This window comes from Calidris pugnax, unplaced genomic scaffold (assembly GCF_001431845.1).
Source record: "Calidris pugnax isolate Ruff unplaced genomic scaffold, ASM143184v1 scaffold806, whole genome shotgun sequence".
In the NCBI taxonomy this organism is placed as follows: domain Eukaryota; kingdom Metazoa; phylum Chordata; class Aves; order Charadriiformes; family Scolopacidae; genus Calidris; species Calidris pugnax.
In genome coordinates this window covers 176,097-248,185 of record NW_015092240.1, presented here as the reverse complement: position 1 = coordinate 248,185, position 72,089 = coordinate 176,097, and positions in this window count along the sequence as shown.

The window sequence follows — 72,089 nt, the reverse complement described above, 5'->3', positions numbered from 1 at the left end:
TGGTTTTGCCATTGAATTCCCTATTAAAAATCTTCTTTTTGGTATGAGACTGTAATATATATAAGTGCTATAGATTCTAATAATGTATTATTTCTTTATCTTTGTTCATGGTCTCCTACGAAGGAAATAACTGTTTCTAAGTTCAAAGCTTCCTGACTACTTTTGAAGTCATGACAGTACTGCTCCTAGGGAGGGCTGTGATCTAGGCAGCTGTCCCCCAGGAATAAAAGTAAATTAATGAAAAAAAAAAAATCATAGAGATATAAAACGGTGCTTTCATCAATAGTGCTTTTCAGTTTTGCTTTATGATATGTCATCTGGTGTGGGAGGGGAAGTAAAGTAACTTGTACTTTGAAGTAGTAGCATGTTCTGAAGCAGTCATTAATGTAGTTCATACCTCGTCTTAGGTACCTGAATCAGAGTCCCTGATTCATTGAGGTGCACTGTGCAGCCAGGATACCTTGCAAAACCCAGCCCTGTGTAAGCAGCCCAGAGGGCAAAACTCTGACAAAGAAAACTATTAACTGGAGAGCTTTGGGGGTTTAAAATACAAAATATTTTCCAGTTAAGATGTTATAATTTTCCAGTCCTTTACAAAGACCTTACAGCTAGCCTAGATTTCAGAAAAGTATCTTACATTAAATTATTTACAACTAGGAAAAGTAGTTTTCTCTTTAGCATCCTTTAATTTCAAGTTGAAAAGTTAGATCATAGGTTTCAGTCTTCTTTCTTCACATTTAAATTATTAAGACATAAAATCTTTTCACATTATGTTACAAATACATGAGCACATCCCTATAATTTTCTTCAGTTTGCACACAGTTTCATAATGTGTTAACGCCTGTCGCATACATTTATATCTAATCTTACCAGGGAATTTTAATGTCTCCTTCCATGGCATACGCATCCCCTTAGTCAGTTCACACCTAATTAGAGGAGTTGCTCTTGTGAGATATAAATCAGTTATTTCCCCTACTACCATCATATCATGCAGCATGTATTACATTTCCTTTCCTTGACAGGTCGAAGAAAGTAGAGGACAATATATGACTGCTAATTCTTATGATAGATTGTCCCTAATTAGTTAATTATATAGGTTGATATATATGGTAGTCATTGTATTGCATTATTTTAGCTGATAATGGAAAACATAATTCAGCTGAAATGTAAAACTACATGGAAATGAGCTCAGTATCTCCATATTTTGTACCCTCTGCAAGGCCAGTTTTTAGCTCAGACCTACTGAAGAGAATCTAAAGACCTAAGGATCTTAAATGGTCTGAGCTTTGCTTGAATGTTCTCTCTGACATATTCTGCTTTGAACTAGATCCCATTTAGGATTGGCTGTAACAGGTCAGAGCAATGCCCACTTAGGCATCCTTTGGGAATGCTCAAAGAGAGAGTATCAGAACAGGGGATACAAGTAGATGAACTTTTCCAGATGTTCTTCCTGTGGTTTCTGGTAATTTGTGGTTTAGGGGATTTCTTAAAGGGTGATATCTTTGTATTTAATAATCTTCCATGTCTTTGTCCAGTGACTTTTGTCATCTGTCATTTTGTCATCTACTCGAAATCTACAGCCTCCTGTGGCAGGGATGTCTACAGCTTAGATACAAGTCACAGGGCTAATCCCTCCCTTTCTTTACATTACAAATTGTCTTTTAGTTTCATTTAGTGCTCTTTTAGTCTTTTATTGGAGGAGACAGTGAACATCTGATCAGATTTGCTCTTCACTATTTATTCTTATACGCTATGCACTCTCTTCAAATTACTTGATGATGTGCGGAATTGTCTTAACCCTTCCGTCATATTTACTTCTTTTCCAGGATGTTTCCTGCTCTATAAATATACTTCTCATACCTAAGCCATTTCATAACTTTAAATATCCTTGATGCCCTTTGCTGCAAATTTTCCAATTCTACTAATTTGGTACATTACATAGAAAGCAAATATTAAACTGGAATTTCTGACATTGCTGCAGTAAAACATTGAAGACTGGAGAGTATAACATGAATTTGTTATGTTACAGTTAGCTTCACATTTGCTTCTGAAGACACATTTCACCCTCCATTATATGAAGGGGAAAGTAATATGCTACTTTAATTTTTTTTTAATTATACTTTTTAAGGCATTCAAACTACTGAATACTGAAAAGGTCAGAGTACTATAGTTCACCACTGTAATTTATGGTATGTCTTATACATGCTAAACAACGGCACACATTGGGGGAAAAATGTAAACTCCATGAAAAAAAAATCAATTTAAACCAAGGATGATGTCCAGAAAAACTAACAGAGTTGTCAATTTCCTATTGCCTTTAAGTTACATTTAGATTGCAAAACTAAAGCTGTCATTAAAATGCTTTATAAATACCGATTCATCCATACCTTAGTTAATGAAGTATTATTATGAGAAAACAAGGAGTAGGGTGATGTTCCAGTCAGAGCAGATATTCTTACCTATATTCAGTAGTTCACTCTCACTGATGAAGGAGACATAATTAGGAGGAATTAGAATCCAGTACTTCTTGGGTGCCACAGTTTTCTTTCTATGATACAAATGTGTGTGTATTACACCATATTTTTGGTGTGAAACAAGCCTCAGACTTTTGATACTTCTAGATTCAAAACATTATTGTAGTCCTGCTGAAGCTGCCATTCAAGCTGCTCAGAAACTAAGTCAAGGCCAAAATGATGCTTTCTGTCATTAAGTGAAGCTGCATTTTGGCAATGCAATAAACTAGTATTTACAGAAGCCAGTTAGACTGCAGGTGCAATTTCTGATTTGAATCCGTTGTGTTGAATGACTCAAGACCTGGCTACCTGAGATAACACCTCTTCCTCAGGGACATGCTAGTATGGATGAGTGTAATTGAACAGCTTGAGCCAGGGGCTTTCTCATATAGAAATATATATTTATGAGCTGCTCGAGTTGTACTCTGCAAGGGACACTTCAATTCTTATCTCACTCCTTTTAATCAGCTGTAATCCAGAAAAGACTTTTCATGTACTCCATTGTCCTGGTTGAGAATAGACTAAGAAATTTTGGGGGAAAAAAAAAAAAGGTAACAGGAGATATATTAACCTAATACATTACAGAATTAACTCATGCGTATGAATCTGTTCTATCAACTTAAAAACAATTAAAATAATTCTTTATATATCTGAAATTCTTTTTTTCTTATGTAACACAGGTAAGGTGTTTTTAGATGGAAAAAGAGTAAAATATGTCATTCCATTTGAGCAGGAATGGAATGCATCATGTGTTGCATTTTTTTAATGGTTTTAGAATTCCAAATACAGTTTGCAATGAAATGGTATCTGTAAATGTAATCACAGAATCAACAGCAGTGGACTATTTTGTACCCCTGTGTATCCAGTGGAAAATGGAATTTCTATTATTACGCTTGGCATCTTATTAAACTTTTCTATTCTAATACATTTTTCCTCAACTTTCCTGCCCTAATACTTACAAGAGAAACTTTTTCTCCCTGCCATTTATTTATTCCCAACAGGATGGAATTCGCTTATAATTTCTTATACCACTAGCGGTGTGAACTGCCTTCTCATTCTAAGCTCAAAACATGTATTTAGGTGAAAGAGTTCATATCCTTTAGAGATATTTTTGTGATACTTTATATTTGATTGGCAGTGTAGCACAATAGTGGTTGAGTGACATAAGTTAACAATAACAATAAATTTCAGTAAATCTGAGTCTCAGTAGTAGCAAAGGGGTACTATTGCAGGCTGATAATCAACACAACTGATTCATTTAGTCATTCTGGGTTTTGGACACTTTGATATGTATTTTCAATCAAATCTCAGTCAAGGTATGCTGCAGACAGAAAATCTTCTCTCTCATGGATACTGTCTGTATAGTAAGACCCCCTAATAGAGTACTTGTGAATGCATGTTTAGGAAGACAGACAAAAGTTTTAAAAGACAGAATTATGTCTGAAATGCTGCTGTACTGACTCACCAAATAGGACTCCAAAGCATCCTTCAAACGTCATTCATTCTCTGTTTCCATGTATCTGGAAATAGTGAAATTAAGAGCACCAAAGAAATAAAATACCTAAACAGTTGTATTTTGCTATAACTAACAGTCTCAGAGCCCTATGTGTGAAACTGCTGATAAACAGAGACCATTCACCATGTGGTACCCTCACAGGAACCGATTTGAACTACTCTGCAGACATCTTTCTGATTGTTTCTCTTACTCTCTGGCAGGGTGTTTTTGACAGAACCAGGATTTATGGAAGTGGGAGACAGGCCTCCCATATAAGAACACCCCAAAAGAGAGAGAAAAAGCACAAGTTCTCACCTCCTAAAGGACCAAAGACCTGTCAAAATAACTAGAATAACAATGACAACCAAGGTAAACCCTTGTCATTTGTACTTGGGCTGAATCTCAGGTAGTGTCTTTGCAGGACAACTTGCAGCTGCTTCACCTGGTATGGCAGAGTGGGATGGACTTAAAAAGAGTATTTTTAGGTCTGTCTGTAGGTCAAAATATCCTCTGTGTCCTGGAGTCTGAAGGGTAGTAGTGAAGTTCCAGCTGCCTTTAAATAGTCAGTAGCATCAACACCATTTAAAATATTTCTTCAAGCAAGAAAACACATTGTTTTCAGCCAAGTTATTCTGTTAACTGCAGTTTAATAGCCTTTATGAGGAGATTTGGAAGGGGAGCAAGGCATGGCAGTTTTCTACATCTTTTTCATTATTCTATAGAAAAATTTTTGTCACCAACCTTACGGTGAAAAACATAGTAACCAGGTGCTCAAAGCTTGTCTGTAGTAAAATATGAGTTCACTATTGAAGTTGAAAAAAATTCTTGGAAAGGCCAGAACTGAAAATTGATCTCTCTGTCTTTTGTATTGAAGAATTCTCCTACACACTTAAAGCCCTTCCACTACACAGTTATGTGTATGCTGTGAAAAAAGAATCCTCATGTTTTTGATTGTTTTAACAGTAGCAAGACCTGAAACAGAAAAGAAATATTTCACCACCAATCAATTTTCTCCAAAATTAAAGTAAGAATCAAAAAATAATCTCCAAAACTAAAGTAATAATCAAAGACTTCTAATTTTTAAGATTTTATTTTATTTTATCAAATTCTGTACACAGCAAAAGGCAGCAAAAGGCGCATCACCCTACTGAAACATTAAATAATTTTCTGTAGTCTCCAGAACACTGGAGAGTACAGCAGAAAACATTGGCTAAATAGCATGAATGGTTTATTTTAATTTTAGCTTTAATATATCTGTCTTGCATATGAATTTTGACTAGGAATAAGACCCTTCACATGCTTGCTTAGGTATGTACTATGTTATCAGAAGGAGGAAATAGTACACAGAAAATTGAAAGTTATAGAACCCTATAATATGATAAAGTTAAGCTCATGTGTTATGCTTTGAATAAGCAGTAACAGAGAATTTGCCCTACACCTTCAATAGCACTAGCTACCACGCAGGACTGTCAGTGTTCCCATTTTGACCTCATAGATACATTCAGGCAGCAAATTATCTGTTATTAACACACCCACTTTCTGTCCCTGGCTTCCCAAACAAATTTGGCTTAGTGTGAATGTAGGATGGGGTAATTTGACTTTCGCAATCACAGCAGACAGCTGTGAGCGATACATGACATGAAAATGAATTATCCCCGCCCTTGCTCATTGAGAACAGATAGCACTGTGCTGCTATTATGCTGTGTTGTAGTTTGTGTTTGACAGGTATGGGGTATGCGAAGACACAATAAGCCTTTATTCCTAGTTTTATTAATTATTCCTATACATACAGAAAAAGAACTTTAGGCAAACACTCCATTCCTTAATTTCCTTTCTGTCTCTGCCCTCTCTCCACTCTTCATCACTGTGAGACAACTCCACTGTGCTCCCAGTCACTCAGGCTTAGTAGGAGAGTGTTAAATTAGACTCCCCTTTTCCCTTTCCACCCACTGCTAAAGTGTTGTTGAATTTCTTCGGTTATTACTCGGTAAGATGAACAAGCTATATAATTTCCTTTCTATTTCAACTGTTACAGTTCTGATAATTTATCAAAACTGTCTTATCATCTCTTCCCCTCACCTAATTCAGTTTTCTTCTCTTCCTCTGAGGCTTTACATTACAAGCCTTCTGTCCTGCTTATCTGAGCTTTACCTTCTGCCTTCTGCACTTTGGCTCTCGCTTTTTCTTGGGCTAGTCTCATTGTCCTCCTTCCCGTTCTGAGCTCGCGCTTCACTGATTTGGAAACTCTCTGTGTCTTCTCTGTGAGCAACAACTTCCCCATAAGAACTTGTCACTTCTACATATTCTGCCGAAGATGCCAATTGTTGCTTGGAGTTCAGTTCCTTCTGCTCCCTGGCAGCTCCATCTTCTCTCTGTTCTGTCTTTTTCTCATAGGAAGCAACTACAATTTTGCAATTCAGCATATTCTCAGTTTCCTTTATTTCCTCTTCTCTGAGTCCTTCAAGCTTCGAGCCTTGGCTCTGTTACACCAGAAATATATTTATTATTTTCTGATGCAATTTACTTATTCTGAATGCAGTTTGAACTGTGTCTCAGGGGTACAGATTTGAGCAGAGTTTGTGAGATTTGCCCTTCATCATGAACTCAAAATATGAATAAGGGTAAGCAAGAGTGGTTTGGGGGACTTGTGTGCTAGCATCTGAGTCACTGAGCCAAGCTCAGCACCTCTAGTTTGAATAAATCATTTGAATTACAGGATAATGAGAGCAGAGAGGATTTTTTGAAGAGGGGAGGAGGGAGATGATTTTTGACGCTAATTTTGAAAAAAAGTCAACAGCTTGCATAATGTAGGAAATATGATAAATGGGTCCTTATAAACACACGCATTTCAAATCTGGGTGACTACAGTTAGGCTCCCAAAATTTCATGTAGACGGTTACATATAGGACCTACTCTGAAAGGCTGAGCAGCCCCATCTCGCAGTGACTGCAGTGGCCAACCTGCCTGATTTCCCTTTGAGTGCACCCCAATGAGCCTCTGTGACCCACCAGCCTTCCTGACCAGTCCATGCTGCCATCTGCATCTGCTCCTGAGCAGTCCCTGGAAAGTATCTGACTTCCAACCAAGCCTGCTGGTCACATCCTGCACTGACAGAGGCTTTTCCCTTAGCAAGCGCATGTGGGAGCCCATGCTCTAGTTTTATGTCTTGCTCTCTTGTGTGGGGTCCTATTTGTGTCTCTAGAAATTCAGCCACATGGGAAGTGTTGTGGTGTGACCAGCTCTGTACAGGTCAACAGAGGGCAAGTGAGGCCGAAGGCTTTGTCTCCCCTGAATTTCTTCTGGTTTGTTTCCTGGACCACAAAGATGTTGCTTCTAGCTTATTTTCCCGCCTCCCAAGCTTTCTCTTTCCCTCATGTGTATCCTCCTACATGTGTACAACCTCACACCCTCCAGAGGGTACTGCAGGGTATCTGCTGGTGACACGCCATGGGCAGTGCAGGAGGAAGGCACCAGTCAAACTGAAGTAATTTTTTTGCTTTCTCACAAGGCAAACAAATGACAGATCTAGCTGTGCCTAACACTTCCCCAGCACCAGAGACTCTCTCTCCCTCCAGGGAACCTCGGGTTAATGAGATGGAAAATGCAGTCAGCAGATTCCGTGCCATCAGAAACCACCAAACTTGCACAAACTGCCCCCGTACCTCTGAACTGTGCCTTATTTCTAAAGCTAAAGGATTATTAATACCAGATTCTTAGTTCGGTCCTGATATGATTTTTAATATCTTCCCTCTGCCCTTCATACTAATATTTTAAAAAGGAAAAGTGAAGGAGGCTGCCTCACAGATACGGAAGTCTCTACAGTAATTTTCAGGCAGAAAATCAAATTGCCTGTGGGCTGTAGATTTTCATAGTGTGCATGCCTAGCAGAGGTCACCTTTAACATTAAGGGCATGAATCTCGTTTTCCCTCCATCATTTGAGCTTTGGTGTAACATCATTAATAAGTTGAGCAGATTCGTACTGGCTGATCTGTGGGGTAACTAAGACCATTAGTTTGGCCCAGACCTTGTATTTAAAATGTAACTAATTGCAACAAAAACTCTTAACTATGCTTTAGAGAGAAAATATAATAATGAAAAGCTGCTGACAGCTTAATAGGAATAGTATCAGACTGCTGCTTAATTTTATACAAAACTCTCCATTACTAGCTACCACCATTTTTTTTCTTTTACAAAGCAAATTAACCCATTACCCCCATTTTGCAGACAGAAGTGAGGTTCTGAGAGATAAAAGAACTATCAAAAATAATTCAGAGGGCAAAATTACAGGGTGGGTTTTTTTATCCCCTTACAGTCCACTGGATCCTGTAAAGGAGAGAAGTCAGGACAGCAGTTGTACAAGACATCTGGAGAGGGAACAGAATGGAGTCTGGCTTTTGAGCTTGTTTTGAGTTTTGCACTGGAAAGGCAACACACTTAGCAAGTTTGCTCTGCAAAAAAACCTGTTTAGCTTTCTAGCTACTTGCCTGCTTACAGAGTTCCTAAAATCCCAAAATATTAGTACTTTGGGGTGAAGGAACTGTCATGGAATGAAGCTGTAACATGAAACAGACAGAAACCAAAAATTCCTGGGACAAATATGAAGATAAGGATGTCAAATGTAACAACCATTGGAGTGATAGACTCAACATGTGTCCAGAGCAGTAGCCCTTGACACAGAGGCTTCGCGTTGTGCTGAACGGCTGTGAGCACCACCGTGACACCTCGTGTACAGTCATACAGCCCTGGAGCCTGCTGGAGTGCTCTGAGTTGACTCTACCGCTGCTGGTAGAGGCTTTCTGTTAGCATATTTGCTTGTAAATAAAAAGAGCTATTCCAAAAATAATCGCAGCAATGAGTCATTCCTAAATTATGACCCATTTTCTGTGATTAACACTTCTAGGGTCTAAATGAGCCAGCTGTGATATGCAATGTGTTAGTTCAGTGTGCTCTATAACAAATCAGGTGGGTTTTTTTTTTCAAAATGAGTAGCTGTCCAATACCAAAAGCTAGTATCTCCTGTTTAATTCAGATTTATCTGTACTGACCTTACCCTCATACACACTGTCCTTGAGTGACTGTGCCAGTGTTTTTCCTCTGTCTCAAAAACTCCCAATTAAGGCAGTCAGAAATGGTAGTGCCTGAATTAAATTTATTTCAGATTCCACAGTTACTTGCTTCCACAGATTAGAGAAACCATTTCTTAGCAGCCTTCCGGAGTGTCACATCTTTAATACATCAGATATCTCAATTTGGCTGCATCCTTTATAGAGTACAAGCCGCCACCTGTATGGTTGGATCCTGTACATCATTACCCTGCCTGCAGTTCTTGAGACTTTTTGGCTCCTAAAAAGACTTTCTGCACTACTCAAAGATGCTTGCTTTTCTTGGTTCCTTTCATGGATGCCTTTCAAAGCCGTACAGTGACTTACAAGGATCTAGAGGCCGGGGTTAGAATCACCAAGCTAATTATCTGTGTGTAGCACTAGGGTACCTGGGTGCCCGAGGTACGGAGAGCAAAGCATGCAAATCTGACAGCTTGGTTAATGGATTTTTATCACAAGTCATCACTCTCTTAGCCAAGGCAATAAAAATGAATTGAAGTGATATTTATGGTTGTTGTGATACAGCAATGCATCCGTGTGAAGTAAATTTTGGGTGTGTATAAAGCACTGGACTATGATGCATGATCATGTTCCCATTTGTGTTAGTTGCTGTGACGGGCACAACCTATTACTAACGGTTACCCATCCTCCTCTTTAGGCTGGTGGTAAGTCTGATTTTGAGTAATGAAAGTTCCTGACTTTCACCCTTTGCACCCAATAAATCATATTGCACAATATGCTTATACAATGGCACAGAAATCTACTTTTATAAACATTAAATTTAATCTAATTCTTACTGAATTTTCCAACAGTAGTGTTGTTTTTTGGCAGCTCACCTTTAGATCAAAGTCTGTACATTATGGCTTTGTCCATTTATAGCTTTGGATTTTTTCTTGGAATAAATTGCTTATTAGTGCACTAAAATTCAGGAAAAAATTATGCAAAAGTGTATGAGAACAATTAAGAACATGGCTGTGATCAGTTAAGTATTAATTGGTGCTGGTTTTGAGCTACAGGGTAGACAGGTTTTTCAGAAGCTATTTTCACACAAACTATTTAAACAAATAGCATACACTTCATAATTCTGAATTTATATCTAACTAAATTATCTGAGTACAGACAAGTTACAATTGTATAGCTTCTGATTCTAAGGTTTACTGTGATTCAGATCATCACTTCTGTGACTAATAATTTTCTGCAAAAACATAGTATGTTCTTTATGGTTTTTTTGATTGTTCAGACTGTATTTGAGATTTATAAACGTGTGCTATGTATTTATATATTTTTCAAGAGTAATGTTTTCCCTGCATTAAAGGTTATTAAAAAAAAACCCCAACCAACCAATAAAAAACCCCAAAACCCAAACCACCAGAAAATATTGAAAGAAACAAAAAATATGCAGAGCTTTTATATTCTCATAGACATTTTAACCTTTACCATATTTCACTTCGTACTTTTTTTTTTCCCCAAAGTAATACCAGAATGGGGTTAGAGTTAACTAGAACTTAATTTACTGTTTCAGGTGAATGTGCATATCTATTAATCTTGTCAAAACACATTTTGTTTTACATGCTTTTAATGACAGACCTTAAAGATTTCTGCAAGGCACACATTTCATCAGCATTCATCCTCAGAAGAACATTAGCTTAAACAGAGGTAGGTGAGAATTTCCATTTTAATTTCATGTGATTTAGGCACCTGTTTTTGCTCAAAAGCAAAAATTTTAATATTTCCCAGAACAAGAAATTACTGAAGGAACATTTGGTCAGTCAGTAATGTTTGTTATTATGAAGTTGAAACAATTTTACTGAATTTTTAATCTGAAGTGCATTTTGAAAGGCTCCATTTTATAGAATGTTTGGGAAACATTCCAAAATGGAAACATGCAGTTTTACACCATCAAAAAAAAGCTTTTGCAGTTAGAACATGATGTCTTAGTGAGTGCTCCCCTGTTATTTCAATGATAACATTCTGCTAAGAGCTTCCTGACCAAACTGATTTATTGGGAGGGGAACCACATGAGGCCCTCCCCACCCACAGGAGTCTTCTAAAAGTAGTTCAGGTTAAGTAAAGGCTGTGCAGGTATGAAAACTGCATAAAGAAATCAGTTTTTTACCTCTCATCTTCTGGCTCCGTTACTCTATTGCCCGTCTGGATTTGCCAAGAATGTTGATTTACACCTCTGATGATATCCCTGACTCCATTCTCTTCTCAGCTTTCCTTGCTGGGTAACCTAACTTTTCTACTTCCTCTTTATAAATGATTGAAGCAATTGCTACGGAATATTGATTCTTTCTGGTTGATCTTGAAGATAAACAGTACTATTCAGTCTATACTACTGTTTGAAATGCGTTTTACTTTCGCCAGTATTGCTAGCAGTCTATATACTGTCCTACAGGTATAATGGGCACTCCATTCAGTTCAGTTCAGTTCAGGTTCAGTGCTCTGTTTATTGAAGAGTAGTCTCAAATATATGATAATGCCTTAATAAAATATATAATTTTTGCCCATTTTACCAGAAATGCTTGTCTGTGTTGCTATTTCTTTGTAAATCCTGGCAAAAATAGTCCTAAACAACTATATAAATTGTGTGAAAAAAAGATTTGGAGTAGTCCCATCAGGAACTCACTATCTTTCAATTGCAAAAGTTAATCTGATAATGTCAGACATTTTTACAGCCTAAACAAGACTACATAGAAAGTCAAGGAAAACAAAGGTAAATTCACTATTAGATAAACATTTTGTTTTGCTTAATGGTCTTTTCTTCTGTCCACAGAAAGAGAAGTTTCTTCCTCTTTTTGTCAATTTCTTTTCCTCCATCATTACACTGTGTTAGGGAATTAAACTGCAAATTCAGCTTAGAGTTTGATCTAGTGCCTGCTGTAGTTTTGCACTGATTACTGTAAATGTCTCTGAAATAAATGGTGACCATGAGGACAGAAGCAGGTAAAAAAAACCTGGGACGTGAACATTTGGATAAAATGCACTCCCAGTTCCTTTCAGTGGAGAACTGAATCACAAGTCACAGAATCACAGGATGGTAGGGGTTGGGAGACACCTCCAGCAAGCATCTAGTCCAATCCCGCTGCCAAAACAGGTCCACCCAGAGCAGGTTTCACAAGATCACATCCAGGTGGGTTCTGAATATCTCTGGAGAAGGAGGCTACACAACCTCTCTGAGGTTTTCATCCTGAAGCACAATCCCGTTTCTAACCCAGTGTTGGTTGGATTTCAAGCTCTCCTTTGGGAGACTATGCTTGATGTCAGGGCTGGCATTAAATCCACAGCAACACCATCTTTTACACAGTGGGAGTAAGGCAACAGATGTCTGTCCCATAAAGGACATTCCAGAACATGCTCCAAAGCAGGTCCCATGTTAACCACAGAACAGCATCTCCTGGGCTACTTCTCACATGTTTGCATCAGCCTGCTTCTGGTCTTGAGCCACATAGCCCTGTGGTGGTCTGAAAATAAGTCCCTGGATAAAAAAGGAGGTTTAAATCTTCACAGTTGTCGATCAACACTAAATTACAGGAAGAAAAGGGAATTCATCTTAGGATAATGAAACCAGACTTAGTTCAGACATAATTTAGGGATTAACAGCAGCTGAACCTGAGGCCATCATCTTCTCTCTTTTGATTGCTAATCATCAGGAAGTGCCCTCACTTGATCATTATTGCTCAGTTAAATCAAAAATATGCTAAAGGCATAAAATGATAACATTCAACCACTATCTCATGAAGTTTTGGTTAAATAATTACTTATGCCCAGGAATCTTTATTTTCTGTAAGACCTTGTGTGAGCTATGGAGAATAGTAACTTACACTGTGTATTTGCTGTACTCAGTTTTTTCCATAAATTTACAGTTTCTTTAAATTTTATAAAATGTCAGGTAACATAAACATACAGAGTGTAGACTTCACAGAAGAACACTTTTCATTAGACATCTGCCTTTCCTAAACTGTCCTTGTTATTGAAAATAAATTTACACTGCTTGTGTTGAAAGACAACTTTCTTTAGACAATGGAAGTGTTTCTCTTTTCAAGAACTCTTATGAATTACATTGCACTTCATTTGTTCATCTTATGCTGCTTGTTTACATACTCCTTCCATTGCACCAAATAGCAAAGATAAACTGGTCATTTCTTTCTCAAAGAAAATATGAACCTTAAAACAAAACCTAGTATTGGCAAATTTTGCATATTTAAATGGACTAATTTCCTGAATTGCTTTAAAATGTATTGGATGGATTAGTTTTTAGCTTTTTATGGGAAAATCTAAGAGTTTTAGCATAGCTTTCAGAGACAAACGTACCCTTAAACAGGGGGAAAATCCTTTCTAGCAGATTGTAATTATAAGTGAAGTGGGATCACTTAAAGTTAAGAAACAACTAGCAAAGACTATCTTCAATCTTCTCTATAATGCTCCTTTTCCCTGGAAAATGTAAGATTTCAGAGGGCATGGTTAAAGTTGATGACAAAATAAGGCAGTATGAAAGAAAAGCAGATCAGTTGGAAAAAGGACTCAAAAGAAACAAGCCACATTTTTGTTTACTGCCTGGCTGCTATCGGTGATCTCACCTTAAGTTATCAGGCGAGAAACTAATATGCAACAAAAGAGAAAGGTCACTCACCACAATAAGTCAGCAAATGTTTAGAAAGGTTACACATTAAGATGACAATTGTGAACACCATACTTATTCCATGGATGAGCAGTGAGGCAGTGAAGTTTCATTAAAAGCAGAGTGATGTTATTAAAGTTTTATAATTTGACTGGGATACGTGCAGCGGCATTTTTCATAAGCTCAAGCCTGTGCAACGTGCGGTGAGGGAAACCAATAAGTAGTGAATTACAATAATCAATATGTGAAATGACAAAAGCATTAATCAACATTGCAGCAGTGTCCTGACCTAGGAAGAAATTAGTTTTATATAGAGCACATAGAAACTAGATAAATTACATACTGGGCCAAATGAATGGCTCATGTAACTCAATTGCTGATATATGCAGCTGGTGACACATTTGGATCCAGTGATGAATTTGGATGATTACATTTTGACATGATATCATACTGAGTCAGGCAATTAGCATAACAACATTTTCACAAGGACTTGTTTTGATCTAAAATTTATGTAGACTCAGCTGTGCTCATGCATATTGCTCCACAAGAAAAATTCACTGAGTTTTACTGCCATGGGTACTCACAGATGAATAAGCTTAGGTGTGCATATTCTGTTATGGAAACAGGAAAATTATGGTTTGGTTTTTTTTGGGGTTTTTTTTGTTTGTTTTTTTTTTTTAATTGAAAGGGAAATTCCTTAATGCAGATCCCTGAATCAAAAGTGATCCGAAGTTATTAATATACCAGGCAGGGGACCATTTGCAAGAGCTCAGTGTCTTTGAAGCACAGTGAGAGAAAATTAACGTTAAAATTTGTGTTGTAATTGTCCTTTCAGAAACCCTTTTTGTTCAAGCTTTTTGATAGAGGTGATGCGAAGGTAACAGAGAGAGTGTTTCTTGCCTCACTATCTATAGTTTCATTCCAACTACTTAGAAATATGTACATGTTTATTACAATTATTTATATGCAATCTATAAAAAGTAAAGGACATGTTGGGAAACATTGTTACAGAAATGTTTTAAGGACACATTTAAATGAAAGCAATCTTTAGTATATCTCTTCAGTAAATATAGTATAGAATAGCACAAGTGATAACTGTACATATATAGCCATTCCAATTTTCTTAGCTCACCATTGGGATGGATGATAAGATTGTTTCAAGTGTAAACATTCTCCTTCAAGAGATATGAACAGGTCCACTTGCTATCCTCCAGGGTTAAGATAAATGACTCAGCACATACACTGTTAGTGTGAACTTCTTACATAAATGAAACAAGGGGGTGAAAATGAATAGCAGCACGGCTGCTTTCCCTAGGTGTCAGGAAGCACAAGAATTTTTGGAAGGGAAAGAAAAGTACAAACATAAAGAATAGGCAAGAGAAGATTTTTTTGGCTAATAAACAGAAATAGCTGATACAACTGAGAGAGACTTCCTTAGAATACATCTGTTTTTACTAACCAGAAGAAAAGCTCTGCATGAAGACCCAAGGGAATTTTCCAGGAACTTAAGAAGTATTGAGAAAGAATAGGTAAAAGGGTGAGTTTGAAACATCTTTAATATACCTTTATTAAATCCTCAACATTTCTGTGTTCTGTATATAAAAAAAGTGTATGAAAACTAAATGAAAATGGCAGGTTGTAGGCACTCTGCTGGCTGACGTAGTGGTGATATGTATTGATCCTGCCAATGTCTCAGAGATGTTCACTTGCAATGATTGCTTTTTTGACTGCTCACTCAATTATTGTTAACAAAAAAAAATCAGAGTGAGATCCATTAGTCTCCTCAATTGCTAGTGACTGTCAATGAAGAGTTTGCTTTCACTTGGGCTAACTCTAGCTTTGGTAGATGGTAAGAATATCCATGAAGTCACTGGATACTTCAGGAATGACTCAAAGTCTGACCAAAAGCATTAAACTGAATTTATTCAACAATTCAGAGAGAGCCATAATAACAAAACTTGATTTAATAGTCAAGGAAGGGATTGAAAGAGCAATGTTTTCCCAAGAAATCTGTATTCCAGAGGTAGACTGAGCAGCATCTTTTATTTTGTCTCTGACCAGAAAAATTCTCACTTGAAAAGAAGAAAACATGAGATGGACAATAATACTGACTTAAAGGAAAAAGCATACGAATAAACAAAAAACCATTGTCTTCCAAACACAGTAGCAGAACTCTGTTTTGAGAGAACTAGGGCATGTTATTTCAGTGTCTATTCTTTATTCATGCAACTTTTCCTGTGCTTACTAACATACCGGAAGAACTTCACGTTAGAAGCAGTAGTTAGACTTCTGTGTAAATGAAGATTGCTTTTCTTTTCATAACTAATATTGAAATAAAATGCCATGTTTTTAAAAAATAAAATGCATAATGATCCACAAGTAGAAGACCTTGGTAGAAAGTCCAGGCCATGGGGAAGAAAAAATAAACCTTTGAATTAAAGAACTAGTAGGTCAATTGAGTCACAGTGAGCACTTCCAGATTCATCTGTTTTCTGTTTCCACCATTGTGATCTTTATGAACACTGAAGTGTTAAAAAAATGAAACAGTGCTAGCTGAGAACAGATTGGGACTCATTTCAGATAAGATGTGCAGACATACATAACAAAGGACAAAATCAGTCCCAAACCACCAACAATTAAAGCTGCAGCACTAAGTTTCTCTAGAATTTTATATATATGATTATTAAAGAACTATTGATTGAAAATCTGTAATTATTCCAATATAATTGAGTTACTTTGCCCAGTTTCTCCAAGTCACTGCAAAATACATCAGGAGCTATAATCTTGAGTGAAACACACTTTTTAAGTATTGGAAAAGGTATTGTAGGCAAAATTCTATAATATTGCCAAAAAGACTGTACTTTGGGGAAATTCTAAATGCATACTCCTTGCTTTTTGCCTGAGTGAGTACAGTTTGTATGCTGGGCATTAGCACGAAGCCTGTCATTATAAATAACATTTCCAGGCAACAAGGAAAATGAATTTTGGCCCATCTTTATTGTTAGTTACTCCATAGTTGCTTGTTGTATTTCATCAGAAAATATTATGTGCCTATCATTTCTAGAAAAATATAGTTGTTCTATTATCTCAGCCTAAAAGCTAAAAGCAGTAAAATATAACATGCTTTGACATTGCGATTTATTGTACAAAAGTGCAAACAGGGGAAAATGGATATGAAACGAACCTAGCAAAATTAATGTGTGCTTTGGCAGCTCTTGGTTTATGAGAAGGTTACACTAAGCAGTTTGCTGGTCTGGAAAAATTTCCTTATTTTTCAGCCCTCTAAAACTTTTCCAAAGAGTTTATAGGTTCAGTCCATCACCAATATGTATGTCAAAAAAATTCACTGTACTACTGAGAAGTGGAAATAGTTTTTTTGACAAGTTCATGCATGAACTACTGAAAGATCAACATTGTCACATAAATAACTGCTTCAGAAAGTAAACCAAATGAAGTCTGAGAGGTTTTAGCTTTTGTGTTCCAGGATTTCTCATTCACTAATCCTTAAATGATGGTGAAAATTTGCATTTTGCGCTTTTGAAGATAACTTTACAAAAAGTAGAAAATGGCAAAATTGCTTAAAGTCCAAAATAAAAGTGTTCTTATTGGATGGGGCTGTACATCTCAGTTGTGGAGGGCTTATTTTTCTTTTGAACTGAGTAACTCCATAACTCTGCTTTAGAATAAACTTCTTCGTGCGATAAGAAGAGCTGTGCTATTTAATTCGATTTATAGAACAGGTTCAGAATCTTTGTATTTTGTTCACTCTAAGAGCTGATTGAAGATCTCACAATGGGACCTTCCAGGCTCCTGCACTCCCATGCACTCCCTCAAATCCCCCTCTCCCATTGACTTGGGTAAGATGTGAATACAAGAATAATTTCTGAGGATGTACACCATATCTTGAAAGTTCAGTTCTGTTGTTGCATTTAAATTGCTATAATCTGCTACTAAGGCTTTGTTCTGTCTTTGCCACCAGAGTTGTTTGTTTGTGGGGGTTGTTTGTGGTTTTTATTGTTTGTTCATTATATTGGTTCTCAGCCTTGAAGCACTTCATAGGAGGAAGCATGACAGCTTTTATTACTAGAAGACAGGAATCGGCATTATGGTGCAGCCTGTGAATAGTATTTCTCTACACTTAAAGAATGCTGATGTCATTTACAAAGTACATTACTTTGCTTCCCAGTCTGAGAGGAATACATTAATATTTTTGAAAATGACATTTCATGATTAGCTAAGCACGACACCTACACAGTCATTTCAAATAAGATTGCCTGTTCTCAAAATTGTTTTACTATGTCAAAGGAAACAATAGTCTTTCTTGCAAGTCTGTTTAAAACTGAAAAACAATTATTTAAATTCACTTTGACTCACAGGCCCGACTTTTCAGTAAAGAAATAAGCTCATTTCTATATTTTCTTTTCTAACATTCTGTAGTATATCTTATTTTCCACTTTCAACAAGCTGTGGATTTGGGAAGCAATTTTCATTACTATAAGCATCAATTTTTCTAGTGAAAAATGATTTAAGAACATTGGAAAGCTAATTGACCAAAGATTCATAGGAAATATTTTTCCTTTTGTATTAAATATGAGTAGAATTTCAATGAATGAATGCAGGCTGAAAAGAGACACCTTTTCAAGGTCTCATCTGTGATCTTGTGACATTTAAAACAGAAATAAATGAAGAGAGGGGCATTTCCAGGGCAGGCCAACATTTACAGTATGTACAGAAAGTGGTATCTAAAGCAGTATGTCAAAAATGAAAGGAAAATGCCCTGAGATGTGGTGAGTTAGAAGTTCAACAGTGTCCAAAATGTAGAAGCTCATTGGTACTGTACTTGGGTAACAACAGCTACAGGCCTGGCAAAGAGTGGTTGGAAATCTGCTCAGTGAAAAAAGACCTGGGGGTGTTGATCCACAGCCAGCTGAATAAGAGCCTGCAGTATGTCCAGGTGGCCAAGAAGATGAGGGGTCTGGAGCACAAGTCTTATGAGAGGCAGCTGAGGCAGCTGGCGTTGTTCAGTTTAAAGAAAAGGAGGCTGAGGGGAGACCTTATTGCTCTCTACAGCTACCTGAAAGGAGCTTGTAGTGAGGTGGCGGTTGATCTCTTCTCCCAAGTGACAGGCGATAAGACAAGAGGAAATGTTGCACCAGAGGAGGTTTAGATTGGGTATTGGGAATTGGGAAAAATTTCTACATGGAAAGTGCTGTCAAGCATTGTAATGGGCTGCCCAGGGAAGTGGTGGAGACACCACCCCTGGAGGTACTTAAAAGATGCATGGACATAGCACTGAGGGACATGGTTTAGTAGTAACATGGCAGTGCCAAGTTAATGGTTGGACCTGGTGTTCTTAAAGTTCTCTTCCAACCATAACGATTCCATGATTCACCTATCTGCCTGAGCCCTCAAGTAAATCAGGGTATCTCCACCAGGTTTAGTGAACTGCGTGATTATAGTGGGCTGTTTCCCTCAGCTCTAGCACATATTCAGCTATACCTATTTCATCACTTGGACTCCATCATTTTGTCTGCATAACAGTAGATGTGATGCCAATTAGAGGTTCTCATTTCAGACACCTGGCTTATGATAATGATGGACCCTACCATGTGCACTACAGCAGCCCAACATGAGAATATTCTAAATAATGTAAATTAGCTCCCTAGTAGGCTGGACTAACCTCTTTTGCACATGCATACACTAGTTTACCGTCACCATGTCTGAATTATACATAAGGATCTAAAGGCAAGAAATGCAGAGATCTGCACTTCCTAAAAGGCAACGAATCTGGGAACATACAACTGAAACACATCACCACAAGTGTGCAAGTTTCCAGACACTTGTATGTAGAAGGACAATCTTTCAGTAGTTTTGTCCACCCAGCTTTCAAGATTATTTGCCAGAACACACACTGAGGTCAGTAAATGCATCAAATACCTACATTTGTGTGTTCATCTATGATCAAGATACCAGCGTAATATTTTTTTGCTTTGTGCAAAATATACAGCAGCAACTGGACTGAGTTCTGTGTTTGTTTGTAATACCTAATTCTGTCATATGAGACATTTAAAAAAAGGAGATGAAGAAGAAAAAGAAACAGAAAACCCATTAAGCATGCTCCAATGACTGTAGAAAGGATTTCAAAGATACACTGTTCAGTCTTCAATGTCAGAAATTCATTTGTTTCTGAGTTTCATCCTTCAGAGACCTTTGATCTGATTCCCATTTCCCATCTTGCATCTTCAACATGTATAATGTTGCTTCATTATTTTCTGACATCTTGCCTTGTGGTAAGCAGGTGTAACTTGAAAATAGTATATAAAAGCAATCTCTATTGCTGTTTCCAACCCCTGAAAAGTCATCTATGCCTGAACAACTCATTTGAATGAAAAACCCTCTCTTAGGTTCTTGAAGTTTGAAACAACTTTCCAATATGAGGGAAGGGAAAACAAAAGGGAAGGGAAGGGAAGGGAAGGGAAGGGAAGGGAGAAAGGAAGAGAGAAAGAAGGAAATCTGTTTGAAACTAGGTCACGCATCAGCGACAATAGAGTTGCTTCTCTGAAGTCATGGCTTCTGAAGTTGAAAACATTTTGACAACTTTAATGTAGCTGATCTAAAGTATTGAAGCACTCCAAGATTATTAACCTCCAAATAAACTGCATCTTCTTTTCAAGAGGAGTCTTTGATCAAAGCACTCCTTTGTTTATTTTTTTTTTCTAAGTCATATCAGCAATATATGAAATATTTTGACCATCATTTTGCAGATGATAATTAAGAACTGATGATAGGGATTTGGGAATCAGGGGGATGATAGGTTTGCTTCATTTACTACACTTTGAGCCCAAGAGATATAAAGGAAGGTAATGCTAGACTCTTTAGGAACATTAGCAGCATACTTAAAACATTATTTATTTATTTATTTTAAATTTGGAAACTGAACTGATTCCCCCAAATTGTAAATGTAGCGATTCATTCTGATCTGGCATCCTGCCTGTAGTGCTTTCTGACCCTGCTAAAATGACTGCTTTCCTGGAGCCAGAACATGTGAAAGGAAAAATGATGCTTAACATCATGTAGATACTATTGGCATACACAAAACATCTACATGCATTACACTGTAATCTGTAAGATACTAACATTACAAATATACTTTTAATTTAGATTTAGCTTTAGTCAAATTGTGAACAGAAAAGGCTGAACTGTAATGTTTTACTTATGTATTTTTTTAAAAATTTCTTCCTGTTAAGTCTTTATGCTTTTGAAGCTGAATGAATTCTCTGCAAGTATAAGGCAGAAATTCACTTGTATTTACAAACATATTTTCAATGTTTGTGTTGATAGCCTTCCATGTGTTCATTCTGCACCAACATTTTCTCATGCTGGAAATATTTGCCAAATCTGAAAATAACCTTGCATAATGTGCATGTGAAAGTTAGTCAAATTGAATTTCAAAGTTAATGATCAGCTTCCTCATAGCATTAACACAGCTTTATGTATCATACTCTGTGCAAAACAGTTTCTCCATTTTTTTTCTGTTCTAGTGAAAATGAGGAAAAGTGGGGTTTGAAAATTAATGTTGTGGTTTAACTCCAGCCAGCAACTAGGGCCATGCAGCTGTTCACTCACTTCCCCCAGTCCCCTTCCCAGTACAGCAGGGATAAAAGGGAGAAAAAAAGAGGAAAAATAATTGCAGGTTAAGACAAAGATAGCTTAGTAGCACAGTAATGGAAGATGAAATAATAATAATAACAACAACAACAATAATAATAATAATAATAAATAATAATGATAAAAGAACATACAGAATAAAGTGATGCAATGCAATTGGTCTTACCACCTGATGTCACAGCCCATCTTGAGCAGCAATCATGGATTCCTGCCCCCAGCCAACCCCCATTTATACACTGAGAATGATGTATATGACACAGAATATTCCTTTGGTCACCTTATCCTGTTTATGTTCCCTCTCAGCTTCTGAAGTCCTCGACTTAATATAAACATTACTTAACAACAAGTAAAACAATTCATGCTATCAACATTATACTCACACTGAATCCAGAATGCAGCAGCCACAAGGAAAAAAACAAACTCTGTCATGGCTGAAACCAGGACAATGAGAAAGACTCTTAATATAACATAACCAACTGATGTAATAAGCATCTTTCAGCAATAGAACAGTTAATTATTCAGAAGAATCTGGGCTTTTAAAAAAGTGTTAGCTACAGTATATGGAGAAGTAGCAGGTCATGAAACGTGAAGACAACGTGGTTGCAGTAGATGCGGTCAAAAAATCTCTCAAATACTTCATTTACTGAATGTTTCCTTGTTTGTTTCTTGAAGTTAGTTTACAGTAACCTGGTAGTAACCAGAAAGGGCTTAAATTGAAATGAAAGGTAATTTAATCTGCTTCATAAGTTAATTAAACAGTATTCAACAAATAAGTTATTTTGTGATTTTTATGGTTCCACAGTTATATTCCAAGGATGTTATTTGACTAAAAGGAAATATTATATTAAAACTTTTATTGCAGTTCAACAAGCACAGACAGAAGGCCAGTTCTCAGAACTCATTACGAGTATTTCAAAAGAAACACGAATATTTTCTGCAGAATTAACAGTCTTTAAATTCCTATTAAAAATGTTTGAATTGAGCATTTCAAAGAATATTTTAATATTTCAGAAGTGAAGTAAATAATTTCTGATTAGGGTAACATAGCCTTCTTACCAGAGACATTTGGTATAAGTTAATTTTATTTAAAGAAAAACCTTTGACAAAATCAAAGCTTTTGCATGAAAGAAACCAATATTGATTAAAATAACCCTCATAAATAAATAAATAAACACCATGAATTTAGTAATCCAATTTGTTATGTAACTTAAAAGGGATCTTGTTGTTAATTATTTTTGCTATATAGAGATGTGGAGTTTCCATATAAAGGGTGATCTTTCTGCTGTGCTCTATGCAGAACTGATGGTCAAAGTAAACAAGGCAGCCTAAAGATGGGGTGGGAAAGAGGCATGTGGCCATGTCTGAACTGCAGCAGGCTGGCACCTGTGAAGAAAAGCATGTCCCAGTGCTGGTCTACATAATGCATGTTTGAACACAGCATTTTCAGAAGAAAAAAACAAGCAAAGCATTAGGTTAGACAAGAACCACCCATTCTAGAAGTGATACATACACGTGCTTGTATCTCATCTAGTTGAAGACTATTAAAGAGAAAATTTCACTTAAGGACAATGATTTGTACTTGCCGAGGAGGCAATCTCTCACATTTTCCCTGAAGTCATTTGGTACGAGCCACTGTCAAAAGACAAGGCAGAAGTCTAAACGGGCAACTGGACTAATCAAGTACGAACCATGTCTCTATGGTTATAACCACTACTCTAAGCACTTCTCTAGAAAATCTGAGAATTTAATAAATGCTGCCCGAACAGCCGGAAACTCGTCTAAATCAGCGGGTATTATAACCACCTGCAAAGTAAGTTTGAGAATCTGATTTTCTACATATAGGGCAGCTATTTGAAAGGCCTAATTACACTAATTATAATAAGCGTTTCGTAATGTTTCATCAAAAACACTGACCCGCTCTGCATAGCAGGTGCTCATTAAATGTGGCAGATCTGCTATTAATAATCATTTACCCCTTGTGGAAACTGTGTACTGTATATAATAAAGATAAAATTTAACTTCCCCCGAAAGCTACCCAAGAAAATAATATTTCAATGAAACTGCGTTGAAACTCCTTGTTATTTCATCACATTCAATGAACTGAATAAAGAATAGAGTGACCCTGCAATCTCTTGATTGCTCAGAAAAAAAATTACTATTTCTCAGTAACATATGTTAGTATTAAACTACGTACCGCAAATACAAAAGCCAATGGATACTCTGCTGTAATCTACGTGTGCTTTCAGTACTTGTCCTACTGTGTCCAGTTCTGGAGCTCCCAATATAGGAAAGACATGGACCTATTGAAGCAAGTCCAGAGGACAGCCACAAAGATGATGAGAGGGCTGGAGCACCTCTCCTGTGAGGACACGCTGAGAGAGCTGGGGTTGTTCAGCCTGGAGAAGAAAAGGCTCTGGGGAGACCTCATTGTGGCCTTCCAGCCTAAAGAGGCCCTACAGAAGAGATGAGGTGGGGTTCTTTATCAGGGAGTGTAGCGATAAGACAAGGAGTAATGGTTTTAAACTGAAAGAGGGTAGATTTAGATTAAATATTAGGAAGAAATTCTTTACTTTAAAGGTGGTGAGACACTGGAACAGGTTGTCCAGAGAAGCTGTGGATGCCCTGTCCCTGGAAGTGCTCAAGGACAGGTTGGATCGGTCTTTGAACAACCTGCTCTGGTGGGAGGTGTCCCAGCCCATGGCAGGGGGATCGGAACTAGACAGTCTTCAAGGTCCCTTCCAACTCTAACCATCCTATACTTTTCTTCATGCAGCATGAAGGGAGGGGCTGTAAACTGATCATAGATTTCAGACCACAGAGAACTTCCCCAGGCTATAGTGGTGAAATGTCAGCACTCTTCATCATCCAAAAATGACAAAATGACATCATGTGTAAGATGGGACTGGACTTATTCCAGTATTTTTAAGTTAAATGTTCTAGTCAACAATAGCCAAAGAATATTGTTAAGACCTAAATTTACACAGGACTCTGGTATATATAGATTCTCCTCTAGCCTGCTTCCTACCTTCTCTTTCATATGTGCCTCTGTCTGTTCATTGTCAAATGTGGCTCTTCTTAGTTTACCAAGTTTCTACTCTACAGTAAAATTCCCATCAAACTATGACTCTCCTTCTTTGCTTTACAAGAGAGTCTCTTTCCACAGCTGTAGGAAATAAAATAAAATCAAGCTTTCCTGTAGGAAGATTTTTACTTATGCATTATCTTTCAATAGTTTTTGCATTTTAACATTTGGAAACATAACACTTGCAGAAGAAACAGACACAATTGTGAATACTGGTGAGCACAGTGCAGTCATATAGAATACTACAGATCTCTTAAATAGGGACCATTCAATCAAAATTAGTTTGTTTTAATGCATACACTTAGGGACAAAGGACACAAGTCATGCATACTCACATGTATCCTATACCCTGGACAGGAATGACCTTGAGAGAGAGATAAGCAATTAACAAGATTCCATAGCTGTAACTTCCAATCAGAAAAGGTCAAATTAAAAAGAGCCTTTTCTCTTCGTAACGGTGACTAACTCTTTGGAAGAAATCAACAAAGAAAGTGGCAAATTCTTCACCCCTTTTTGTCTTAAAATCAAGATAGCATGTTTTATGAAAATATTGACTCAGACGCACTCTGTTGTACTCGATACATGGCTTATGGACCGTATTATACAGGTCAGAGTGGATGATCTGATGATCCTGTTTGTTTTTAAAAATCTATGAATCTACAAGAAAAGTCACTACAAATACTTAATTGATTTCATCCCCTTCTACCTGCTATAGGTATGATTAAGTTAGAAGCAGCATTAAGTATTCTAGCAGACATAATTCTAAACATATTCTAGCAGACTTAATCTGTCTTAACTTTTATTTCTTAGTCTGTCAGGTCTCCCTTTTGCCTCCATTTCATCTTTTACTTATTTGTTTATCAATATTTGAAACAGCCCCCTCAATTCATTCAAATGAAAGAAGTTTGGATTCTAAATCAAATAGGACAATGTTATAGTCTAGGATAAAGTAATTTACATACAAATCCCTGTTTTCTGCTTTTTCAGTAAAAGAGGTCTCTCTTCTCAGCTGTTTTTAACCAATAGCAAGGACAGATCCTGAGCCCCAGTTCTCAGAAAGCAAATATGGCTACAATGGGCTTCACCCCAGCCACAGAATGAAAAGTCAACAGCTCCTGCAAGGTGAACTACCTTATGCTGCCATCATGAGTAAGTACTACCCTCCAACTGTAAGCACTGCTAAACTTAGAGTTCATTACAAGGACTGACAAATATAGTGCACTGTAAATGTTTTTTTAATTATTTTTATTTTTTTGCCTATGTAGTTGGAAAACTTTCTTGTGTATCAGAGGAGATACTACCGTGGCAGAAGAAACAGGTACTGTCTAGACCCATTTCCTGCAGCTTATAAATATCTGTGCTCATGATTCCCAGGAATCATCCTATTGCCTGAGACCAGATGAAGGTGAGTAAACCAAGTTGTAATTCTTACAGACTCGCACTTGGAGAATGCATTTTTCCAATAGATAATTTAAAAGAAATGTACTAACTTTCTTGAAACACATTTAATATATTTTAAAAATACTTCAGAAATATTCTTACAAACCCAGGTGGCTAATGCAGCTAACAGATGTGCAAATTTTGTCTGGGGATTACAAAAAAATACAGTTTATTAAATTGTGTCATATGGCAGATGGGTAGGAGCTCAATGGAGTATTCGGTTGATTACTCCATAGTTTCCGCAGTCAGAGAAAAAGCCCCAGCCTGCATTTTTGCATACCCGTGGTTCCTGGGAATGCCAGTTTGCATTTGTTAAAGAAAGGGGATTGAAAATAAACACCACAGGTCTTCTCCAAGGGTATCTTCTCTGCTTTGGTTAATTCCGAACATAGTATTCTTGTGTCTGGAAAAGAAATAAAATAGGGAGACAAACCCTTTGGGCTAAGCAGCTACTTCCTCTGATAAATGTGTTTTTTATGTCTTACTATTTCATCCGCTCTACCTAAATAGCCCTTTAAACTTTCTCTATTAGCTGTAATTACATTACAATAGCTATATGAAATCTTGGACAATGCTTCTGATTTCAGAACAGCTTCCACCATTAAGTGGAAAAGCTCTCACAAATCTAATTTCCTATTCTTAGTTTACAAAGGTCCCTGTGCTGCTTGGTGACTCATAATCTTCTTATGAGTTGCAGCAGTCAAGATACAGAGAAACCAGTTTTATGTTGAACCAGCAAAACAGTTGTCTTAAGAATAACCAGCTTTATCCTGCTGACATAAATTTTCTGTATTGTTGCTTACATATTATGTATGCAATCAAAGGATAAAAAAGTAGCAAAAAACTTGATATTAAGTAACAAAAGAATGGCAAATAACCATCATAACTTAAAATGTTATCATTAGTATGGATACTATTGATTTCAGTTCAAAATAATGTTATTCATGTTGTCATTAAGAATTAAATAGGAATATCCCAAAATCACCAATGTATTTTATGTGAAAAGTTTGCTATGATTAATAATGTAATTATTTAATTTATTATTGCAAGAAAATGATGAAAAGTTGGGTAATATTTTTCTCATCCATTACGAATGTAGTTATTCAGAAAATGGCACATTACAAATGGAGCTAGTAGGAATATGAGCATAAAAATGGCTGCCATGTAACACTTTCTCTATAAGATCCTGTATTCAATTATCTATCAATTTGTCAAATTTCAGCTGTTGCAGATAAAATTTTCCACGTCAGCAAATTAATTTCAGACAGAATTTCTTTTAGAAAGTTTCTAGAAAGAAAATGTTTCCCCTTAAAAATTGTTCTGCCTGATCCAACAATGACAGTGAGGATGAATCATTGTTTTGTTTTTGCTCCCTTGAGACTAAGAGGCTGTGAAATAGGACTTTCAATTTATCACTGCGTTTGGCTCAGGAAGGTATCAGTTTCACTGAATGGGTACCAAAACTTTGTCAACTTACTAACCTGTTAAAAAAAGTCTTAGTGTCTTTCATATGTTCCCAGTGTGCCTCCTTCTGTAGAGTCTGTGCAAATTGCCCCTGAAATAGATGAGCCGTCTTTTTCTTGAAATTATTACTCATGACTGCTATGGGCAATGGGTTTCTGAGAATGCACTGTCCACTGCCTTAAGTGTGGCTATTGCTGGAGCCCAAGAGAAAGCACAGCAGCCTGCAAGAAGGGGAAATGAAGCCTTACAAGGCAAAAGGTCTAGAGAGGGGCAAGGAGTAAGCTGGGAGAGGGGAATATACAGTGAAACTAGGGCAGCAAAGCTGAAAATAGGAGACAGGATGCAAAGGGATAAATAAAGAATGCAGAGTTGAATAAAGATCTGCAGAAGAGGGTATGGCATCCAGCCTTATAGACAGAGATCCTCTAGGAGATCATAAGAGGACTGGGCAGGGACAAGCTAAAGGGACAGGAGAGTGTGGGCCCAGAGGAGGGAGAAGCATCTCTCCAAGTGCAGAAATGGACCCACATGTGCTACAGACATGTCAGTCATCAGAGCTTGGATATCCTCTACTGAGGTGTGGGGTTCACCCTTCACTGGTACTGGTTCACAAGGGGAGTGAAGACACCATAACTCTTACCAGCAGCTCCCCCAGCCACAGCAGCTCTGCTCTCAACATTCAAACCCTGCTCGTGTACGGCCCAATGTGTTTACGGTTTTCTCCTCTTTCCTGACTGTAATCTCACCACCCTTCTTGTCCTGATTAGTAAAAGAAGAACAGTTCTACCTTCCGCTCTCGCAGGCAGATTGGAAAATGATGTGTTTTCTGCCCTCAGAGCAGGGTCTGAACAGTTGGCAGTAAATAAAGCAGAAGACCACAGGTTGACAGTGATGCTGGCAGGAAAAATAAATAAGTACTGACACAGCCTGTTCTTCCCTTCAGTGCACTCAAGGAGGCAGGAATCTGTGAAACAGAAAGTAGGTGGTTATTCAGTAAAAAGCCATGGGAGGGAAGAGGGGTGTCCACAAAGGCTAGCTTTAGAACTGGAGATCTTAACCTCCTGTCCTGTTGTCAAATGGCGGAGTTCCTTCAGGAGAGGATTTAGATGTCTTAAACCCATCTCTTATTCTAGATTTGCTCTCCAGAGAAGCCCAGGTTAGGTATCTCCAGAGCTGAGCTATGCTGTGTGAATTTTTCTCTATGCCATACTGGAAGTGTATAAGCTCGTTCAGCAGGAGAAAAAAAAAAAACCCATCAATTATTAAAAACAAGAGAAAACAACCCCACCAGTAACATTGAAATAAATCTTTTAATGGTTCTTCTGCCATAAATGCTCTGTGAATTTTAATGATACAGGAAGTTTGAAGAGCTGTCTCTATGTTTCTTAACTCAGCTGGGACAAGTGCATGATTGGAAACAGCATGAAAATTTCCTAAAGGATTGATTTCCAACTGAAAGACTAATTAATTTACTTGCAAAAGAAATCCAGTAGTTGCTAAAACTGTGGGTAAAACAATACCATTCTTTTTATATAAGAGTGTTTGAATCATTCTTTATGTACAAAACCATCTTTACATACAGAGCAATCTTGATTTAGTATTTTGAGAGCCAACAGTGGAAGCTTTCTGAATGTGTTAGAACAGCTTCACGGAAACAGCTGAAAGGATTAACCTGATCTTTTTTATCTGAAAATGGGTTTCCACATGTGGCTCAGCAGAGAAACTGGAGCTATGCTTGAGACAAAAAGAGACTAAGAGCAGCCATAGGTTGGCCTGACTGACCAAGCAGGGGCTAATCCTGCTACAAGGCAGCTGGTGAAAGGAAAAGCTGCATTTCTGTCATTCGTGGCAAAGTGTTTGCACTAAGTATGGTGTTAGGAAACTAGCAGAGAGGCTTTGAAGAGACTGACATGGTCAGATTGACAGATCCACCTAGTTTGCAACACACGAGTGTGCAACACCCGCTTCTCGCAGGTTTTTGACATTGTAGGGCACCTGGACAATCAAATTCAGCAGATATATTCAGCTAACTGCAGCTGCCTTGGGTACAGATTCAGCAGTGGGAAGAGAATTTTTGTGTGAAGAACCTCAGGCTTTCTGCAGGTTCATCGTGTACTATGATAAAGCCACTTCACTGGGGTCCGTAAGTCCTTTCCATGTTACTGGTGGCCATACTCTACAGCAAAGGTCTTTGTGACAGTGTGAAGGGGAGCTTATTCAGGCACTGCTTCTTTTCTGAGCAATTATGAGGAGGGATGTCTCCCCGACTGAATTACAGGAATAACTGAGCAGTTTTAAGAAGCGGGTTGCTGCTCTGATTCTCTGTGGGGCTCAACTCCATCACTCCATAAACAGTAAACAGCTCAGCCTGCATAATGTGCGGCCCCTGGAGGATGAGCAGCAGGGCTCATATGGATGAAGCTCCCCGTTAACTCCTTTTTCACCCCCTGTCGTTGCAGGTTTGGCATTGACTGAACCATCTCTGCAGGCTTTAACCTTTTCCACCAACAGAATCAGAAAGGAACGATAGCAAGCTCTGCTATGGATATCCAGCCAAGGACTCACCATATGGTGTTTTTGTTTCACACAAGGGGAAAGATTGCTTTACAGACCAAGGGCCGAATTCATCCCCGGTGTAAGACTATTAGATTCGGTGGTGTTACATCAAGCATGAATTCAACAACAAACTAATTCTGCGTGATGGGGAACAGGAGTCAAGGATGTTTTTTTTAATAGCCCAAGGATGTTTGTAAGGTAAACTCAGTGGAGCCAAGTTTATTTTTTTTATGTCTAACTGACATCTGTTCTCTGAAAGCCTGCAGCACACTGGAACCATTTCCCAACCTTTTCCCCCTCCATAACCACTGTGAACTCTGCGACAGCCAGAGATGGTGAAAAGGCATGTTTCATGTGAAAACAGGCACCACAAATGACCCAGCAGATATTATGCTAAAATACTCTGACACTGCTTTATTGATTCCATACTCAAGAAAGGAATATGACAAGAAAACTTTCCAACAACCAGTTGTGAATTTTTATTAGAGTTTTGTTGGAGATGTATTGGCATTGACAGCTGATGAATTTTAGCCATTGCTATCACCACGCGCATTAAAGAAATGAGACTGGGGACAATAGACGGTGAGCTAGCCAAGCTACTGATAGTCTAAGCCCTGCTTTTACATTTTCAGAGCATTTGATGTGCAGATCAATTAGAGGGCTTATTTCAAGTCATCTTCCATAGCACAGCAGCTATGACATGCAGAACCCCCATAATGCAGACATTCAGTAAAGTGCACGTTGGTACACTTTTATCGTTACAGCATGTTATCTCATTTTTACAGGGACACGTTACTGGAATGAATTGGTTGAAGTGTAAAGAGCAAATGAGGAACCTGGCTTTTAAACTCGATGAGCTATTAAATAGATGGGGAAAAAAATTGGTTGTTAACATGAGTCAGGTTGTCTAACCTGACTACTGCTGTGGGTTAACTTAGCAATAATACCCAAGACAGATTTTAGAGGAGATTCTTGAAGTCTGGGATAATGGCTAGTGAAGCTGTACTCAAGGTAATGAAAATCAGCACTTATTCGACAGAAGCTACTGAAGTTAAACAGCTATAAATCCAAAAGAAATGTAATTGGAATCAGGTCTGGTATTTATTTTGTTTCATATAATAGGAGATATTAAATAGTTATTTTAGAACTGAATTTGGGGGGAAGCGAGAGGTAAAATAATGTGGCAAAACCTCCTACAATATCAGTGAAGGATAAGACCTTTCTGCAAAATCAAGTTTTGATTGGCAGAGCATAGACAGCTAAGATAAAGGTTTAAAGAAAAATAAGTTTTCCTGTGCCTCTGCCTGTTGCTAAGTGGCTACACAAAGCTGAGAGACAAGTTTACAAAATGGTCACTCTCCTAGACTCCTGCGAGAGACCAAAACCAGTCCTGGTGGATATAGATTATTCATGCCTTAATTATGTTATTGATTCTGACCCTAAACTCGGGGCCAGGAAAGGTAGGACTGACTGAGAAGAGAAAGGAGGTCCCCTGAAGGTGCAGTCTGGTAGAGCAGGACACACTGCTAGTGTAAGGAGCGAGGCCAAAGGATGCAAGAAGGAAACAGGGTTTGTATAAACCCTATAATACCTTGATACTCTGCTGGGAACATTAAGAGAAACTCAAGGCATTTTAATTGTTAGTGGATACTGCCAGGGATCTCTTCTGTTCAGCTTCCAGCTGACCACCCATGGCAAGAAGCAACCAGCAGAGATATTTGTCTCTGAAGCTTGCAGTCTCTAACAACCATCTTTCTTGCCAAGTGAAAAATCAGTGTCAATAGTCCTACTGTAGCTTACCTCCTCTTCTGGAGCTCCATCGTTCCCATCTGCTGCCACCACCACAGAAGTCCTTGTCTGGGAAGCCCCCAGGTCACACACAGCCCTTTCCCTTTTTCCTGGCCTTGAGAAATTGTGATGCCTTCCTCACCAGGACCCGCCAATGCTGGATGAGTTCTTGGGATACCCCTGTGGTTAGCAGCTGCCTTTTTCTCCCAGGCTTCCCTCCAGGAGATGGCTGTGGCTCACAGTACTGGAAATGCTTGGCTGGCATCCACAGTCCACCTTTCCACCTTTCTCAATTCCAGCACTCATTCAAAGATAACACAAAGCATCATCTTCATTCCAGATTTTTTGAGTCTTTAGAGGACAGTGTCACACATCAGGAAATAGTGATGCAGTGATGTGAGATGCAGGACCCAGGGAGCCCATGCCCTATTGCCAATTGAGACTGAGAATAAGCTATCGCAATAGGCTGATCCTGACAGCATCAGAATCTGTTTGCAGGCTTTTTTCCTGAGCAGCAGTTGGGGCAATAAGTCCATATTTTGTCAGACTCAAGGACAAGCAATTTTTATCAGACTGGCATCTCGTGCACTTTTCTCAAGGGTTCTTTTGCCAAATACCCTAACAAGTATGTCTGCAACCAGCAACTCTTCCAGCCTTGCATTCAATTTGCAGACTGTACATTCACAGCTGAAATATTATCTCTCTATTATTGGGAGGTAATGAATACATTTGGCAGGCACCTAAAGGCGCTATAAATAAAGATATTAGATTTCTTTCACACTCAAGGACTTAGACAACCCTCCTCTTCTGTCTGAGCTTATTAACACTATGCTTTTGTTGAACCTGCAACACATAAGATTGCAGGAAACAAGGTCAGACACACGTATGAGAGATACGTGATTTCTGGGTCGGTCTGTGTTCTTTTCAGTATTATTTTTTTTCTGCTAGATATGTTATTTTCCTCTAAGAAATCTGTATTTTTGTATGCCTAGCTTTACTTCTGAATCTTTTCCAAAGCCTCTGGGTGTTTTGGTTGTACCCTTTTCCTCTTTTTCATCCCATTAGTATGTTTTCTATGTACTCTCTAAATCATAACAGTGTCAGAGTTGCTGATAAATCATCACAGGTAGTGAACACAACCTAGATGGCACTCTTGAGGAACAGTGTCTAAACAAGGGAGCTGAGAGCAGTGGGAAAAGAGGAAATGAAGCAAAGGGTTTGGAACTGCTGAGCAAATACAAATGTGTGCTCTGCTTCTTTGATGGCATCACCTGAGACATAAAAAGAATGGAAAAACTGTAGAAAAAGTCTATGCAGACACCCAGACACACATCCCTTATATTTTAAAGGGAGGATTTTCATAGCCTTCAAGGGAGGAAGAGGAAACAATTCAAGAAATATCTTTGTGTATCCTTTAATCTCTGCTGGCACACAACTTCTTTTTATTTCTCCTTTTTTCTTTTATCTTGCTGTAACCCAGTAACACAATACACAGCACTGAAGACTACTACCAGGGATCCACTCCATCTCTTCTGTGAATGCATCATTAATAACTTGGACCAAACTTCTTCTTTCTGGGGTGCCTTGGCATACGCACACCAGAAGCTCTAGCTACCTGTGACTTGTTTTGATGACCAAGAATACAGTGGGATTAACCAACAGAATTGTCCCTAGGCAACACTTACAAATCTTCAAGACTGTGGTACAATCTAGCTGATTCCCATAAAATAGCTGAAAATTTCCTAGGTCAAGCAAAGGCTGCATCTGCATCTCATTTGCATTTCTCACAGCATCTCAGAAGTGTCCTCATGGCAGCTTCTTCCAGGAAAAAAATCAAATAAAAATCCTTGTTAAGGATGGCAATTATTCAAGGGAAAAAAAAGTGCAAGAGAATCGGAAGAGAAGGACCAGGAATATATTGTAAGTTGGAAGATCATTGTTCACCCTTGTTTTGATTCAGGACTGCAGAGACTGAAAAGCCCATTCAGATTTCATGTCTTTGTTGATGTTACTGAATACCTGTCAGCTAACTAATGTTATTTGTGGAGACCTAAGGAAAGCGGCTTCTGTTGAAGGAAGAACAGGATCAGGGCTGTCAGCTTACAGCAGTGTTATATTTTTAATACAGCATCTGTATCATGTAAAATGCAGAAACAGATAAGGAAACTGAACCCAAATCTGTCAGCACGGCACACATGAACCCTGGGAGTCAGCTTTTTTCATATTCTCTTCTTCCATCATGAACTCTCTGGCCCAGCTTCAGCTGTCTGGGGAGTCCTGAAGAAGTGAAATTTGAGGAAAAAGATTCTCTTCAGGTTGAAGAGGGGTTAAGGTATCAGATGCCTGCCTTTCTTTTAAGTGCTCTCAGGCACCAGTTGGAGTAGAAAAGGTGGATACCTCTAAGTTTTCTAACAGGTAGCTGCCATATCTGCTTTTTGTAGCTTCACTGTCAGTAATATGTGGTCATGGCTTAAGCATCTCTTTCTCACTAATTTTTTATGATGCTGGAATTTAAAAGTAACCTAGGTATTAAGATGCTACCTACTGTGAATGCACAGGCCCATATGAAAGGCTATATTTAGCTACCTAGACACTCCTATGTGTTTCAAAATATGATTGACCAGGTTAGATGGTTTGTTATCTTTGCCTCTGATTCCCATCTTAATTGTATACACCACTGGAAAGAGCTATGCTTTATTTATCATGGTGTTTTTTACCAGGCATATATCAATTCATTGAGGAAATTGTATCCAGTAATCATAACTGGGTAAATGGTCATTTTGATTTATGCTTATCAGTAGAAGAGATTAAGACATAGGCATTTTATCAGCCCATGATTAAGCTGTGAGCATTCTGTATCATTCAGCTTGTTTCAACTTATTGACAAACCCATCCTAGTTAACCGCCTCATTCTTGATTACTTAAAGAAAATAAATTTACTGTAATGTCATTATTTAACATCCAATCAAAATAACAAATGCCTAGCCTACTGCAAATTTAAGACACAAGTAACTGTGTTCATTTAGACTTCCTAGCTGTAAAAACTATGGAAGGATGCTATTTTTACTGAATGTCTCTAAAATAAATGAAAGGAGGCTGTGCAATCAGATATCCTCATAGTTAACTGAGAAACTGAATCCTTTTCATAGGTTGGCATCTACTGATAGTCATTGGTACTGGAGCCTTTAATCATGACCTAAATCTTCTTAGCTTCTTAGCTCTGGATAGAGAATAAATTTGCATCACCAAAGAGAAAAAAGAAAGAAAAAAATAAAATAAGAGAAATGAAGCAGGAGATTATAAGAAGTGTAAGGTGGAATTAGCGAACTATTCTCTGGTGCAAATAAATGCAATATATACCTTCAGCAAGTTCTGATTTGTCCTTTACATCATTGCTTTTCTTCCTATGCCCTATGTATGTAAATCAGGTGCTAGCTGTGGAAAAATAACCGCCCCACATTCACATATTCAATCTCTGTTCTTTGTTCCAACAGGTACTCTTTAAAAAGTGTCAAAAGTTCTGCTTCAGAGGATTAGACTGATTAAAATGGTGTTTCTTTAAACAGAAATTTGGAAGAAGAAGAAGCAACATGAATACACCTCTGTGGAGAAAAAAAAAAAAAAGATAGCTTTTCTTTAGCCATTGCTTCATTTGTTTTAAATACAGTTGTGGCTGCTCAGAGTTTTGTGCTAACTGGGTAGTGAATTTTGTCTCCAGTACTTAATCTGAGTCATATTTTGTGGAGCTGTTTGACACAAAATGGTGCTCTTTTCACTTTCTTCATGCATTCTTTTGTCTTCAGCCTGAGTATTGGCAAACATTATGCATGTGATCAGACTGTGGGATAAAAACTCATAGTACGATGGAAATGTTACCTGGGTGAGTTCAAGTTATTAAGAAAGAAAACAACCAACATTTATTATAGTATTATCAAGCTCAGTTATGCTTATTTTCAGATTCAGGTGAATTGTGTACCACTCCCACATCACAGTTTGTTGTAAACTGCAGCTCCGCTGTAAACTCCATTACTTGGTAGTTGAGTAATTTTCATTGTGATTTTCACTACCAGACATGAATCTTCCCTCCATTAACACCCTTTTCAGCTTTATCTGCATTTCCATTGTCTGTTTTCCTCCCACTGTGAGCAGTTTGTACGTCTTTACTACCAAACAGTGTTTACTGCAAATAACGTCTCTTCCATCATATTCCTATAAGTCGCGGGTCCCCTGAAGTCTTGTCTTCTCTACAGTCTGCAGTGCTCTCCTCTGATTTGAATCATAGAAATCTGTGTATCTGAAAAGGACATTTTCCTGTTATATTTCTTTCCAAAAGCACCATTTTTGTCTATATATGCAAGAAAGAGAACTGACTGAAAACATCCTTTAAAAATATTATTTAAAGTACTTTAAAATTCACATTTATGTTGTCTTGATTTGAAACGTTGCCTCAGTTCCCATGTCCCGCTAGTCCAATGAAGTGAAAATTGGAAGACAGTAAACACTGCTGTAGTTACTTGTCTCTCAAAGGAATTTGATTCAAAAATTATCTCAGCATTAACAGTCTAGAATTTCTCTGACTGCATGTGTGTCTGTATGTGTATCTGTGTGATGGGTCATTTACCATGCCTATATTCTCAGCTGCATATTGCATTTGCCACTCACAATAATGTAGCTTTTTCTCTGCATTGATCATTATAAATGGAGAAAACATGAAAGATTCATAGATACTCCATTTTGTTTGCACTCAGGAGGGTTTTATATAAGGTAAAGCAAAAAGGGTAAAATATTGTTTATGTACATATATCTACCTATATATTCAGTGCACACAATTTTCATATCTTTATGTATTTATATATGTATGTAAATACCTATATAATAATTTACATTTTTCTGTAAACATTTAGACACCAGTATGTACGTGTTAGATGTAACAAAAATGCTATTTCAGTTGTCTTGGACCTTCCAACAATGGCTCTAGTTCAGGGAACTTGGAAATTTTATCCTGTGTTTCTGCTTTTAATTAATCTTAAACCTATTTTTTCCACTAGAAGAATAAGACAAGGTAGTCATCACATTGGTAAATGTGTCCTGAATGATTCTTAACAGAAATGTAAAACTTCTGTTTCTCCTAATCCCACCTTAGCACTAAAGAGAAAACAAACCATTATGAAATGAAAGTCAGCAAATGAATATTTTCTGTGTGACCTGTAAATTTTATAGAATATCTACTTTTAGATAGCTGGCCTATGAGAATTAAGGTGGTGTGGAGACCTGACCACTTCAGGAGAAATCACTAGAAATGAAAATTGAATTTTTAACAGAGAGCTACAAAGCAAAGCTATTAAGGAACAACAAAGCTAGGACTGGTTGTGCAGACAGACATAACAGTCCCATATGGTATATTTCAGATAAACACTTCAAGTTGCAATTCCAGTAAATCATTTAAATTGCACTCAGACCCAGTGTGTTTTCTAACTCCTTGCAAAAGTTTTGTTTCCTTATGTGACTTAGTATGTTTCCTCACAGATTTGAGACCACATGCCAAATTACATAATAATCTGTTGTACAACCTACTTTGTAATACTGTGCACAAGCCAAAAACTCCTTAGACACTTGCCAGGCTACTATGCCAACACAGAATAAAAATGGTGCTATGCAGAGGGTCTGTCCAGCAACAAAGAAGACGGGTGAGTAGGCTGAGAAGGAAGATGAAAGCTGGTTGAAAGAAATAAACATTTTTTCAGAAACTCTAAACAGCCCTGAGAACAAGTACGGATCCACATTGAATTTCTAGTAGTCAAAATTGCATGTCAAGTACAGCAAACCACAATAAAACAGCTGAGCACACAGGGGCCGCCTACAACTGGTATCTTGCTTTCACATTTATTGCTGAGTGTATATTACCTTGCACATCCAGAACAGATTGGCCTGTGTTACAAACCCACCCTGCTATCCACTGAGAATATGGGTACACACCTACAGAATCATTTATTCTTCAGCACGTTAACATTCTCCCACCATGTCACTGCGCTAACAACCAACACTGCTGACAGGACCATAAAGTTTGTTGTATGTAAAAATCAGTACTGCTGCTCCTGAAATAACCTCTTAGCAGCAACAGTTTAGATAATTGATAACTGTTGGTCAGGCTTTCGTATGATCCCAGCATCACAGGATGCCAAAGGAGTCAACTAAAAATACAGACAAGTGTCTTTGGTTCCTCATGCCTGTTCTTTCCAGGGTACAGCTTCTGAGCTTCCCACTACTCTGAAAAACTAGAATTCTATTTTTAAGTCTATTCTCTGAGTCTCAAACATCTCAGATACATTTAAGTTGTGTGTGCTAATTTCTGACAAATCTGCACTTCCGTACATATCTGGATGAAAGGTGGATGAATCATGAAGAAGTCTTGCAAGGAGATGGTACAATGACTTTAATACTACAGATTCTATGTATCTGTTTGCACTATTTTTTTTGTTCAACAATAAATTAATTTCACCTGCATCAGTTCTTACCTGCAGTGTATGTCAGTTGCAATTTTTATATATATATATATATTTATAATCTCAAAACCGTGTTTTTCACAAAGCCCACTGCTACCTATCTGTATGAATAATTTCAAAGAATGCCATTTAATTAATTAATTTTCTTTTGGAATCCTAATGGAGCTGCAAAGTAAACCAGACTATTTTTACATGTTCATCTTTATTTCCCACTGGCTTGAAAAAGATCTTCATGAAATTCTGTTTCAGACACCTGTGCATCTTTCCCACCTGCTTTGCTCTCACATCTCTGTGCTCTGTAGATCCTGTTTACTCTCCTCTACCACTGTCCAGGCTACTTTTCAAAAGGTGGTCAAATATTTTGCATGTATTCTTCCAAATATATGGTGTTAGCTTGAGATGACGTTAGATCTCCTTCCTGTAAGCAACATACAAGCGAAAGGGTCTCATCAGGTCCTGATTTACTTACAAATGCAGTCTAAATCACGTAATCCTTGGCAAATTGCTGAGCCTGAGATTAAAGCAGACTAGTCTGCTCAGCAAGACTCTCTGTCTGCCATGGGAATGTGAAAAGTACAAGCCATACGTCTCCAGACATGCACTGTAAAATCTTTATCAAAATAAAATTTACATATCTGCTGAATAAAAATCCCCAGCTGCGTTACATCAGGTGTTGCTGTTGTCTGTGGGAATGCTGCCACCATGGATAAGTACAGAGATGAAGGGACCTGGGGGGCAACACAGTAAGATTTGTTTTAAGTGAAGTTTTACACAGAAGAATTTTTTTTTCTTTCAGCAAAGGGGCTGATTGTAGAGTTTGTGTAGCTTATGGTCCACCTTTCCTTTAGCCAGTTTAACCATGTGGGCATTCCAGTCTACATATTCATATAATAATGTATAAAAATATAAAATGAGAGTAGAAAATGAGTGGACATTGTTTTATCACATAAACTGTAAGGGTCATGTCTGGCAACATGAATTTATTAAGCAGCATCTGTTACAGAATCACAAAATGTCAGACTGGTTGAGGCTAGAAGGGAGCCCTATAGATCATCTAGTTCAACCCGTCTAGCTCAAGGCAGGGTCACCTAAAGCAGTTGCTCAGGGCTGGGTGTAGTCAGATTTTGAACATCTCCAGGGAAAAGCCACAACTTCTCTGGGCAACCTATTTAAGTGTTCAACCATCCTCATAGTAAAATGAGGATGTAATTTCCTACATTCCTTATATTTCAGTTTGTGTCCATTGCCTCTTATCCTGCCTCTGGATACCAATAAAGAGAGACTGGCCTTGTCTTATATACTTTCCTCCCCCCTCATTTATACACAGCAATAAGATCCCTCCAAGCTTTTTCTTCTCCAGGTTAAACAGTCCCAGCTCTCAGTCTCTTCTTGGAGCGTTCTCAGACGCCATATAAGACTGAGGTGCTCAGTTCCTTCTTTGCTTCAGTCTTCACTAACAAGGTCTTCCACAGGGCCCTGTGCCTAGGGATAAGATTCCATGAGAAGAACCACCAGCAGTGGGTAAGGATCTAATCATGTATTACTTGGAAAAAAAACTTAATTTACAGTAATGCATGGCACCAATGGAAGCCATTCAGACTGCTGAAAGAGCTGGCTGGTGTCCTTTCAAGGCCAATTTCTATGGTTTTGGAAAAGTAATTGAGAATAGAGGTCCCTAACAATTGGAGAAAGTCATCATCATAAATCATAACTTAAAAATTAAAGGCTTCCATTGAAACTTTAACACTTTTCTCTATTGGGAAGTGCTTATAAATTGCAGTAGAAAATGCTTTAGAGCAAGTAATATCTTTCTAATTTATTTATGGTTTTAACACTGATTTAGACATAAAGTGAACATTTGTAGCTGCTGGAGTTCAAACTTTCACCTGAAGACCTCATTATACTGTTACCATATCATGGCTTTTTAGCATGTTGGCACTAATATTCTATGGTCACTGATAACTTCTCTGTAGTTCCAGCATTTGTTATTGCTCATATACAATGAAGTGGAAAGTTCAACTTTTCTATCTCAAAGCATAAAAATTGATTTACTTTAAATTTCTAATCCCTGATTAGTATTCTACCTTTATAAGTTAGTTTTATTTGAAGGAAAGCATTTGACTTCCCTTGTTTTCCCTCCAAACAATTTGTAATCCTTGCTAAGATTACTAAAGGAACATTTCCCTTTGGAGTAGGAGGAAGAAAACTGCTATTTTTTGTTGATTGGTAATTTGTAGAGAGCAGCAGGAAACCATCACCTACTGACAGTTCATGCATTTTAGAGGCACTTGTGGTTTTTGACACCATGTGGGTTCACTTTGCCATCTTGCCTGGAACTGATGGTGATATTCCAGGATAAACACCAGTGTTTGCTGATTGTCATTTCTGGTGACCATCCGTGAGCCAATATTTAATTATACATTCCTGCACATCATCATTATACATATTATGCAATATGGCACTGTAACATACACAGCTAATGCCAAAGACATTGAAGGATGCATATACAACATTAATTTTTTGGCAGAAATGTGTCCTCTTTTGGTCCTCCTTCGATGTAAGCCAAAATGGTGCTGTTTACTGATTATGTTGGAAAGTTGCTGAAGACACAACTTCACATCTGTTCTAAAGTAAATTGAAACTTGAGGACAGAAGAAAAAGCCAATTTTTACTAATATGTTCTCTGAACATTTCAAAACAAAGGTGTTCCTGGTCGGGTACAATCACACAGCTACACAACTTTTTTACTAAGAGTGCAGTGTCAATACATGCTGTATTCTATGTATATACATGAGGTAAGCTGTGGGTGAATAGAGTCTACATAAGTGATAGTGTTCAGAAAACTGTGTATTCTTTTGATATTCCTCTGAAAAATTCAATGAGCACAAGTAGAGACCATCTTATAATTCCTTTGAAAATTAGAGCACATTGGGGTTTCAAATGAGATGAGAAATGTCTCTTGGATTTACATAGCAGAAGCCTGCTTCCAAGACAGCTGCAGATATCAAACAGAATATAATTAGGGTGAATTAAATCATTCTAGGGCAATAATACTACATTCCCTCAATGAAGAAACAAGCTATTTTAAAATAGTTTCTCTAATGAGTTATTTTTCTGTGCTGTTTCTTAAAGATGCCTATTTGGGGACCATTTATGTTGCAATATGGTATGCAGTGCTTTACCCAGAAATCATTTTAAACACTTTGTATTTCTCTCATGAACTTATTTGCAGGATCAATAGAAGACACTTTAACTTTAATAGGTAAGGGTTTTATGGTTGCTATTTTCTTTCCTATTTATATGAAGACTATTATAGAGACTCTCCTTGGGATGCTTAGTTTAAAAATTACAGAAACATAGTAACATTTGGTGAGATACAGTTCTGGTTTTATTCTTTTACATGGTTTGCAGGTATTTAGGACAAAAAGTTGAAAGGGTTTGTCAGGTTCTAAATAACTAAAGTGATTTGAGAATCTCTGCAATGATAATGAAGTATAAATTGCAATATAGTGGTCCAAAAAGCAGCATGGAGAAAAACAAGGCAGACTAAAGAAAGAGTAAAATAGCTCTCTTTCGTGAACAGTTTAGTATAATTTTTATTGTACACCATTTTTATGTTGTTCAAGGTATAATTTCTGTATGACTAAATTCTCTATGGCTTACTACACTTCTGTAAGAGCCAATGCTTGAGCTGATGTACTCATAGTATAATTTGATATGATATCCTCAGCCTTTTTGTTGCTTCTCTCTCTCTCTGAAGTTGTATCTGCCCTCCAAGGTGTGTGAAAGGTACCTTGAGAGAAGATTCAAACCTGCTGAGCTCTCATGTCAGCATATTCTCATTCCACGTATCAGGCTTGTGACAGCTCTGATTTGAAATGCGCACCTTGGGGCTACACTCAGGATACTTGCTGGTGAGCCCAGCTGAAGAGCAATCTGCCCCACCAACACTGGCTCACAGCCCACAGATGGCCAGCCAAAAGGCAAGTCAAGCACCAAGACCCTAAGCTTTTCTGCTTCCAGAGAAGGCACTTGGTGTAAGCCTGAGATGAGAACAAACTTCTGCATGGGCTTTGATCCATCCTAAATGAACATGTGCACAGACTCCTACTGAGTCTCTATTTCAAGGATCTGGTTTAGCCTCTTTAGCTCAGCTGGAAACCTGGTGTGATCTGCAGTTTGCATCTATGTTTTCTGACACTGTGGGGAGAAGCGCCTTTTCCAAATACACAATTTTCTCCAAGAACAAAACAGCCCAGCACTTCCCAAGGTGCCCCTTAAAAAGACCAATGCTAGGTCAGTGTATGCATCCTTCAAATTCTCAATTGCCTCGTCTGCCTAGTCTTTTCATGTGAAAACTAAAACACTTCTCTGTGTGCAGGTAATACAACTGGATATTCATAGAAATAAAGAATAGTTACTGGACCCTGCCAGAGATCAGTCGTGAAAAAACATTATCTCAAGAGACGACAGACTTTATGTAATTTCTTTCTTTTGCTTTTCTTTCTTTTGATCAAAAGGCTTTACATAAAGCAGCAGGAGTAGAAAGTTATGGATGAACCTTCTTTATTTATAGGACTTGATCACTTTTCTTTTTTCATTGTTGCTTCTAAATTGTCTTAATATTTAGGATATTTGACAGATTCCTAAAAATGATTCTGTGCTTTCTTAGGCTAACCACGACTTCCTTCTTCAACATTCCTCAGTTTTCTTTGTGCAGAAGGTGAGCTCAGGTTACTTTGTCTTACCCTCTCATTTTTCCATACACTGAAAATGTAACACCAAACAGTAGTAGATCAGCATTAGAAAATTAGCATTTATCCTTGCCTCTTCACAGAATGCTCTGCCGATTCAGATGAACCATTGTCTCGTAGCAAAATCCAGTGAGCAATATGTTTGCCTGACCATATTCAAGATCTGCTGTTTCACAAGATTATTCTATTGGAATTATTTTGGGGGGCAAATTATGATTTTTACAACAGTTATTTTTTCCCTTCAGTTCTTTGCACACGCCTACTCCTCCATAGGAGTGAGGTCTAGGGTGGATTCCTCAGAGAAACAAATGAGTAATAATTTACATAACAATTCCCTTCTAACACAGAAAACTGATACTGCTTGACAAAAAATTGGCTTTCATTGACCTGTAGTGACCTAAGAATAATGAATCTGCCTATGCAAACTCTTCCATAGCTGGAAGCAGAGGCTGAAAATCCTTTTCCTTTCAGGCTCAGATATGTGTCTGTAGCCTTAATTTAAGAATGGTCTGATCCATTTGAGCCCAAGTATATGTATTTTTTGCCCAAGTATATACAAATTCGGCATCTCAGGATAAACAAGGATACATGACTCCACACTTTGAGTATCCCTTTTTATGCTTCACTATATGCATTTTTGGCCTGTCCCCATTCAGCAAAATCTGTTAGGATTTTAATAATGAATAATATTTTTTAGAATAAACACACAAACCAAGCAACCTCCCCTTCCCTCAAGCAAGAAAAGCATTCAGACAAATATTTTAGTCATGGAAAGATCTCTAAGTTTTATTTAGTTGTACTGGTTAGAAAACTGGGAAAAATTACTGGGATGAAGATAAAACCAATTCCCTTTTTTCTTAGAAATGTATTGTTGCAGTGGGCGTTGGGTAGTAAGGACAAGGATTCCCTCAAAGAGCTGCAGAACATTTCTGATCCTCAGAAATACCCATTTTCATCTACTTTTATTACTAATGCCCTTTTGCAATAGCACACTCGACAGAATATATTTCATCATAACCTGACCAGAAACATTCATGATTCATCTGCACCTATTTATGTTGATCTTACTTATGTGTGATATTTTCATGATCATTGTGCAAACTGATGGAGTATTTTTCCTGTGTCATCGCTAGAATATTGCTGTCATTGAAGGTAAGTACCTAACTCAGTAAATCGACAAAGCACAGCTCAAGGAGCAGTGGGAAATGTCAAAGCAAGGCAATAAAATGGTGCATCTGCAGAGACATAACTATGATCGATAAGCAGGCTTTCAATGAGGGAGTTTTCGTCCTGTGACCTCACTGAATGAAAATGACAGTCTGAAAATCAAAGAGCTGGAAAAGGGAAGATTTTTCCATTTCTTGGGGGAAGTGACCCTAGAAATTATATACTTTCATGTTCAGTTTCCATGCACAGTCAATATTAGGTGAAGTATTTTGTTTAAGCATATGACTGACACCTAGTTTCAAAAAGATGCACTTAAGAGTAGAGAAAAAAGGTGAAAGGCCTAGAAGTTTGATATAAATAGCCAATAAAAGGGACAAGAGCTTTTTTCCAAAGGGAAAAGGCTGTTCATTTCGTACATAGTTTCATTGCTTTGAAAAGGGACACAGTGAATAGCTGACTATACATAAAGTCATAAATTTTAATCATGCTGTGGCCGGTACAGTCAGATTCAGATATGCAACAATTGTGAATACAGCACGTAAAGTCTAAAATAGAACAAAACTTATGCATATATATGTATAAACACAAATATACACACAGACTTAATAATAAACAGGGTAAAGTAGTAAAGAGTTATACTTGCAACAATCAATAAAAATATTAGGCCTTCATTAAACAGCCATTTTCCATCTTTGTCATATCAACATACACATGGGCTGCCTTAGGAATTACCTGTCTGTGGAAGACTCAAAATTCACAACAGCAGCAGAGAAAGAGTGAAGCAATCTAAGGAACAAAGAAACAGCAAAAAGAAAGGACCTGAAGCCTCAAGCCTCAGAAATTGTTTCAGTCCAAACTACACATCTGCTTAATTCAGTCTGGAACAAATGTACAGAAATATTCCTGGGATTCGTGAGTCAGCAGCAGCACTGACACTCCACTGTGGTTTTTTTTTTGTGTCTTTCTTTCCTTCTCCAGATTCTCTCCTTCCCTATAGCTGTTTGCTCCTGATGAGTAGCCAGCACCACACCGACAGCGCCAGCAACCAAAAACCACTTTCTGCCCATCCTATAATCTTCAAGCAGAGGAGAAGAATCACAGAATGGTTGAGGTTGGGAAGGGCTGCTGGAGGTCATCTTGTCCAGCCCCTCTGCTCAAAGAGGCCCAAAAATAAACCCAACTTTTTTTTTGCAATCATTCATCTCTTCTACAAAGAGTCTTAGCCACCTTTTCTCCCACCATGTGCTGCATTTTATGAAAAGCCCCATGTCATCATCCCAGCTGTGGGTCTGTTGCCTCAAGCTCTGCAGACAGTGAATGGCAGACTGCAGCCCCTGGTATTGGTAACAGAAACTCTCCCATGTCTTGCTGGACAGAACTCTTTAATTGGGGTGGTGGCATTGGGGATGTCATTAAGGACTGAACAGGCAAATTTGTGCATGTCTAAACTAAGAGGAGGATGAAGTAAGGTCAGTAGTGCCTGCTTGTCAGCCTGATGGATGCATGTTATTAGAAAATGCTTAAAACCTGTGTAACTGTTACAATAGGAACACAAGAGTTAAGTCAAATCTACTTATTGTCTACATCTTTTTAATGATTATCCAGCTTGTTATTTAGAAGAAGAGCTATGCCAGGACTGCAAAGCCTGATTACAAGCCATTACACAAATTACCATGCTGTGTAGATAAGGCTTGGCTGATACCTCATTGTTTGATTTTCAAGTAATCCTTAATTTCCTGTACCAGCTCAGTATGCTAGGGTCAGACCTGAGCACAACAGTTAAAGAGCTGAGTTTTGCTCCTAGAGCTGAATTTGTGATTTGTGCTTTTTATTTTTGTAGTTTCTTTCTTTCTCTTTCACTTGTCCTCTCGGAGATTTCTGACATAACCCTTGAGATGGAAGTATTTCTGCTAAGCTTATAAATTAGTTATTACCTTCACCTGGTCTCACTTCATTTTATCTGTTCCAGAAGCTCCTTGAGTGCAGCGTACTGAGAGGTGTATTGCACCTGATTTAGAAATGCCACAGGGCACTGTAGACCATCTGACCTGTCTGCTTAACTTTAACCAGATAAAACTCAGTATACTTCTGCACTTCATAACTGAAAAGACAAAAAGAAGAATCTTCAAGTACAGATAAATCATGCTGCAGCCCTTCATTTTGTGAATGCCCTGTCACAGTGTATTCTGAATTTTGATTAGTAATGGGATCATAGAAAATGTAAAAGAAAGGTTTATAGTTGATGACGAGAAGATTAAGTTAATTTTGTAGGACAGAACAGAGAAAACCACGTGTCAATCTTTTCCAAAACATCCAGTATGACTAAAAATCAAAGGTCAGAAGAGAACTGAAATCTTCATCAGTCTGTCCCTCTGCACCAAGACACAATCAACCATATTCATGTCACAGATATTTAGCTTACTCCTAAAGACTTCTGTTAATGAGACTGAGTAGATGTGGCTTCTACTTTATCATCTTCATCCTCTGTTTCCAGATATATATTGGTGGGATTTGAAAATCAGCTGCATAAGACTGCCAATGTACAGTGACATTACACCAGACTTTCTAAAATTTATAGGTAACATTTTTCTGACCAAGAAAATATTATGCTGAATGTATTGCAAATATTTTGGAATCTGAAGGAATAACTGGATAAAAATTAATCATGTTTTTTTTTTTTTTTCCAAATCACTGGCATGATCTCATTGTCAACACTCTTGAGCCGTTAAAATAATCCACAATACTTGAATTAAATTACCAACATTAATAAAATAAAAAATTTAAAATACCAGGGCACATTTCTGGCTGAAAGTAGTTGCTGTTTCACAAGATGGTGTGGGCAGCAATCTGAAACATAGCAAAAGGGAAGATATAGGAGCAGCAAGGAAGCAAAACTGCCAAAAAAATCACAAAAGAAATTAAGAGCATTGTGGATTTAAAAAAAAAAAAAGTAGAAGAAAAAAGGTAGGTTAAAGAGAAGAAGTTTTGAAATGAGAATTGGGCTAAAAAATTCTACTAAACAATATAGTCCACTACTTGATTCTTCATAATGATGCAGTAATATTTTCTGGTTTATATTTGAATTGATAATTATCAAAGCTTTTCCGTATGTAACTGAGAAGGTTTTACTGGGAGAAAGCATTTTAAAATTACCACCCCATTTTACTGGAATTGTAGATAGAAGATCTCTGACCTACTGTTAGCAATTTCAATTAAGTCTCAGTATGCCAGTGAAAATACAAATGAATAAAGTATGCCATTGGAAACATTCGGCCAGGGTGTCCTGGGTGACCCACATGACTATGGGCAGGTTAGCTAGACATCAGCCCTGGGGAAAATAACGAGAGAGCTCATACAGGATTCAAAAATAATGAATATAAAGGACTATAATTAATATAAGACAAAGAGGAGAAATATAGTCCAAGCAGCTAACATGTTTTCCTAGAAAATGTATTTTGTCAAAAAGTTCAGTTTAATTATTTGAGAAAATTACAGGTTTGATTATTAGAGCTAATGGCACCAGGCATTTGACTTACAAGCACCCCATGTTCTGACATTAAAAATAGGGCTGTATTTCAAATTTTCTGATGCTGCTGTCAGATGGAATCGTCAGGGAATATGGGCAACCGCCTTCAACATTTCCAGTTATTATTCGGAGTAAATATGAAATAATACTTATTTTTAATGATAAAATGGATAGACCACACTGAAAGAGTAATAAATGGCCATGAGCTCAGAGCAGCCATACAGAGGAATTGGATTCTCTCATAATTTGTTGAGCCAAATGTATGTTTAATGTAGCCAGTTGCATACACTTCTGGAAAGACATGATAGCTATGGAATAGGAGACTGTGGGGGAAAGAAATGAGCCTAAAATAGATTTAGAAATGTCACAGGGCAAAGAAGTGAACATGAGCTTCCAAGATGTGGAGTGAACATAAAAGCATAAAAGATTTTTTACTTTACAAATGGGTAGAGAGAATAGGATGATAGAGGCAATTCGTAAGCATGGTACAGAAAAGACGGAACAGTTTTAATGTTATATTTTAAAAACATGATGACAGATGGAAGATAATTACACTACACAACACACCCTCAGTTCCTGAAAATAATTCAAAGTTTAAAAAAAAATACAATGCAAAGAATACAAGATGCTGGCGGTCTCCTTAAACAATAATACAAGGGTTACAGTTATTTATTTTGTGACTGCAAATGTGAATAAGTAGTGAACAATATACTGAAGAAAATGGATTCACTATTTTACATCTTATTCAACGAAACACTTATTTAATGCACAACCCATAAGTTTAACACCTGTGGAAAAATATATGCCCCAAGTGATACAGGACATCAGACTAAAATTCCTTCTTGACTTAAATTACATGAATCAATATGTAAAATTAACCTCATTGACTGGACCTAGCAAAATGCAACTATCCACAGACATTAAATTAATTTTAGAAAGGAACTATAATCCTCTTAGCAGGAAGGCAAATGAAATGGAGATAGTATAATTGAAATGACAGAAACAAAATCCACAGCCTCGTGAATAGCTGAAGAATTGTATTAGCAATGGATGTTGTGCCTGTTTTGTTGCTCTTGCTTTAATTCTTACATTATTTTTATCTGGAACTTTCAGTATACTAATATGGATTGTTATCGGACAAAATTTCAAGATACGGCAATTTAAACAATTTAAACTTCTGCAGAATGACTATTCAAAGACCAAGTGTATTATTCCAAGTTATACAAAGAAAGTTTATTCCAAAGTAAATAACATCCATGTCTCATCCTACTTTCTTCTCAGACTATTTTCTGACAGGGAAAGAAAGGATCTGCCTGCTTCTGTTTTTCAAATGCTTCTTTTAGCACATGTATGAGGCAGGCATTCTTTTCAGAGAGTACCAAGTTTAAACATTTGCTACATTTTGTGAATGTTTTTTGACATCACTAAGTAGTAATGACCATGGTTTGCAAGCTGCGAAGTAAACATTTAGGATTATGCATCTAAAGCAGTCCACTATTGAATTTAATATTAACAAATAGATTCACAGTGTCCTTTTGGGCTGTCCAACAAGGTGTAAACGACTGTCTGTATCTTGCTGGCTATCCTGAGTGCATCACTGTGGGACTTCTGAGTATGTTTTCTTTTTCATCTCACTCCAAAAGGAAGATGTGGTGGTTTCCAGCTGCAGAACTGAGAAGTGATGGGTTAGACCCATCCCCAGCCTACCTTACTGATGTGTCTGCCTCCTACCATTTTTTGATGGCTAAATGCACATCACACATAGGAGATGAATGATTTTCACAGTGGCAGCTGGGCACCTTCTTGAGACCTACGCAAAAAAAATCACTTAGGCTGTTTCTACACGGTTTAGATTTTTGTCTTTGCTCATTGTTCTCCTCCTTATGGAAGATTTTGTTCTTTTCCCTCCTTCCTCTTTTAAGAGTACAACATCCCACTTACAGATGTCAAGAGAAAAACACACTGTAATTGAACGGGAAAATGGAGTAAATTTAGCTGTTGCAAATAGTAAATAGTATCTGCTATGTACTGTTTTTGGCAAGATTATTCTATTTCTTGGCAAGATTGCAGCTTCCACTTCTTACCAGCTTTGCCTCTCTTAAAAAAGGGCTAAAAAGTAAGGAATGTTTCAAAACGAGGACAGGTATATTCATTCCTTGTGATCATAGAATAAGAGTCATTACACCATTTTCTGCAGCCTAGTTCCACCAGCTCTTAGCCTTGCTCTCCATTTCAGACTAAATTATGAAGAAGGTCTGAGTACTACTGAGGAACTGAAGAATCAATGAATGTGTTAAATTATTATGTGGTGTCGATTTAGACACAAAATAATAGATACCGTTCATCGAGCATCAGTATGAGATAAAATGACTGCTTTCATCTTCAGCTGTTTTTTAATTAAAAACCATCCATTTTTCTTTTAAAAGTATGAATGTCAGCATAGAAGACGAAGCGTTGGAGGGAAATGGAGGCCACATGAATAGGAAGAATACAGGAGGGTGAAGGTTCTGAAGTATCCTTTACCATAATATCCTTACGGTGCTAGCAAATAGTCTGCAGGAACTAACACCTATTCTTATTCCTGAGGATATCTTACTCTTTCACACTTTTCCACCTATCAGCTTACCACCGATGACTGCATTTCTGTTTCCCAGACTGTTTTATCTTATAGTTGAAAAATGAAAACCTAACATTCAGTTTACATTTTAATTACTACAAAATTACTACAAAATATTGTTCTTTCTTTACTGCTTATCTCCTTCGTTTATAGCAGCAAAAACTCCCATGCCTTTCAGTGTTCCTCAAGTGGCAAAAAATCATGGTATTACATTTTTCCACATACCATATTTCATTTTCCATAATGTGCAGCTTTGTCAACAATAACATTTGCAAAATGCAAAACTATTTTCATTAACATTGGAAAAGTAAATCTCCCAATTCATTATTGTAAGATTCACTTTACAAGTATAAAGCCAGATTGATGCATGGTAAATACATATTAAATAACTTTAATTTCTTCACTTGATCACGTTATGCAAAGCAGCCAAAATTTGATGGCTTGGCTCAGGTCAGTTCTCTTACAATGTCCTCATAGACTAAAGCACTACTACCTCTCTATACCAAGAGGAATATTATTTTAGAACGCTTTAAATGAAGACAGAGGAGGACCTTCTTCTGTTTTCAAAAGGTACACATAATCATATTATTCAGATGGGCAAAATCTCACTTTATTTTGGTGACATTCTCTTAAATTTTTAACTTCTTTTTTAATAATCATATCAATTAAAAACATCAAATGTGAGACTTTGGTGTAACTACAAAATTAACTTTATCTAATATTTTCAAAATTTCCAATGTATTGCTCTTTCAAAAAAAATTCTCTGGATCTGGATCTCTCTGTTAATTAAGAACATTGTATAGATATAAGGAAATGACATTCAACAGTGCTAATTACCTAAAAATTGTTTAAAGAATTATTAAAACCTCTCTGAGAAGGTCAAGAAATGTGTATAATTAGATATAAGGAAATGACATTCAACAGTGCTAATTACCTAAAAACTGTTTAAAGAATTATTAAAACCTCTTTGAGAAGGTCAAGAAATGTGTATACACCTACCAGGGGTCTCCTAATTGACAGGAGCTTCACCTCCTATGGATTGTGTTGTGTATCTCAACTAATGAGTCCTGAATCCAGAAGTCCAAATGACTGCTTGAGGGGTTATGTATGTAATAGCACCTTTTTTTAAAAAGCAATTGGTTATCAATTAAAAGTATTTCATAAAATCAAGTGAAAAACCAACTTTTTTCATAGTTGGCTTTTGTTGGGATTCTGAAAATTCTGCAATATAAACAAACATATATTAAAAACAGTTCTTATAACGCATGAGGTAGTTGATACAACATCTATTTGACATGCCTGAAAATAGGCTTTATATCAACACATCCTTTGGCTGGACTGGTTATGGGTCAGGACACCCTGCAGGAAGTAGAAAATTGGAAACAGTTTGCTCTGAAACAGAAGCAATAACAATACATTATTAATTAGGCAAGACAACTTCTTTTTTTCATGGTTATGTTTACACATAAAACCTATAGACAACAAATAGAGAGAAAACACAGAGCTATGCCTCAAGTCAAATGTTGTGAAGAAAATAGTGGAGTCTATTTCACAGAGTAATAATATGAAATGCTTAGCAGCCAAGGAGTATGATCTACTTACATACATGTTGAGTACAAATATCTGAACTGTCGAAAGTAGCAATTCTCCTGTCTTTACCAAAATTTTTGATGGAAGGACTAGGAAAATGAAATTTACCCTCTTTTTGTTTTGCTCCTACTACATGTCTGAAAACATTTGTCTTATCTCATCTACACCTGAATGGGAAAGCAGGTACACTGACAGTACATCCCATATTTCAGGGTGAGTTACCTGTTAATGTCATTCATTTCTGACACAAGGTCCTCCCTCCCGTGAAAACATAGGAGAAGGAGCTGAACACCTTCCACACATGCGACATACAGCTGGCGAGCGCCACCAGATCTGGGACCTGTCAAGTACTCCCAGGCCCCTTAGTATATATGTCACCCTAGATTTAATATGCACTTAGCATTAGCCCTGGGCAGTATTTTATGTCTCTATGCTTAAATCAGGCACTCTGCCAATTTGGAAACACAATCCTGAAACACTGTCCTTTCGATCAATATGAAATCTGCACGGTTCTCAGAAATATCGGGAAGCATTCAGATGTTTCTTAACTCAGGTATAATAATTAAACCCAGGTAGCTCTACTGTGTACAAAGCAGGCAGCCTAATGGTCAAAGCTGTGCTCCAGGGTTGAAGGTAAAACCCTAATGCCTTCCATAATCCTTCTCAGACCAAGCTACTGGTCATGCATAAAACATCAGCTGCTGTGCTAGTTGCTGAGACACAGAACTGTGATGGAAGAAGTAGTGGCTGACACGGCACATGGGGCAACTTCTCAGACAGAACAAATTGTCATTGATCCTCTGCTCTTACCAGTCTTACCTGTTCCAGTGAAAGAGCTGACCCAAGAAATCTCCAACCAGTTTCTCCATTTGTGACTCATCTTTACAATGCACTGCAGTCTAGGAACACAGTATAAAAAACCTGTTCAAAAATCACTTTGTTTCTCTGTTGATGCTCTTTCAATCGCTGTCCTATTAATATTACAGGAAAAATAATGTGAGAAATCCTTGCATTGCACTGAACTTTGCAATGTAGACCTATATCATGTCTGACAGAGGTGAAATGCATAGGCAAGTGTATCAAGGATATAGGAACAGAGCAAGTATACAGCCACGTTTCTACCACCCCGGGCATTCAGCAGCTCAGAAGTTAAGGACTTCCTAAGACAGAGATTGTATCTTTGGATTTATATTGCCCTTAATGGATTATTTTTTTATTTATTCCAAGATTATGCATAATTACCTTTTGAAACCATGTAAACTTTTAGCATCCTCTGGCAGTGGTTCGGTAATTAGATACTGTAAGGAAAAGCATATAGTTTGTTTTTAAACTATCTGTATTAATATTGACATTGATGCCTCAAGTTATATTGCTCCAAATGCTGATTAAATATTTCTTATCCCTCTATTTCACTCACAATTTAAGAGATTTCTGTCATACATGAATCATTTCTTTTTCTAGACTGAGCAGCTTGATTTATTTCAAACTTCTTGAGGGGAAGCTGTTCTATAACTCTGACCATCTTTCCTGCCTGTCTCTGGACCTTTTACAGTTCTGCTGTATCTTTTTTACCCAATTTCAAAAAGGTGTGTGGCATAAAGATGTGGGCATACTGAAGAGCTATTCAGTGGTATAACTACTTCCAATTTTCTCTCAAGCACTTTCTTAAAACATTCTTCTACTCTTTTTTACAGCTTCTAAGGATGGATGTAATGTTTTTGGAATCCTATCCAAGGTGGAATCACGGAATCACAGAATTGTCAGAGTTGGAAGGGACCTCTAGAGATCATCTAGTCCAACTTCCCTGCTAAAGTGTCTTAAAGATCTTCTTTTAGAGTTGCAATGGTTAACTTAAAGCCCCTCATTAGGTATGTATAGTTTGATTTGTTTTTCTGTGAGACAATTACTTTGTACTTATCAATGTTGAATTTCATCTGCCACTTTATCACCTAGTCACTCAGCATCATGAGATGAATCAATGTTTCATGAATTTAATGACATATAATAAAGTGTTGTAACAAGGAGTTCAATCTAAATAGCATAAAAGACCATGGGAAAATTACTTGGCAATTCCACTGAAGGAAAATGAAATCTGTTTCCCTATTTAGTGGCTTTCACATGAAGAACGATTAGCTGTGCACTCAAACTTCAGTGAAGTTTTGGGGTCTAAGAAAATAATTTTTGAAACATCTCCTCGATTTGTATTTTAATGGAAAAGACAACGTCAGCTGGGATGTTTCAATAGCAGTTACTGGGTTTGAAAGGAGGAATTGAGGAAACAACACACAGGATTCCCAAAGTGGATCATTGTCTCCTTGCCTTGGTGGAACCCATGTGATGTACCTCGGGACACGTCCCTACATCTATGGCAGACTTCACAGCAATGGCAAAAATAAGTTAGGACAGGTCTTTTTGATCATCAGGGAAGTTCTTTACATTTCCATTTTCTTTCACAAAATCTTGCTGTTCTGTGTATCTTGGCTTGTGAAATGATACAGAAATAAACATAAATAATTACACCCTAAATCTAAAAACAACATAGTAACAGTCAAGTCCAAATTCTCAAACAGAGTAACTTTGACTCCAAAAAGTTTATCCATGAAAAAAATGAAGTTTAAGATAGTTCAGAAAAAATATTGGCTACTTCTGAGAGCAATTCTCTTCATGGCTGCAAAACTGTCATCTCCCTGTGTAATTTTGGTACACTAGCAGTATGCTTTGAATATTGACTTTTACAGATGAGTCACAAACCCATAATGCATATGTTTCTGAAGAGCTCTAACACTCTTTATTTTTCTTCAGTCCAGTAGGAACAGGCTACAATATCTCGCATGAGGCTCTCAGTTATTCATAAAATTGGGACCCTATGACCTTAAATAAGTTGCTCAGGTTTTCTCTGTGAAAACCAGCCTGTCTGTAAAATTAGTATTCAACACTGCTGTCACTGCATGAATGAGAAAAAAAGAGAAACATGAAAGGAAAACTATGTTCAATGATCAATCATTTCCACCTTTCTAATTCTCCTTTAGGAAGATTTTATTTTTGCTAACCTCGTATTCTGTAGGTTAAGGAAAAGACAATGTTCTGACAAAATGTACATGGTATGTGATTCCCCAGGCTTAGCCTGCAACTTCTAATGATTGCTAACTTAGCCAGCAGACAGGTGCTACACATTCAAAGCTACTGAAAAAAAGTCTCTGAATACATTTTCTGTTGAGAACTGCGGGGCTTAGAAGAAAAGCAGGATCTCATTACGTGCAAAAGCAGTAATTTCAGCATTTTATGTCATAAAATCCAAGGTCAAAATCATCAGGGCAGTGAATAATCCTTGATCGTGTAGTTTATAGGTTTTAAACAAAAAGCTAATAATTTCTCTCACTAGTATGGTGTGGTAAGCCACACTTCTAAATCAATCTATTATGATAAATACAAATCTGAATCAATTAAGCAAATAGTCACAATAAGAACAGTTTTAAATCATGGTTTGAAGACAATATCCTGGTCAAAGTCCAGGATGAAAAAGAAACAGAGTTCCAGCCACGCAGAAGAGAAGAGAACAGATGGACTGGGTCAGTGAAAGCTGCATACTCCACAACTTCTGTTCACAGAAGTACATTGTACCTCATTGGCACGGAAAAATCTTGCTTAGAAAATGCACAGAGGCAGTAGGGACCCGGGCCCTGCTGTATATGATCAGGCTGCTGAAAGACAATACTGCAAGGCATGGTAAGAAATCCTAAAGTCCTTTGTAGTGCCTGTAATGACAGAAAGGGATTTTACTGATGGACCCATTTCAGTAACAGGTAAGAAGCAGCAATATTAAGAATTAAGCCAACATATAACAGCCTCTAACAGTAGCCAGATCTCTTCTGTTGTACTCAAAAAGTAGTGACAGAAAACGGTGAGTACAAAATAAAACAGCAATGTCAATAATATAAAAAATTTTCAGTATCAAAGCATCTTGAAAGGACATTTCATACAACTTTGCAAAGCAATTTTAAGAAAATGTGCTTTCCAAAACACGAATTAATATTCAGGAAGACATATGTTAATCAAAAGTGAATGCTTTGACAACATAACAAGCTCAAAATTCTGAGATAAATGGGGACTTCAGAAAATAGCAGAGGTCTTTGAAAATACAAAATGAATTGGAATTTTTTTAATGTTTCTTTCTGGTAATCATTTTAGTGCTTTCAAAATGTTGTTATTTGAAAAAAGACTAGAGATGCAGATTTAATATCACAGCCATTGCAAAGTCTGTTATAAAACTTTGCAACATATATTGAATGTCATATAAACATTTTCAGCAATCATTTGTCAGATGTCAATGTAAATTGCATTAAAATCCCACAAGGAAGTGTGAAAACAACTTGTGCCATCAACTGTGCTGAGAAATACTGCATTTATATGCCTAACTCTGTTCTGATTTTGTTTATATAATTTCCTATATTGTGCTTAACACTATAGTATATAAGCATATTTTCTTAGTGTGTTAAATACATGCAATGCTTGCTACACGATATTTGTTTCCTTATGCTGTTCCACTGTAGTTGTCTGTGACTTTGCTTCTCCTGCATCTTCCCTCTGCTTTTTGCCCATATGGAGGTAGGTCTTCAGCTTCCAGGTTTAGTCTCTCTGCTGGCCTGGTCCAGGAGTAGAAGCCCCTTCATGATGCTGGCTGGCTTGCAATACGCTTTAAGAGCCCCCGAGGGAGACCATCACTGAATGGTTTGAGATAGTTTCTCCAGGAACCAATTGTTTCAGATAAAACTACACTCAGCACAGCCTACTGCTGTGTATTTTCACAGGTTGTTAGGGTTTTGTTCAGGCTGTCTGAGCTAACCAGAAGCCCCAAGGGTGTGGTTAGTGTGAACCAGGTAAAGCCTACTGATGCTGACCTTCTTCTGAATAGCGGGGTTGGTGAGCAGAGGTAAGCACAGCTCCAGCATCATGTCAGGCAGTGCTAGGGGCTGAGCTCACCCTGCCAAGTGCTCTGCCAACATTACCCTTTGTTTCCTTACTCACAGAAGGGATGCAGTTTACAAAGTACAGAGGGAACTGTTACTACACAAGAATATCTGTTAACATGCTGTTCAGCAGATGCCACCTGGATGCTGAAAAATGTGTCCTTCTAGCAATAACATTTATTCGCTGAATAGTCTATTTGGAAAATTGACATTTCTGCATTGCTTTCTTCCGTTTTCATTGCAGTGCTACTTTGCATTGTCTTTTCATCCTGCATTTACTACTCTTCTCTCTACACTTTTTTTTTTTCTTCCCTTTGCTTTTCCATTTCTATTAAGAGCTTTCTCATCTTTTTCTTCTTTTCTTTGCATATCAGTCTCTTTCATATCCAGTTTCAAATTTCAGTTTGGCTCCCACACAGCCAGATTTCACTGAAGTGCACCTTTTCAAATACCATATATAAAAAGATTCTGCTTGGGTGCCAAAAGAACAGTTCTAACCTCAGTCCACTAAAAATGTGTTGACCATCAGCAAGGTCAAAAGAGGAGGCATTAGAAGGGTAGATACATTTTATTCAAATTTCAGTTTTATAAAGCCATTAACCTTTTAATGGCAGAGTAAATTAAAAAGAAAAAAGGCTCCCATGCTCCATTCTCTGCTAGAGCTGCAGCCCTCTCAGATGCTCTCAGTGATGCCCACCTCCCAGTGGAACCAGCAGAAGTTTGTTTGCATCATGCTCCGGAGGTCAGGACACCACAGCTGTTTTGGAAAAGAGCCAAGGAGCTTGTTCACAGATCTGTCCTCCTTGTGAAGAACATTTAACCATCAGACCCTATTTATCATGAAGGGAGTCTAGCAAGAGCGTCCTGCTACTGCAGTGCTTCCCTGAGGAGAAACCTCATTTGACAGGGTGCAAATGTCTTTTATTTCCTTCTTCCATTGAACAAAACTGGCAAAAATTGTGGAAAGTGTGGATAAAAAGCCAAATTGTAGCTTTTTTCATGTTCTGGTAAACATCTTAGAGAGCTCATAAAGCGACTCTGACAAATTAGACCACACAAGAATGATGGAAAATAAACAACTTAGAAAACACAAAGCCCAAAACATCTCCCAGTGTCAATAACAAGAACAGTAACGTAAATAATTATTGCATTTCTTTAGCAACTTCTCTCAAAACAATAGAATTACACTACTGCAAATAACTGAAGGATACAGCTCGTGGTATTTCCAAAACATTTTATATAGGGAAATGTTTATACGGGATTATTTAGATGGCTGAAAACTGAAGGTTGAGTCCTATGGACTAATTATGTGAAAATTCCTAGTGCCACCTATTGGCAGAGCGGGCAAATGTGAGTTAGCATTGTGCTACACATTCTGAAATACACTTTTCCCTTAAAAAATGGGGAAAATAAATGCTTGCATAAAATACTTTTCCAGATTAGAATTAAACTCTTAAGAGGTACACACATACTTTTCTTTTCTGATAATTGCATTTACATCCCAAATGCGGCTGCTGCCCGTAAGATGGATGCAGTGGTAGATGATGCACCAAACTACCAACCTAGAATGAGCCACCAAACACACTGAGGGGGCGTCTGAGGCTTCTGTATCCTACAAAATGAGGCACTTTGTAGGATAAATAGCATCCCTTTCTTCTTGCTGAGGTAATTCCTAAATGAAGAGCTTTAATGAAGCATTGAACAACACACAGTCCTTGCCAGAAACTAATTTGCACTGAACCTTTTAAAGAACTCTGCTTATTGTTTGTCTTTTCATGACAATGTATTTCAGTAACCATAATGTCTGAGTGAAAGTCTGTTACTATTTTGACATTTGAATAGGAACTTTCCTATTTATCCTTTCATACCTCAGGAAAACAAAAAGGAAATGATTAAATGATTGTACCTTGTTAGTGGCATTTTTGTACTTAGGACAAGAATGCAGAAAAATAAATTATGGAAAAGCAAAGCTCTTAAGTATGGTTATTGTTTGCCCCCAAATCCTGCCTTTTCTTCTGTTGATATGTAAAGGAAAGGCCAGACAGAGGTAGCAAATTGCCCTGCTGATGCTAGCCACACACGGAAAAGCCACGCATGGCAAAGGAGAGTGTAGGAGCAAATCCTCACAGTATACAGCCATGGAAGAACCCTGTGAGACTTAATCACACCATCTACAACAAATCTGCTTCACTGAAAATAATTCAGCAGCAGCTCAGCACCTGCAAACATGAGGACTGAACGTTTCCTGTGGCATAGTCCAAAGCAACAACTTCTAACCAGGGGGCAGGGGGAAAGGTGGATGAGCGGAGAGGGTCTGGCAAAGGATGGGCACTTTCTGAAGCAGCTTTTCCCCTGAGCAGCTCAGGGATCATGTGTATCCCAAGGGGTGGGTGAAAAGGAAGTGCTACAGGACAAAGGTGTGCTTTGAAAATAGCAGCAGTATTTTCGAAACACCATTTTTTAAATGTCTAGCTTATTCATTTTCTAAAAGCTTCTGTAAAAAAATGGAGACAACAGTACAATCCTTGAGACAGTCCAAATGAGACTGAAATTTAGTATCTTTAGTCTTTCACTTTGTTTTTTATGAAACCAACTTTCTGTGTGTCATGGAAGAGAAAGTTAAGGCTAGAAAAAATGTAAGAAATTAATAGATATCAGATGACTTTTGAAGTTTTTGACAGACTTCAAGGATTATGAGAAGACAAAAATATTTTAATAGCATTAATGAGTTCAGCTTTCAATATAGACTCCTAAATTCCAAACACTGGTTCAAGCAATTCACATAAAATATGCATTAATAAATATTTGCATGACAACTTACTTCATTTGTAAATTTTATTAACTAGGAAAGCATATATATTTAAAACAGGCTTCTCAAAATGAAGGCTTTAATACCAACCTCATTAATTATGTGTGCTTACTCTGGATTTAACCTCTTGGACAGCTGAAAGGGGGCTTTCAGTTCAGCCTTGAGGTTAATGTGAATCCACTTATCATTTTTACCAAATTGGATTTTAATGAGTATCAAATTAGAGATCTATTTAGTATTTTTCTAGGTTTGCATTGGTTCCCAGATCCAATCTAAAGGAAAAATAATGAGAAAGTACAGAGTTTCTGGAGCCTGTAGAACACAGATAAAAGACAGATGATAAGAGGTTGACGTGCTCTGTTTAACCTATGGCAAAAATTTGCAGGTGGTAAACATACATCTATGAAATCCACATTTGTTGATAATATCTACTCAGTTTCACTCTTAAATAAATTTCTTCTGAATGCCATAGGAAATAACTATGACTGTACATTCATCTTAGATGCACGGATATTCAAAAGCCCCAGAGTCTTCTCATGATCCATTTAGATGTGTCAAGGTATTAGCAAACTATTAATGTTGCTGTATGTATGCTACTCCCTTTTTTCACAGTATCCTCAGAGATGACATTTCCAAGCTGTTGGCACTGAGACTTCTTGTCCCTTAATACGAAAACCCCCAAATAATTATTTGTTTAGTTCTTATCACTTAAAGCTTATAAACAGTAATAAAAAATGTAACTGCAATCCTTGCTTTTTGTCTTCCTTCTAATACTAGGAAAGCAGTAAGATAGAGAAATCTAACCCATTGGTGTATTAAAAGTATAATTTGTAGGTATAACAGCAAATATTGCTATATTTTTTCCAAAGACTGCCTAGTCATACTCTCAGTCATGAAAAATCATTATTCTTTTTTTAGAAAAAGAAAAGTCTACTTTCCCAGGAATATAAGAACAACTCCTACTGTTACAATCAACCATATCACAAAATCTTTTTCATCAGCTGCTGGAGAAACACCTTGAAGCATGCTGGGGTTCTTATGGTCACCATCATCAATAAAAAGAACCATTCCAGAACTTCTCTTAAGTTTGAATGGAACTGTAGATCTTTCAAGTTGATAAGCAAACCTCTGAGGGAAAAAACCAACTTCATTTGATAGGGCAATAGTATGGGCAGAGTATTTGGAAAGAGCAGAGGTGAGAGGCAAGTGGATAAGCGGGCAGCTACCATTCTGGCCGTGGCTAGGGGCTTTGCAATAAGAGTCTCATCTCCTGACTACCTGATATGTCAGACTGTGAATTAAACCAAATATTTTCACCCATTTGAAAAATAAAAAATAAGCAAGACTAATCTGGGAAGAATCTAAAATTTTCACTTGACCTGGAATAAAAATTATGATTTAGGGTCATTCAACTTCCTTTTTTTTTGTTTTCTTTTCAAATTCCGTTCACATTCCCAACTGGTGCATAACTCACCTTCAATACCTCTGGTTGGTTTTCTTCTGTGGTCTGATACCGACACATTTCTTCATGCACCTTGCATCATGCACAGATGCAAAAGAGCGCCCTGAACAAAGTGTCTGGGGCACTGGCAAAATGCAGTTGCTACATGGGAGCAGAGCTTCACCTGGCCATCAGTGCTCACCTCGGAACAGGGCTCTGGTATCCAACTCCTTCCCAACAGCCTGCAGACACCTGTGCTTTGCTGGGCTGCCCCAGTTATTTTCCACTGCCATTTTCCAAGGCAAACCAGGCATGTGAAGTTCACTGCCTCCTGCTCCCATTGGTACATCTGTTCTTTAATCATTTGCCTTTCCTGCATCTATGATTCTTTTCACCTTTGCCAGGTATTTTTCTTCCTATGTAACTGTAAAGTGCTGAATTAACTATGGACTTTAAGGAGTGGGCAGTCCATACACCATAGGAACATATATTTTTCACTGTTCTGATTACAGAAAGATTTCCAAATGTGAAGAGTTGACATGTGAATTTCTAATCTAATATATGTAATAAAACCATCATTGCCATTGTTCACATAAGACATACTCATACACAGCACAAAATAAGGAGCCACGACATTAACTGAGCTGAACCAGTAATACAGAACATAATATTTCACTGACTCTAGGATTACATTTTTAAGAATTCTGATTAATTCAATCATTTACAGACATTATAGTTTTTCTTCTGCTACTTACAGGTCACAGACATATTAATATTTTTCTTTTCGATTATTTTATAAATTTAAAAAATCTTTTAGGATAGTTCTGGCATTTAATGTGATTTGGAAAGCCTGCAGTCCCACCTGCAGCTTATCATCGCTTTGGCACCGGATTTGTCTTTGACCTTTCCAAATCTAGATAGTTCTGCCAGGCCACCAGCCAAGAATCACATTGGATAGAGATAAGCTACTGTTCAAAATCACAAACAACTTTGGTGGGTTGTGACACATAAAAATGATTACAGACTTTGTAAAAATAACCTGTAGTGAGGGAGTTTTGAGTAAACAGGGATCGCTGTCTGCCAAGAGAAATGTCTGATATGTATTGTTTTACTTGAACTGAAAAAAAGAATGCATGGGAAGTGCTTCTCTAGTGATTAAACTAATGTGATTCTTGTCCTTGAAGGAAAGGAAGCAAAAAAAGATAATCAGAAGTCATATTACAGCAGATCCATTAAATGGATTTTCTGAGATGCTCAAAGGGATATTAGAAACTGAGACTTGACAACCTACCAATAAGAATGATTTGGATTAAGGTTTGTCTTAGTATAAAACTGTATTATTGGCCAAAGACAGAGCACAAATCTAGAAAGTAAGTTTCAAAATAGGGAATTTTGCGCAGCTGGAAGAGTAGGAAATAAAAAGTTCAGACTGAATTAGTGGTATGTGTGGGTTATCTTTGTCTGGTGTAAAGTTTGTGTTTAAATACCTTCTTGTTCTTATCCTACCAAATCCTATAACTTTCAGAAGGAATTTTCCCTGATCTTGTATTTATGTTTCTCCTCATGATCCTTTAAGTTTAAAATCAAATTTCATAATTTAAGACAATGCTTTAACATATCTCATAACGGAAAGAAAAGTTTTGTAAAGGACTTCAAACTTGAGAACTCTGAATTAGTTCTAAATAAGAACAGAAATCAAAACTTGCAGAATTAGTAGGGAAGGGGAAAAAAATCTATTTATGTTTCTAGCCAGCCTTAGTGTTCATTTGTTAGATTTTCACTAAGAATGCATTTAAGTAAAGGAAAACTTCAAAAAGTTGCATTACAGGTGAAGTTTAGTTTAGGGAATTGCTTTTCTCAAACCTAGTCATGTTTTTACTTTCTGATGTGCAGACACTCCATTTGCTCAGCATGTTTTTTGCCATGGTAATGTCAACTGCCAACAGCAGAAGAGCAGCAGTGCTTCTCATGGTATTACATCTGCAAATGCTTAATGAATAGTGCAGCTTGCACGATTTCAGTACATTTTTAATTATATTTGGCAGAAAAGAGAAGGCATGACCTAGCTTAAAAAGCATGTCTGTTAGATCCCTGGTATTTAAGCAAGAAATTGCCTCACTAGAATACAGAAATTGACTAATTATTTCAGATAACTCACATCAGGATTAAGCTTTCTAAACCTTTACATTGTAGATACTGTGGTCCATTTTCTTTTATTCTACCCAAGGATTTTTACAGTCACATCTTCTGAAATGTCCACTGCTAGTGAAAACGTTGCATTTATTCATCAGGGAAAGGGATCATAACGGCGAACTCCATGATAGCCATATTATGCCTGTGAGATGGCTCTGACAAGTTGTGTGGTGACTTTAATTGTGGTGGGGTTTTTTCATAGGTCATTTCCCTCCCACCTTTCTCCCCACTCACCATTCATAGTAGGACTATTTGCAGGATGTCAGGAAGAAGTTTTCAGTAAAAGGCACCAAAAATAATTTTTCTTGCTTGTGTGGATGATTTTGGCTACAGAATAAAGTAGAGAATTATACCTCTGTCCTAAGGAACTCACTCCAGCTGTACAAAGCCCTTCTTCCAGAAGCCCAAAGCCTTGGGCCCTGCAGCCAGCTGCTCATCTCAGCCTCTGTCCCACAAGATATTCCCAGTGTTCTGGAGCAGAGATGTTCACTCACTACCTGGAGAATTCTCCAGAATTTCTTCCTGCTCCCATATTTTCCAGAAATTAGGCTTTATCTTCTTTTTGAGCTTTTCATCGGGATTTGTTGTGTTACACATTAGAATTTACTCAGAGCTGTGTGGTAACTATTCAGCACACATTGCTATAGCATGCTGGTGACCAAGCAACACATGGATCCATCTGACCTAAAGGCTGAAATGCAGAAAACCTGAACCACAGTGTCCCCTTTACACTTTTAATTAGTTCCTGATGCATTTTATTGCATTAACTCTTACTGGCTCCCATCTTCTAGTATGTGTCTAATAGGCACTTTTAAAACCAATAATTATTCACATGCCAAGTATTTACATGAGCATTATTGGGAGAACTCTAGATCCTATTTCATGTGATGCTACATCGTAGACTTTTATACAAATTCTCAAACAATGTCCTCTAATGAACTGCAAGACATTCTACTTATTAATTTGTTATAACTCTTGCTCAAATATCCCTATTACATGCTTGACACTGCCTCAGAAATGAGACTTTTCATGTAAACTTTGTGCTCTACATCTAACCCTATTTTCCCCTATTGTCTGCAAATCTCCTTCCTGCTATGCAATGTTCCTCAAACCAGACAAACTATCAATCACTTACCTTTCATTTTCAACTTGTACTCAGCTTCCTTATCATTGTCTTCTACAAAGCTGAAGCCTCATGACAAACCATCTAATAAAATGTAAATATATTCAAAGTGTACACCTTTAATAATTCAGATCTTCAGATGTTTTGGATATGATCTCTCATGTTTGCTCTTTCCTTTCTATGTGTATACTCCCCATTTATAGACAGGATTTATGATCCCGATGAGCTTTTGTTTTGCTAGGCTCAAAAATTAAGGGTTTTTAGCCTCCTATCACACAGCAAGATCTCCACGTTTTACCATCCTTGTAGTCTTTCTCTCCACCTTCTTAGTTCTGTTTTTCCTCAACATATGAGGTCAAAATTTTAACATGGGGTATGATCAGCCTGTTATACCTTAACAATAATAATTTGCCATTATTACCGTTTACCAGACTTAATCTTCCCAACACACGGCCACTTTTTATTAGCGGACTGTCCTCATTCTGTATGACTGGCATAACCTGTTCCTTCTCTTTGCATATTTGAATTTTTGCATCTAGAGAGTTCCCACTTTATCAAAAAGTCCTACGTGTATTTTACATCATGTGCTGCTATCTGTAACATTCCTCTGAGCTCTCGCTCTTTTTCTCCAGGTATTGAGGGCATCCAACTCTTCCTGTGCAATATCACAATCTTTGTTTTAACGGTGTTTTTCAATCCAGTATCTCTGGCAACTTTTTAGTATGCTCTTGCTCTTTGTGATGAAGTCATTAATACTAATTGCATGCTTTTCATGGGAAAACAGATTTATTATGCAACCACTGTCCTCTAAATAGAATGCACAGTGCTCTTGATTTTAACAGCAACCTGCAGCCAACATTCACAGTCGATAACAATTTGCAGATAAAAATCAATCAGCCATACTTGACTGGGCTGTATAACTGTCTTACTATGCTTAACTGGGCTTGTAAAATCACTGTTTATCCAAAATTCCTGCTGCTTTTATTTACATAATCTTTTTCCCTTCTCTTTTTGTTAGTGATTTGAATACTTATCAAAGGGAGTAATTTCTTACACCAGAATTAAGACTGAAGCTAACTTTCTATTATATGTCAAATTTTCAATCTTTATCCCTAAAGGAAAAAAACACTGAAAAATTTATGCATTTCATTTCAGAAAAGGATGCTTCTGAGACTTTCAAATATTTTGAAAACTATTAGGAAAAAGGACTATCAGATGTTATTTTAAAAACCCTTTATCATTGACTTCCTGATTAGTTTACTAAATTATTTTATGATCATGAAACTCATCACATAGTCAAAATGTCTATGCTTGTACTGGACTCTGCTGTGATAAGAAGTACTTTTTACTATTTTGTTTCTGGGGTGTGACACAGGGGGTTTAAAAAATCTATAAAATCAATCACATGATTTTTGTAAAAACGTTTTGAGATACAAAGCTGGAAATAGCTATGCAACAGTCAAGTAAATTTATATAAATCGCATACTACATCAAGGAGACAAGATGCTAATTTGGCATTTTAATTAGAACAAGTAGGTGGAAAAGATGCATGGAAGGAAACCCAGAGAGGCCCTGAGTGCAAAGACTGATCATTTTTCCCAAGCTCTGTCAGGAACTGAGAAGCATTGGAAAAAAAATCATTCTGCTATGTTATAGGTTATGGCTTGCTTGGCAAGTTTTACCTTTCTTATATACTCTGTGGGGCGAGTTAAGAAAGGTTTTCTTCTGTGAGGTGTCACTAGGGCAATGGCGTGTACTGAGGCCTGCTCTCTCTCAAGTGAATGGATATTTTCTGCCATCCATTTTCTTTCTCCACTTTCTCTGGAGTTCCCTCCACATCCAAGGGGTAAAAGTCATTCAGAAATCAAAGCAGTATAAACACTGAAGTTAAGCATAAATTAAAGTACCCTGCAGGTTATCAATCAGCGTATATAACACTTTGCAGAAGGGCATTTCAAAAAGACTGGTTTTGGAGGAAAAGCACCACTGCAGGGAAATACTTGGGCATCTGAGCCTTATTTCTCACTGCACCAGCATGAGAACCGAGAATATCCTTTTCTCACTGCACCAGCATGAGAACCGAGAACCGAACTGCTGTCATGCTGGGGTCCTCAGCCAGCTGCAGAAGCAGAGGGTTTGCCTTGCTGGACCAGCTGAACACCACGTAGCTCTTTCAGCATTGTGTCTCTGAGAATACACTCTAACTAATGCTTCAGAGGAAAGGATAATCCATAATACCAGATATCTTGGGAACAATTACTCTTACTTGTCAGGGGAAGTGAGGAGTTAATATGCTAAACAATAAGGAAGAATGATATCTTCCACAGGGAGTTTTGCAGGTTAGTTGCACTTTGCAGGAAAAAGTATTCCCCTGAACCTTTTCAAATATATTACTCTTACTGCCTGTGAATGCTTTCCCATATTTATGTTATGGGAAGGGCACTGGACTAATCTTCTTTTTAGAATTTCTAATTTAAAATGTATCTTTACCTTAGCAGCTTTCACTCTCTTAAAAAAACCCTATCCCCCCACCTCCTTCAAACTAATTAGTCCTGCTGCTTTTAATCTTTCCTTGTAGGGAATTTCTTCATCTTCTTGACTTTAATAATTTTCATTGCCCTTCTTAGGACTTTGTGTATATGTGAGAAGTTTTAAATTGGTCCCTCTGATATACAGTGCTTTGCATTTCTCCATGTTGAATTTCAGCTGCCGTTATGTAGCCTAATTGCATAATGGCTTCAGAAAGTCTTTCCTCTTCCTGCCCAAATCTTGTCAAACCAAAATAATTTCATCTTTATAAAACCTCATGACAGGGTTGTTTCTGTTTGACTGAATCAATGAGGAGCATTAGAGAATTAAAAAGACCATGTCATTGATTACAGAGCAGAAAATAGTCAGATAGTAATTTCTGTGTATTACATTGCTACGCAAGACAATGTGAAAACAACTGAGAGATAATACGAGCTCACTGTAAAAGAAAATGGGTTTCTCTGACTGCTCCCTCCCAGTTTTGGAGAACGTCTAATGTTATATATCTGCATTGCAAGATGTGAAGGTGGAAGTTTCTGAGACTTTCCTCCTGATTCCTCCAGTGACATTTGATCACACCCAAGATGAAAATATTTTTCATGTGTAAAAACCATTATTCATATATATACATTTGTATACACATACACACACACACAAAAGAGAGAAAGAAAGATAAGTAATTAATTTATCTAGAGAAATGGCACAAGGCAATCCTGCAACAGGTGTCAATAAATTCTCTTTTCATGTCTTGACAAAAAACAGAAAATATTTTGAATACATGAGATACCTCCACACTTATCAAAAAAGCAACCTGTCAATAAAAAATATTTAGATAGGGTTATGAATTTCAGAAATAAATGACAGCTTGTCTTCATATTGTTTGAGATATTTTTTCTGTGACTTGCCATGGAAGAAAATTGGTATTTCTACAATGCATTTTAAGGATAGACCTGACGTTACATCTGAGCCTGTATTCTCCTATAAAACCTTACATGCACAACCTCATGGCAAACATTCTGCCTTGAAATTCAAGGTTAGTTTGAGGGTATCTCCTCAGACACAAGTTGTAGAGAAAGAATTTAATGGCAAATGTTCTAATTGCTGTAACTTTTATCAGAAATGTTTCAGAGAACCAAATAGTGTGTTCGGAAATGACTCCTGAATATTGGCAACTTGATTTGCTAAGACTTAGGAATCTATTTCAGCCAGAATACCCCCAAGAATCTTTAAAGGTTGCAAGGAAACTGAAATCCTTTATCAGTAATTAATGTTTACAAATTCAGTTTAGTTTGTTTGCTTCTGTAAACAGTTCACACTGGTAAAACCATTCCTCTACACTTAGGAAGGGCTAGTCTAGGAATTACACATATAATTTTGCATGTAGTTGTATAGATTTCTACAAATATCATCATTTTTCCCTTGCAAAACATAGCTCCATCAGTCAATTGATAACATATAGAAACTGTTTTCCTATTGAAAGAGATTGTTTACCATCCAGTGACTATTTCCAAGTACTTTCATCTTGGGATCAATTTTTATTTAAATTCTATAGTCCTATTTCAAAAATCTTGCTAAGGAATGATTTCTCCAGCAACTTTAATTTTGCCTTCAATTGTTGAATAGTTTATATATCTATTCCCACCATCTAGATAACGTTTCTTTTCTAGTGAAGCTACTTAAATCAGTGGAACTGTCTTAGTGAAAGCTTATTTAGACAAGATAATCTCAGAGGCAAATCCTAATCATTAGTCTTACTGTAAGTTTGTTGTTTTATATATTCAAAAGTTATGTGTATGGGAAAAAAATTAGCAACCCCTTTTACTACAAGCCTCATCCAGTACTTGCAAAAAAATCCCAAACAAACAACAACAAAAGAACCCAAAACAGTATCAAAGTTTGAATTTATATTATATGCATCAAATTATGGCAGCATTGTGTGCAGTGGTCACAGGCTGTAGCAAGGGAAACTCTAATGGGACATGGGGCGAGGGTGGGGATCAAAATGAGAGTGATCAAGCAAAATTATTAGTTATTAAGCAAAGTTTTGGACTCTTCAGTCCTGGACATCTGTTCCACTGAGCTCACATGATTAGCCCACTTTTTACAAGCCTTTTGGGACTTCACTTGTAAACTTGGATATCAAAGATCTTTTTCTATTCAGCCATTAGTTTACAGGCTCAGACATATGACTTGGAAATTATTATTACATTCTAAGATATTTAAACACCTTGTATTTTTATTGCCTGGCCCATTTTATTTTAATAGCAGTGCATATTACAGACATAAACGCAGTTCCAGTATGGGTGATCATTACCTCTTCTACATTGTAAGAATACAAGACTTTAAGATCAGTAAAATATGCTGCTCAATTTGTGTATTACAGAACTCTTACTTTACGTAACTAGGATACCTTGCAATAGTACTTAAACTAGTCTTACATGGGTGACTAATAAAAAGATTGCAAAATACTTGGGCTTTAATTTATTACAACAAAAAAATCCCCAGTTCTTGTCAGAACAGGCTCATGCTATTCGTGTTTCTTTAGAAACAGATGTTTTCCTTAGTTCAAAAACTTTGAAGTGAGAAGCAGTTCATACAAAGGAACTCCTGAATTCGCTTATATATCGCAAAATTTTGTTTATTATTTGTTACAGTATATATGTTTTCTCTGTCTGCATATATTTCATGATTTGTATTTTATAGTGTTCAATGAAAATATTACATCTTCTAATCATAATGGAAATTTTGTTAGTTTACATCAAGAAAATGATCTAAGCTTCACATTTTGAAAAAATCAAACTAATTTCTATTGAAAGGACCAAGGGCATATTTGAGTTAGTTTTCTGTGGAAAAGCAGCGATCACTACACAGATACCTTGTCTCATGCACCTGCACAGCTGGAATCTCTCAGCAGCCTTTTCCTTGTTCCACTGAGCATCCCTTGAGCTCTGACTTCAGAGCCGTTATCTCATTCCATTTGCTTCCCGATAGACTTTCACTACCTTTGTGAATTAGTTATCTTGTGGAAACAACCACTCTTGTAAAACAGAGAGGAAATTTTACAGACAGGAATATCTCATCTGGATGTTAGCAAATGAAGCAATCAGAGGAACTAGAACACTGCCCAGGCTGGTAGTAAATATTTATTTAGGTTACCTGGGAATCTCAATCAATAATTAGGGTGTTACTGCCAATATCTATACACATACGCAATTTTAGCTTCTGAGCTCACAGGCAGCCTCTTTTTATGCAACAGAATTGTCTTTAGTCCTTAAAGTTTCCATTGATTTAATGAAAGGTATATACTCCACAGGCCATTGAAGGCATTAAAGGGGTTTTTTGCCCCCCAAGGCTGTGCCTGAACCACTAATCAGAAAACAGCTGTCAAAAAACACTGTCCCCAAAGCAGAAGGGCAGCAGATGGAGCAGGTTTGGGTTTTTCCTAAGGATGTTTCTGAAATGCCACCTAGGTGTTATTGCAGAAAGTGTCTCAGAGCAAAGGACATCCAGCAGGGATGGTATCTACTAGGGATTGCTGCAAAAGAACACAGAGGGGGAAAATGGAGCTGTTCTGCACCGCTCAACACAGAGACTGTGAGTATGCAATCAAGTGTTTCCCTTGGGAATAAAAGAATTAAAAAGCCCATGGTTTGGGAAGATCCCAGACTGGACAATAGGGCCCCTGGGATCAGGGCCATAATATTGACTTCTCTAATATTGAAGAGATTTATCCCCAAAAAGCAAGACTACATAAAATATTTTCCAGAGCTGAGAGTTTATGCATAGTAGCCTTTGACCTTCTCAAGTCAGCACTGTTCAAAAGACACATTAGGAGAGAAGAACCTTACATGTTTAGTGGCTGGACCATGCATCTGTGGTGTCTGAACAATTTCAGTACAGCTTTAATCTCCCTCATCTTTACTGAGTGCCAAGATGGCACATTACTGAGACTTTCAAAAAAGCCTAATTCAGTGTCCAAATTAATGTTTTGGGTTTTTTTCTTTAATATATCAGTTCAAATATACCTGAAGATGTAAGACATTACTTTTCAGGGAGGGTCATACTGTGCCCTATTCTGGGCTGACATGTTTCTATTGATATGGACAGTATTTTTGAAGATCAGATTCTATGACTGAAAAGTGGAGGCTACAATTATACTCGAATGCTGCTTTTGAATCCTAGTCTGGGAAAGGTATATTATGCAACACATAGGAATTGGTTAAAATAAGGATATTATCTGGTAAAATAGGCTACTAACTAACTGTCTCTGCCTACAGACCCTCTCCCTCCTTCCCCTCCAAACCCCATAAGGGGATATTTGTACAGGTTTCTACATTGTTTTGTGATTATACTTGGGAGATTATTTTATCTGTAAAAATGTTGTCCTTTGAAAATTTTGTCTTTGGAAACTGTTTCCTAGCAACAATGTATTCATCATTCTCAAGCAAGGAAATGACATGTTGCCATTTAGATACCCTAATTCTGTTTTTTTTTTTTTTTTCCCAGAGAGGGAAATAACATGCACTCAAAGCAACCTAAATTAGAAGAAACAGAGTTAAAAAGGAACAATGGCAAAAACAATTGGAAAAATAACTAATCATATTTATTTGCATATGATGATGGACTTTCTTCCCAGAGACATTGATGCTGACGTATCAAATCAAAGTAATAGCTTCCAGACACCGATACCTGATTAGTACTCGTTACTTTTTTAAAGTAAGGAGGTAGAATAAGGTAAATTTAATGGTTCTTTCCTGCAACTCTGAAGATATTTTGTAATGGAAGCATACTTCATCTTTCTTTGTTAACATCAACTATGTGTCCTCTGCTTGTATCTGATGTATTTTACCAGCTGGTGACCACAGGTCTTTAATTCCAGTGGTAGATGTCATACAGTAACCATCAGAGATTAACCTGCCAGTTAGCTCGTGTGGGAGGTCACTAGGATGGCATTGTGTCATCTTTTGCTCTGTGCTGCCAATACATCCATTTTAAAATATTTTCTCAGCATGAACTTCAGTGGTATTTAATGAATTAGACTTTTAAAAATATTCTTCACGCTTTCTTACTAAACAGGTGAAAGAATAATATCCCGGTGTCTTATCTCGAAAACAGCCCATTTTGCCCTTCTGATAACTGA